This window comes from Vicia villosa, unplaced genomic scaffold, assembly GCF_029867415.1.
Source record: "Vicia villosa cultivar HV-30 ecotype Madison, WI unplaced genomic scaffold, Vvil1.0 ctg.000538F_1_1, whole genome shotgun sequence".
NCBI lineage: Eukaryota > Viridiplantae > Streptophyta > Magnoliopsida > Fabales > Fabaceae > Vicia > Vicia villosa.
In genome coordinates, this window is record NW_026705247.1 from 562,925 (window position 1) to 635,013 (window position 72,089).

The 72,089-nt window shown below is 35.0% G+C and overlaps 4 protein-coding genes across 4 annotated transcripts; 1 reads left to right on the forward strand and 3 right to left on the reverse strand.

Annotated features, from left to right (window-relative positions):
* The first annotated feature begins 13,669 nt into the window (after positions 1-13,669).
* On the forward strand, positions 13,670-16,985 carry LOC131629225 (uncharacterized). The gene is made up of 10 exons (XM_058900022.1): positions 13,670-13,898; positions 14,024-14,092; positions 14,508-14,587; positions 15,146-15,245; positions 15,516-15,569; positions 15,662-15,739; positions 15,995-16,092; positions 16,161-16,218; positions 16,348-16,469; positions 16,571-16,985. Exons 1-10 carry the CDS (start codon positions 13,689-13,691, stop codon positions 16,731-16,733), a joined length of 1,032 nt encoding a protein of 343 aa, XP_058756005.1. The 5' UTR covers positions 13,670-13,688; the 3' UTR covers positions 16,734-16,985.
* LOC131629226 (BAG family molecular chaperone regulator 5, mitochondrial-like) lies at positions 16,952-18,035 on the reverse strand. Its single transcript, XM_058900023.1, has one exon. The coding sequence runs from the start codon at positions 17,873-17,875 to the stop codon at positions 17,063-17,065; it is 813 nt and encodes a 270-aa protein (XP_058756006.1). The 5' UTR covers positions 17,876-18,035; the 3' UTR covers positions 16,952-17,062.
* A 1,829-nt stretch (positions 18,036-19,864) lies between these two features.
* Positions 19,865-21,153, reverse strand: LOC131629249 (BAG family molecular chaperone regulator 6-like). The gene has a single exon (XM_058900048.1). The coding sequence runs from the start codon at positions 21,086-21,088 to the stop codon at positions 19,976-19,978; it is 1,113 nt and encodes a 370-aa protein (XP_058756031.1). The 5' UTR covers positions 21,089-21,153; the 3' UTR covers positions 19,865-19,975.
* A 12,416-nt stretch (positions 21,154-33,569) lies between these two features.
* On the reverse strand, positions 33,570-39,108 carry LOC131629234 (uncharacterized). The gene is made up of 5 exons (XM_058900033.1): positions 38,733-39,108; positions 34,498-34,871; positions 34,214-34,441; positions 34,061-34,169; positions 33,570-33,586 (listed from the first exon to the last, which is right to left on the reverse strand). The coding sequence occupies exons 1-5, from the start codon at positions 39,106-39,108 to the stop codon at positions 33,570-33,572; spliced, it is 1,104 nt and encodes a 367-aa protein (XP_058756016.1).
* Positions 39,109-72,089: the final 32,981 nt, after the last annotated feature.

The following is a 72,089-nucleotide window of genomic DNA, read 5'->3' on the forward strand; positions in this document are numbered from 1 at the left end:
GATACACAGAAGCAACACCTCTAAAGTGCCAACCACCCTAGAAAAGTCTTGTACCTTGCCTTGGGATGCCATGAAACTTCAAGTTGCATTCAACCAAACCATGAAACTCAAATTTGTGAAACAAATCATCCTTGATCCCTCCACAATATTATATAAATAAAGGCCTCCACAACATCATTCAACACACCTGAATAGCCTTAATTAAGGCGTGTGATACCATGTTAAGAAACTAAAAGAACAAAAACATGAATCAGGGATAAAGAAAAGTAGGTAAATCAATTAAGGCGTTTGATACTATGTTAAGAAACTAAAGAAACTCCATGGAATAAGCTTGAAGCTTATGGAAGAAGAAGAAAAGAAATATTGAGAATTGAAGTAATGCAAACTTTATCATTGTGCTTAACCTCAAAAGATACATGAGATAGGAATATATTGTTTGCAAGTGGAGCTCTTAACTGATCTAACTGACTCTAAGAAGCTCAACAACTTATAACCAACTACTTTCCTAAATTGAAAACTAATCTAACAAATTTTTGAAAAATTTCCAAAACTGAAAAGTCATTATACAAGTCTAAACTAATCAATATTAAAGGAATTTCAGACTAAATGAGATTTAATATTTCAACCCACATCAACAACAATTCCTCCCTGGTAATTGTAGACGAGACAACAAAAACTATAATTTTTATTAGAGTCTATATCAATAATCAACATTGATATTGGACTTGAGGTAGTTACAAGGTGGTGTCAGTCAATGAGATGATGCTTAAAACATCTAGAGGAGCTTAATATATTCATCGTTTACCACTTATTACAGAATTTACCTTGCCACCCCATTTTTTATACATGCCCCCCTCCAATTTTAGATACTCCCAAAATACCCTTGAAACTATTAACTCAAAATTAATACAATTTTTGAAAAAAATTACTGTTGGAAAAATAAGCCAAAAAGAAAATTTTCAGTACCCTTTAACAAATTTCCGGTACCCTTTTTTGTGCGATACCGAAAATTATTTGATTTTCACAAATTTTTGGTATCTATTTATTGGAAATTCCAAATTTCCGATGCGATTTACCAGATATTTTAAAATTCTGGTACTTTCATGAAGCTCATTACCCCGTACCGGAAATTTCTCAAATTTCTGGTATATAACCCGTTACCGAAAATTTCAAATTTCATGGTGTTGTTGTTGTTATTACAATCCGATCCGATTCTGCTAATGGAATGCGAGGGAGGAAGGATAAATTGATTATGGGCTGTGACCGAGGAGGAAATTACAAAAAGAAAAATGAAGGTGCGGCCCCTTCTGATGGAAATTATACTACGAGGCTTAGATGCCCATTTAGGCTGAGATTTGCTCCGAGTGGTATTGGTTGGAAGGTGGTGGTTAAATGTGGGATGCATAATCATAAACTAGATAAGAATATGTTAGGTCATGACATCTTGGGGCGTCTAAAAGATGATGAAATAAAGTTTGTGAATGACATGACTAAGTATAATATGGCACCAAGGTACATCGCATCTGCTTTGAAAGACAAAGATCCATAAAATCTCACGAGTATTACCCAGATTTACAAAGCTAGAGCAACATACAGACTGGGCAAGAGAGGTGCACTGACAGAAATGCAAATGTTATTGAGCCTTATTCACCAAGATAAATACATATGTTGGTCTAGAAATAAGAAGAATTCAGATATTGTGGCTGATATCTTCTGGACATACCCTGACTCGGTCAAGTTGTTGAATATGTTTCCTCTGATGTTGATTTTTGATTGTACGTACAAGACAAACAAGTCAGAATATTAATATTAATTTCTCCCATCTTAAAAATATGTAGAGTGATCTAGTTTATGGATGATTTTTTAATCGTGCAGGTACCGGCTACCACTGTTTGAGATTGTTGGTGTTATATCAACAAAATTAACGTTTTTAGTTGCTTTTGCATATTTGGAACACAAAAAGGAGGAGAACTTCAAATGGGCACTAGAGAGGCTCAAGGAGTTGTTCTATTCTGAGAAGTTGCTACCAGATGTCATGGTGATGAACCGGGAACTTGCATTAATGAATGCCATTGATTCTGTGTATCCAATGCATCTCATCTGCTGTGTACGTTTCATAATTCAAAAAATGTTAGCATAAAATGTAAAGAGTATGTCAAATCAGAAAGAGAACAACATGATGTATTCAAATACATAATACGAATTTGATTTACACCTGAACCACTTCGAGAGTGTATGTGGGGATATTCCATCATTTGTCAAGTATGTGAAAGAAACATGGTTAACACCATATAAAGAAAGATTGGTTGCTGCATGAACTAACAGAGTCACTCATTTAGGGAACACAACAACAAACATATACATTCTAAAAGAACATATGTTTATGTTTTCTATATTTGAGTTGTTTACTTAATGTGTCTATGATTTGTAGGGTTGAGTCTGCACATTGGAGACTGAAGAACATGTTGACGATAAGTCGTGGTGATTTATGTGCAAGTTGGGAGGCTATGAACACACTGTTGAAGTTGTAGCTAGGTTCCATAAGAATGTCATTTCAAAAAAGTATCGTCAACATTAAGCACCGGTATAACACTCCATTCTATTCTAAATTGCACAATTTTGTTTCAAGACAATGTATACAAATTATTGGAAAGGAACTAGAAAGAGTCAAATTTGTTGGTGCGAGCAAGCAGAGGTGTGGTTGTTACAATAGAAAAACACATGGTTTACCGTGTGCATGTGAGCTCTCCGGCTACTAGATTCTAGGAATACATATACCTTTGGAATCTATTCATGTGTTTTGGACAAAATTGCAAATTTCTGAATATGAGGTGAGTCCTGACGAGGGGAAGTGGGAATTAAAAGAGGAGTGCGAAGAGTTGAAGCGACAATTTAGTACTATGGATATTGTGGGTCAAAGGGCGTTGAAGAAAAAAGTGAAGGATAGAAAAACACTTAGAAAGGGGGGGGGGGTTTGAATAAGTGTAGCTTTAAAAACTTGTAAGATAAAAACAATTGCACAATGATTTTTATCCTGGTTTGTTGTTAACTAAACTACTCCAGTCCACCCCCTTGGAGTGATTTACCTCACCTGAGGATTTAATCCACTAATCACACGAGATTATAATGGTTTTCCACTTAGCCAACTGCTAAGTCTTCTAGAGTATACTGATCACAACCTGATCACTCTAGGAACAATCTGCTTAGATACCCTCTAAGACTTTCTAGAGTATACTGATCAACAACCTGATCACTCTAGTTCTTACAACTTAATGTAAACAAATTCTAAGAGTTACAATGCTTCTTATAAAGCTATTATCACAACTGTGATTTCTCTTAAGTTTAAGCTTAAATCTCACTAAGATATTACAACAGCAATGTAGTGAGTTTGATGATGAAGTTTGAGAGCTTTTGAATTTGACAGCGTTTCTGCAAGTTGGTTCAGAGTTTGTAATTCGTAAGTTGTAACCTTGCTTCTCATCAGAACATCATATTTATAGGCACTTGAGAAGATGACCGTTGGGAGCATTTAATGCTTTGCGTATTCCGTACAGCATTGCATTTAATGTTTCACTCTTTTGTCAACTACCTCGAGCCTTGTTTTCGCTGTGTCTACTGACGTTGCCTTTAATAGCTTCTAACGTTCCTTTTGTCAGTCAGAGTAGCCTGTCAGCCTAGTACTTGCTTCTGATTTGATGTTTGTGTAAACAATGTTTGAATATCATCAAAGTCAAACAGCTTGGTGAAAAGCATCTTCTTGTCTTCTGACCTTGAAGTGCTTCTGAGCGTGATACCATGAGAACTTCAGTGCTTCTGCTTCTGATCTCAAGTTCTTCTGATGCTTCCATAGACCCATGTTCTGATTCTTCTTGACCATCTTCTGATGTCTTGCCAGACCATGTTCTGATGTTGCATGCTGAACCTTCTGAGTCAGTGCTTCTTGCGCTGATTTAGTGCATACTCTTTATATAATTCCTGAAACGGAAATTGCATAGTATTAGAGTACCACATTATCTCATACAAAATTCATATACTTGTTATCATCAAAACTAAGAATATTGATAAGAACAAATCTTGTTCTAACAATCTCCCCCTTTTTGATGATGACAAAAACATACATAAATGATATGAATTTGCGATCAGAAAAGACAGACAGCTAAGGACAATTACACAGCTATAGCATAAGCATATAGACATTGTGTGAATATGTCTCCCCCTGAGATTAACAATCCCCCCTGAAATAAATACTAGAAGAATTTTATAAATAAAAAACTTCCCTGAGTATTTCAGTTGAGACGTTCACACATGCTTAGATCTTCAGAACATTCACAACTTTTGGTTCTTGCTTCCATAGGACAACTTCAGAACTTGAATTTCCTAGATCTTCAGAATATTCATAGCTTCTGATTCTTGCTTCCATTGGACAGCTTCAGAGCTTGAATTTCTTCTTGAGTCATTGCATGCTAGATTGTATCAGAACATTGTTGAATGTACCAGAGCATCATCAGAGCATCTTTACATCCTGAAATGTTACAGAACAAACTAAACGACAAAGGTCAGCATGAATGAATCAGAACATAGAATATGTTTCAGAATATGTAATATGTATCAGAGCACACAAACATAATGTTGCATAGCATATTTTGTAACTAAAAAACATGCATCAGAACATATAAGGAATAAGAATGAAAGCATATTCTATCATCAGAATATCAAAACATTCTTCCTTCTTGCTTCTGATCTTGAAGCTTTATAGCACTCGGCTTGCTTCAATTTCCATGAGCTTGATTCTTTATAGAATTGCTTTTCCCCATGTCTTTGCTTCTCATGTTGAGCTTTAAAGAGGATCTTCAATTTCTGCAAAACAACACTCAAAGACATAGAACTTTGCAAGTTCTGTTAGAAATGTGGAGCCTTTCTCCCAGCAACTGATAAAATAAATCAGATCATTTATCACATTTTTCTCCCCCTTTTTGTCATAACATCAAAAACATAAAAGATTCAGATGAAAAAGCAAGACAAACACTAGAAGAAAGGATAATTTCATTGATAGCACAGGAAAAAGATTGTCAGAAGTACAAGAGGGCAAGGGAAGATGCATAGAAACACAGATGCAGCAAAACAAAAGAAAACAATCTAAGACTCAATGACTAAGATGACCCTAGTTTTGACATGATCTTGGCCCGCATATCATGAATCCCATTGTTGCTCTCATTCTTCCTCTCCATGAAAGCACGAAACTCAGCGTTGATCGATCTCTGCTCATCCTGGTTCTTTCTGAATCACTTCTAGAGTCCTTGCGAGACGAGAAGGTTCATCAGAAGAAGCTTCACAACTTCTTTCCAGAGGGATGGCATTCTGATCCGCAGCTTCCATAGTCAGATCATTTGCAGGATTTTCCTCAACAGGAATGGTTTCAGCAACATGATCTTCAGCATCTGCTTCTTCCATAGAAGCATCTCCATACTCTGCAGCAGGAACCTCAGAATCTCCATTCTTAAGAGCCTGAAGAATGGTAGCCAGATTCCTAGGAGCAGAAGGACCTTCAACTTCTGGCGGGTCAACAACTTCTGGAATGACCAAGCTTGGGTCTTCCTCAGAAGGATTTTCCCTCAGAAATTCAAAGAGAGTCCTGAAGTCTCCAATCAGAACAGGATATTAAGGTCTCCAGACCACAATCTCCCTGCAAGGGTTAGCTTCCATTGCAGCAACGATTCTTGCTTCTTCCAGCTCATCCACAAACCTCTTCTCCTCTACAGCTCTCCTGTTTCTGAAGGGATGATAGTAGATACCATTATCACCCTCCAGAAGATAACCAGCATAACTAGGGGCAGCAGCCACTAGTCTCTTAGATTATCGAAGTCCACAGCGGACTCACAGAGAACTTCCAGTTTGTCAGTGGGTATCATGCAAGTCTTCAGAGGGGCATACCCATACTTTCTTAGGAGAATCTGAGTAGAAGTAAGTCTTTCTGCCGGGCTTGATGAACTTGATGATGAATACATGATAATTTTGCTTGGTTACAGATCACAAACTAGGGTTTGAAAGAACGAATGCAAAGAGAGAGACACACAAATGGAGAGAGAGCGAAAAAGATAAAATGAAGATGAAGCGGGTTATTTAAACGGTTTGAATAAAAGAAAATAATAATAAACAAAAACTGTTTAAAAGAAATGATTACAAAAAAAAAATGACATCAATATGCATTTAATGAGAAATGACGTTAGGAGAGATAAAGTGACAAAATGAAATGATTTGCACAGTTACCTAGGGCGGCGTCTCCTCAACTGCACGCATGCTTGTCCAAAAATGGTGAACACGTGTTCATTTTCTGGAAAGACTGGTGACAGCTGTTTTACTTTAAAAGAGCTTCTGAATCAACTTAGATAATGAAATGTTAGTAATAACAGAATCAGAACTTCTAATTGATCATTATCAGAACTTCTTATAGCTGCCTAGTCCTAACACATTTCAGAAGTTATTCATACACAGATCTTCTCATCTTCTCATTCTGGGCATAAGTCCATACTGATATTCTTCAGAATGAACTTAAACCTATCTTCAGCAAGGGGTTTTGTAAAGATATCAGCCCATTGATGGTCTGTATCCACAAAGTTCAAAGAAAGAACACCCTTATGAACATAGTCCCTCATAAAATGATGTTTAATCTCAATATGTTTAGCTTTGGAATGTAAGATAGGATTCTTAGATAAACATATAGCAGAAGTATTATCACAGAAAATAGGAATGTTACTCTCATATATCTGATAATCTTCTAGCTGACTCTTCATCCATAGCATTTGTGTGTTACACCCAGCAGCAACATATTCTGCTTCTGTTGTTGAGAGAGCTATGGTAGCTTGCTTCTTGCTGTACCAGGAGATCAGATGACTTCCAAGAAATTGACAGCTTCCTGAAGTACTCTTCCTTTCAATTCTATCTCCAGCATAGTCAGCATCACAGAATCCTACTAAGTTGTATTCTTTAGATCTTCTGTAGACTAAACCAACGTTAGTAGTACCTTTCAGATACCTCAGAATTCTCTTAACAACAGTTAAGTGAGATTCTCTAGGATCTGATTGGAATCTAGCACACAAACAAACACTGAATAGAATGTCAGGTCTAGAAGCAGTTAAGTATAGAAGAGATCCAATCATACCTCTATACAACTTCTGATCTACCTTCTTACTTACCTCATCCTTACCTAGAACACATGTTGGATGCATAGGAGTTTTGGCTTCTTTGCTTTCAGAAAGATTAAACTTCTTCAGAAGTTCTTTCACATACTTCGTTTGATGAACATAAGTTCCATCAGAAGTTTGGTTGATTTGAATCCCAAGGAAATACTTGAGTTCACCCATCATACTCATTTCAAATTTAGTCTGCATAGACTTAGCAAACTCCTTTCCAAGTGAAGCATTAGATGTTCCAAAGATAATATCATCAACATAAATTTGACAAATTAAAATGTCCTTCTTAGACGTTTTACAGAAAAGAGTCGTGTCCACTTGTCCTCTAGTGAAACCATTGTTCAGAAGGAAAGAACTTAATCTTTCATACCAAGCTCTGGGAGCTTGCTTCAATCCATACAATGATTTCTTAAGTTTAAAAACATGTTCTGGAGACTTAAAGTCTTCAAAACCAGGAGGCTGGTGGACATAGACTTCCTCATCTATATAACCATTTAAGAATGCACTCTTAACATCCATCTGATACAGAGTGATGTTATGTTGAGTGGCAAAAGAAATCAATAGGAGAATAGATTCTAACCTGGCCACTGGTGCAAAGGTTTCTGTATAGTCAATCCCTTCTTGCTGACTATATCCCTGAGCCACCAGTCTGGCTTTGTTTCTTACCACTTCTCCCTTCTCACTGAGCTTGTTTCTGAACACCCACTTTGTACCAATGATGTTGAATCCTTTTGGTCTAGGAACCAAATCCCATACATCATTCCTTATAAACTGATTTAGTTCTTCTTGCATGGCAATTATCCAGTCTGGATCTTCTAGAGCTTGATCAAAAGAAGTTGGCTCGATTAAAGAAACAAGACCTAACTGACATTCTGCATTGTTCTTAAGGAATGCTCTTGTTCTGATGGGATCATCTTTCTTTCCAAGGATCACATCTTCTGAGTGAGCAGAGGTGAGTCTAGAAGATCTTCTAACTGTTGGCTCTTCAGAAATTCTGAGATTCTCTAAAGATGCAGCAACTTGATCTTCTGATTCTTTGCTTCTGAGACTTTTAGCTTCTGGAGCTTTGCTTCTTGGTTCTACAGCTTCTGTTATGTCAATATCTATATCTGCAAAATTCTCAAACTGCTTTGGCTTTTCAAGACCAAGCTTATCATCAAATCTGATATTGATTGATTCTTCTACAACCAATGTTTCAGTATTGTATACTCTGTAGCCTTTAGAGCGTTCAGAATATCCAAGAAGGAAACATTTTTGTGCCTTAGAATCAAACTTACCAAGATGATCTTTAGTATTCAGAATAAAACACACACATCCAAAAGGATGAAAATATGAAATGTTGGGCTTTCTGTTCTTCCACAGTTCATAAGGAGTCTTATTTAGAATAGGTTTTATAGAGATTCTATTCTGAATATGACATGCAGTGTTTATTGCTTCTGCCCAGAAGTGCTTAGCCATATTGGTCTCATTGATCATGGTTCTGGCCATTTCTTGTAGAGTCCTATTCTTTCGCTCTACAACTCCATTTTGCTGTGGAGTTCTAGGGCAAGAGAAATCATGGGAAATACCATTTTCTTTGAAGAACTCCTCAAAGAATCTGTTCTCAAATTCGCCACCATGATGACTTCTGACCTTTATGATTTTGCACTCCTTCTTAGATTGGATCTGAGTGCAGAATTCAAAGAACACTGAATGAGACTCATCCTTGTGTTTTAAGAACTTTACCCATGTCCAGCGGCTATAATCATCTACGATGACTAATCCATATTTCTTCCCTCTGACAGATGCTGTTTTGACTGGTCCAAACAGATCAATGTGCAGAAGTTCTAACGGCCTTGAGGAAGAGACAACATTCTTAGATTTGAATGCAGGTCTGGAGAACTTGCCCTTCTGATATGCTTCACAAAGAGCATCTGATTTGTATTTCAGATTTGGTAGACCTCTGACCAGATTTAGTTTGTTAATCTGAGAAATCTTTCTCAAACTAGCATGTCCTAATCTTCTGTGCCAGACCCATTGCTCTTCAGAAACAGACATAAGACAAGTCACCTTCTGCTTCTCAAGATCAGAAAGCTCAATCTTATAAATGTTGTTCTTTCTCTTGCCTGTAAATAGGATTGAGCCATCCTTCTGACTTACAGCCTTGCAAGACTTTTGATTGAAGATTATGTCATAACCATTGTCACTTAATTGACTTATGGACAATAAGTTATGCGCTAATCCTTCTACAAGAAGTACATTAGTTATGGAAGGAGAGTTACCAATACTTATGGTTCCAGAGCCAATAATCTTGCCCTTATGATCTCCTCCAAACTTGACTTCTCCACCAGACTTAAGCACCAGGTCTTGGAACATAGACCTTCTTCCCGTCATGTGTCGCGAGCACCCAGAGTCCAGGTACCATGACATTTTGTGCTTTGCCTTCTTTGCTGCTAAGGTTAAGTGCTTGCACCTTAGAACCGACGCTCTGATGCCAATTGAAGGATAGAAAAACACTTAGAAAGGGGGGGTTTGAATAAGTGTAGCTTTAAAAACTTGTAAGATAAAAACAATTGCACAATGATTTTTATCCTGGTTCGTTGTTAACTAAACTACTCCAGTCCACCCCCTTGGAGTGATTTACCTCACCTGAGGATTTAATCCACTAATCACACGAGATTACAATGGTTTTCCACTTAGCCAACTGCTAAGTCTTCTAGAGTATACTGATCACAACCTGATCACTCTAGGAACAATCTGCTTAGATACCCTCTAAGACTTTCTAGAGTATACTGATCAACAACCTGATCACTCTAGTTCTTACAACTTAATGTAAACAAATTCTAAGAGTTACAATGCTTCTTATAAAGCTATTATCACAACTGTGATTTCTCTTAAGTTTAAGCTTAAATCTCACTAAGATATTACAACAGCAATGTAGTGAGTTTGATGATGAAGTTTGAGAGCTTTTGAATTTGACAGCGTTTCTGCAAGTTGGTTCAGAGTTTGTAATTTGTAAGTTGTAACCTTGCTTCTCATCAGAACTTCATATTTATAGGCACTTGAGAAGATGACCGTTGGGAGCATTTAATGCTTTGCGTATTCCGTACAACATTGCATTTAATGTTTCACTCTTTTGTCAACTACCTCGAGCCTTGTTTTCGCTGTGTCTACTGACGTTGCCTTTAATAGCTTCTAACGTTCCTTTTGTCAGTCAGAGTAGCCTGCCAGCCTAGTACTTGCTTCTGATCTGATGTTTGTGTAAACGTTTGAATATCATCAGAGTCAAACAGCTTGGTGAAAAGCATCTTCTTGTCTTCTGACCTTGAAGTGCTTCTGAGCGTGATACCATGAGAACTTCAGTGCTTCTGCTTCTGATCTCAAGTTCTTCTGATGCTTCCATAGACCCATGTTCTGATTCTGCTTGACCATCTTCTGATGTCTTGCCAGACCATGTTCTGATGTTGCATACTGAACCTTCTGAGTCAGTGCTTCTTGCGCTGATTTAGTGCATACTCTTTATATAATTCCTGAAACGGAAATTGCATAGTATTAGAGTATCACATTATCTCATACAAAATTCATATACTTGTTATCATCAAAACTAAGAATATTGATCAGAACAAATCTTGTTCTAACAAAAAGTTCTTGATATTGCCTATCCATCCACATCTTCAAGAGAGGAGTTAAAAAGAGTAGAAAGGGGGAAGAAATTGATGTGCATCGTGATCCAAGTCAGTGGGAACATGCTGATGTTTCGCAGGGGAGTCAGACTACAAAGAGATCATGCACACAACCAAGTGAGAGTCAATCGTCTACCATGCAGATTGGTAAGCAACCTTTTATCAATTCTGCAAAAGCCAAGTACTTGTCACAGTTTCCTGCCTTCTTTCATCCATACATCGATGACATTGTTGATGTTGAACCGGATGAAAATTGTGGTTTCTGTTGTATTTCATCTGCATTAGGATGGGGGAAGAAGCATGTTATGATGTTCGAAGACAGCTGCATACTCAAATCCAGCAACACGCTGATTTGTTTTTCAAGTTGTTCTATGACACTGTCTCTGATGTTAGTAATTCATTACTCGTAAAACACTTGGGATTTCAGGGTAAGGAGAAATGGATGACGATTCCCGATATGGGTTACCCTGTTGCTTCTAAATACACTGTTGTATTTTTTTCTCTTTCCATGTAAATGAACATAACATTTTTTTCGCTTCTCATAGCTCCCCCTATACACGAGTCGACATACGATCATTGCTGTTGATTTTGTCAACGGTAATCATTGGGTTCAGATAAAGGTGAGACCCGATTGTCCACTGCCTCCCGTCATTGATCGTTGGAGGAATAATTATTCTAATAATGAAAAAGCATGGGAATTAGCATATGTGGGTCGGTTCAGACACTGGGAAGCACTGGCAGGAAAGTCAGACATTGGGAAGAATGTTTCTATGGATGCAAAAACTGTTGTGATATTGTAATGATATTTGTGTATGAAATTTATTCTACTTATATATTAAGACGATTTAATATTTATGTTATTCAAGTTAAAAAAATTTAACTCCCAGTACCGAAAATTTAAAATTTCCGGTAGTTTTATAAACTGAAAGCATACCGGAAATTTGAAATATCTGGTATTATTATTAACTGGTGATTCGTACCGGAAATTTAAAATATCCGGTACCGAAAATTTAAAATCTCCGGTATAGCTCATCATGCGCAGTAAATTGGTAAATCCTATCAAATATCCGGTACATTTGCGAAATTTTCGGTACGAACCAAAAATTTCAAAAAATCTGATATTACTAAAGGGGTAAAGTGGTTAAAACACCACCCTTGGGAGGTGGCAGGTATAAAAATGGGGTGACAAGTTAATTTCTCCACTTATTATCAATTTGAAAACTCAAAGGATAACAAAACCAAATTTGTTTGGCCCGGTCATAATCTGTAAAGTATGATGGCAATTTCTTTTCCCACCCTTTTACCTTATTCCACACCTTTGAAAACCCAAAAATGTACTCGGAAAGTTTTGGAGATGCATCTCCGGATGCACCTTAAATCACCTCATCCTTCGTAAATCAAACAACCACTTCATTTTTGCCAAATATTGATTCGAAGATGCATCTCCGAAATTTTCTAGGGTTCATTCGAACATGTATCTCCAAAAACACCCATGACGCAATTTACTACACGTTATTAATTGAAATTGGTGTTGTTGTCGGAGACTCTTTATGTGGCCTAGCGTAAAAAAGTCGATTTTTGAAAAATTGACTCCGAATCGAAATTTTATTGTCATTTCATCAGAAAAAACACAAAAAAATTTATACTCTTAATTTGATTTATAGTTGTATTTTTCAAGTTTTATAATTTATCTTAATCTTTTTTTCAATATGGACATTGTTGGTATTTACGTATTTGTTACATTGTTGATGCACGAATACTAGGTCTGCCTATTCGGATACATCCAATACTAAGTTAAAAGAACATAACACGGAACGTTTCGAATATGCATATCTGAAAACACTCTTTTTCGTAAAAAAAATGATTTATCAGAATATGCATCTCAAAAATAAGTATAATAGAGGTGACTCGGTCGTTTGCGTTCAATTTTATTAAAAATGAATGCGTTCGAAGATATATCTCTAAAAATTAAGAGCATTTTTAAATTTTCACTAAAAAAAATAAATTATCAAATGAGATTCACAATTTAATAAAATAAAAATAAAAATCTAGGACATATAATAAGACAACTAATACCCTCGTTATTGAGATTGGCCCATACTAATTTTAAAATAGGTGTGAATTTATAATAGTTATTGTTGCTTTATTTATATGAAAAAATAAATTAAAATAATTAAGATAATTTACATGTCACATTTGCATAAATTTTTTGTCATGTCACATTTCGTTTTTAAATTTCAACATACCATTTGGTATAAATTTGTCAATAATACTTTTAATTGTTTATTGCAGAAAAAAATACAAAATAAAATATTTAATTAAAAAAAAGGAAGGAGTACTAAGATTGACTACTATTGCTAGTAATAAATTAATATAATAGCTATACCCAAAAAAAAAATAATAAAAAATAATGAAATAATAATAATGATAAAATAATAAAATAGTGATAATAATAATAGAGAAAATGGGTGATGCAGTGACAGTGTAAAAATATTTTACACTGTCAACCAATCACGACTTTGTTAAGCGTCAAGTCATACTGTAAATTTTAAGTTACTGATATGATATGGCAGAATAAATTGTTTCCATTGAATAACCGTGTAAAGATTTTTTATACAGTCAGTGCACTACCTTTTTACTCATAATAATAATAAAATAATAAAATAGTGATAATAATAATAAAATAGTGAGAATAATAATAATAATAATAATAATAATAATAATAATAATAATAATAATAATAATAATAATAATAATAATAATAATAATAATAATAATAATAAAATATTAAGAAATTGAGTCCAAGAGTGAGTTAATTCACCATTCATCTCATGAAATGGCGCTAAGATTGAGCAACACTTTACATTCCATTTCAGTTATAGCTTCAAATCATTGTTCAAAAAAACCCACTTTCAGATTCACAACCACAACTCTTTCTGCTACAAAATCAATCACAATGGCTTTCACTCAAACCCCAAATTCAACTTCAACCTCCAAAACCAAAATCATCGATTCTCATCTCCACGTCTGGGCTTCCCTTCAAGAGGTAACAAATAGGTTAATCCTTGTTTACATCAAACTTCAAAAAATTAACGATTTTGTATGTTTATGTGTAAATTTTGTTATGATTTTGATATGGTTGTGATGATTTTGAATGTTATAACTTATAAGGCTGGTGAATTTCCTTACTCTCCTGGACAAGAGCCCGATTTACCAGGAAATGTTGATTTTTTGCTACAGGTTTGTATTTTTAGACTCTTTGTTCATAATTTGAATTAATGAATAAATAAATTAAACTTAATCACAAGTGTCTGTGTACGGCCACTGCCATATCTTTTCTCAGAGGTGTTAATGCTATAAAGTGTGATACACATAGAGTTACTTAAATCCTAATTGTTTATTTGATGTTTTATAACTGAACTGGTAAGGCCTCTTAGTTGTGGTTCAACTTTCTTAAATTGTTTGAACGAGAATAAAGCCGTAATTGAACCGGTTAAGTAACCGAATAATTGTAAATGTTGGTTCAAGGTTCAAGTGGTTGAAATTGAAATGTCTGATTCGGTTTTTAAAACATTGTTTTGAGTGAGTTATGTAAAAACTGATTCTGATTGGAGTTGTGTTTTGTATTGTGGATGATGGTACTAAACTTTTGTAGTGTATGGAGGAAGCAGGAGTAGATGGTGCACTCATTGTACAGCCGATAAATCATAAATTTGATCATAGTTATGTCACGAGGTATATGTTTTCAACTTTTTTTTGTTAACTTTGTTTTTCATGTTTGATGGAAGAAAAACTCGATGTTCAGTGCTTTTGTTGCTACTAGGGCCTGTTTTTTGGATTAGTTTATTTGAACTTATATACTAATATCAACACTTGTGAGACTGATTGAGAACCTATGGAATCAAGTTTTGACATATCCTTAAGCCGAACATTTGAGAGACTGTTTGAAAATGTCAATGGAAACAACTTTTGACATATCCATAAGCTGTTTTCAGCTTATTTCCGTAATCTTTTATTGTAGTTTATGAAAACAATTTATAACTTGTATCAAAACAATTGAAGTTTATTTTATCTTTTGTTATAGAAATAACTTATACATAAGCAATTATATAGTAAGCATATGATATAAGTGCTTAATTAAGCCGTTTGTCCAATTAGAACGGTAGATAAAATGAAGATGAAACATCTAGTTTTAGTATAATATTAATATCTCAGCATTTGACATTTATAGAATACCAGATTTGCTAGGATATGTGTGTTATTATTATTCATATGAATTTGTTTGTTGGTCAGTGTTTTGAAGAAACATCCGAACAAATTTGTTGGCTGTTGTCTTGCCAATCCAGCTGATGATGGAAGCGGCCTTAAGGAGTTTGAAAATCTTGTCCTCAAGGTCTAATGCTTCATTTTCATCTATCATATTCTATGTAGCATCGACACTTTAGAATGAAGATATATCCAGAGTCAAACACGTGTTGGAGTCGTACACTAATGCAATACTAACACATGTGGTTTCAATCACTTCCATTATTGCAAATTAGTATCAAGTTCTATATATATCCGTATTGATATTGGGTTCGTGTCTTTGGCAGTACTTCATATATCACATCAGACATGTGAGTTCTTTACAAATAAATTGATGTTTTATTTTTGTTTGGATTAGGATGGCTACCGCGCTGTTCGATTCAACCCTTATTTATGGCCATCTGGTGAAAAGGTAGGAAACTTGTTTTCTTTTCTCACATCTTCTTATTAGTAATCGGAACTTTATCGAATTTGTCTTGATTAATATTTAAATGATGATTGCAGATGACAAATGAAATAGGGAAGGCAATTTTCAAAAGGGCTGGTGAACTCAATGTACCAGTGGGCTTCATGTGTATGAAGGTGTTTTTTCTAATTTACATTAAACTCGTCTTTAGCCGTAGTTAATTTTATAGAATTAATTGATTCAAAAGAAGTTCTTGTCACCTCAAAACCAAACACTCACTTACATCTTCTCTCTGACTTTTTTCCTCAAAACGAGTAATTACTATTCGAAGTTTATCATATCCAATTAATTAGTCCCTAACATTTTGTTAAATCTGTTTGATTAATCCTTGTTAATTTATCGAAATATAAGAGACGGATGAATAATTTCAGGGGCTTGATCTGCATATTTCTGAAATCGAGGAACTGTGCACAGAATTTCCATCAACAGTTGTATTGCTTGATCATGTGGCCTTCTGCAAACCACCATTGTAAGCAACGCTCTGTTCACTGTTTTAAAGGCCTAGATAGTTACACTTACATGAATACTTTTGTGCAGAAATGATGAAGAAGGTCTTGTGTTTTCCAAGCTTTTAAATTTATCTAGATTCCCCCAAGTAAGTGAACCAAATGACAAACTGTTGTTTTCAATTCAACTGGTTGAACCAGCTGATTTGGCTCGGTTTTTAAAACAAAGGCGAAGATTCTGGCATTAAGAATACTAAAATTTGAATTTATGATGGCAGGTATATGTGAAATTTAGTGCACTTTTCAGAGTATCAAGGACACAATTTCCTTATCTGGATTTATCTCCTGTCTTGTCCCAAATAGTCTCTAGCTTTGGTGCTAACCATGTAATATGGGGCAGGTACGTAACTTCCATTCCATACAGGAAAAACAACAAAAGGAGTATAAGAATTTCTGTTAATAAAATATCATGTTAAGCTTCTATCAACCTTGATGTTGCAGTGATTTTCCATTTGTTGTTCCTGAGTGTGGCTACAAAGGAGCCAAAGAAGCAGTGCAACTTATTGGGAATGAAATATCTCTGCCTTCATCTGATTTAGAATGGATCATGGGTAAGACTGCTGCACAACTTTTCCAAAACCAATTGACTGCTGCATCTGGTTGATCGTTGCATGCTTCCGTCAACCGCGGGAACGGTGTTACATTCTGGCAACTTAATAGAAGCTCCAAAACAAACTTTTGCAGCGTTGTAGTTTTCCACTGTGGATTTGGTGTAATCATGTAATATACATTTTATTAAGTACTAGTTCTTTGGATTTGGAATCAGATTTGTTATCAAGAGTAATTAAAGAAAAGGCAAAAAGTTTATAAAACTCAAGGAAATTGATAGACAACTTCATTAAACTTAGTAGAGTTACATTAATCAGAATTGGCACATAATTGGCACATAATTGAGACAACAAAAGCAAAAATCATCATATGCAACCATTATATCTATGTTTGGCATATCCTCCTCTTATTCTTCTTCTTCAACTTATCACAAGTGAATGCTCTCTCAAGTTGCTCCACTCTTTGTGTGAGAGATGTGAGAACTGATGCTTGTTTCTCATTCTTCTCATACAATTGTGTCATCATATACATCATCATCTCATTCTCATCCATCATCCTTCTCAACATTTCTCTATTCTCCTCCTCTTCATCTTCACATCCAATTACAATCCTACCCTCCTCTTCTTTCACATCCTCACTACCCTCCTCAAAACTTGATCCAACACTCTCTTCTTTATCTTCTTCCTTCTCAACCTCATCTTGACCCTGTTCCTCTTTTACCTTCATCAAACAATCCTCCTCACACTTACCCTCAACATCTTCAACCTCATCTGCGGAACCCAGTGTTTGAATCTGATCAATAAATTCTTGAAGAAAAATGGCCCTTTTAATGAGCAACTTTCTCAAGTCCCTAAGAGCAGAAAAATGAAACACTCTAACAGAATCCAACTTAAGAAGCAAATTCATGATGGTTTCACCCATCCTTATCCTCTCCTTTTGCTCCTTCTTCATCATCTTCACAGTTTCTTCATTATTCACCTTTTTGTCAATCTCCTCCAACTCCACCTTCATCTTCAGCATCTTCTTCATACACTTCCTCATAAGATACCCTCTTGCAACCCTCTGAATCACCATGGCTGAGTCATTTCTGTTTCTCTCTGACCCAACAAAATGAACCGGAATCGAAACCACCTTTGACGGTGTCTTGTTGTAACGAAAAGGTTTTGTGGTTCTGTTGTTGTTAAAATGTATCATCATGTTTTGCGTGTTTGTAAATTGTTTCTAATATTCGAGAAAATTAAGGTTGTTCAGTTGCTGTTATGTTGGTGGAAGAAACATAGAGGAGAATAATTTATAATATGTATCCGTACGAGGTTGTTGGTTTGGAAATGTTCGAGAAGTTTCATGAGGCTAGAAGAAGAGAATCGAATAGAAGCAAGGAGAAGAATGAGATAACCGCTTACGTGGCATGGCCATCGGTGGGTCCCTCTACTTTTTTGTTTTGTACTAGATAACTGTCGAATCTTCTTCTCAATACTTGTCAATAGAATGGAAAAAACACGTTCTTTACAAAAGAAGTTGATGTTTTCCTTTATGTATTTTGATGGATACTATGTTGTTCCATTCCACCCTTGTTTATGCCTTTATGGTCATATAGTGAAAAGATAGCAAACTTGTTTTCTTTTCTTATACAAATATTAATCATCATATGGTATAAGCTAAAGAAATAATATCGATCCTGGTCGTACCTAATGAAACGTCTGATGATGGTTGTATTGATCTACATCATCCAAAGAGTTTGTTGAAACTCCTTCCCTAGTAAGGAAATGTCTTAGGTATCTCATTTTAGGTAGGATAAAGAAACATTTCTCTTTCCTATGAAATATCATATTAACTTGAAACAATTTTAGCCAGATGAGTAACATAATCCTTTAATTATAAACTATACACTAAAATATACACTAAAATATCATCGAATAATATCTTCGACGCAGGTTGCACCAATTGATCATTCTACCAACACAGAGTGAGTTAGAGTCGTAAGTAGGACCGGCCCAATCAATTTAAAAACTCTGTTTTAATTTAAAAAATAAGCCTAAAAAATAGGATTTTATACCGATTTAAAATTAAAAAAACCAATATAAAATCTTAATTATAAAAATAAATTATGATTTCACACATATTTTAGAAATATAAGTGTAAAATAGATTTTAAAAACAAAATATAATTTTATATCTATTTCAAAAAATAAGCACAAAATATTTCAAATTTGGTAATTAAAAAGATATTGGGCCCTTTAAAATTTGAGGCCCAGTGCGGTAGCACATGCTGCACCTGCACTGGGCCGGCCATGGTCGTAAGTATGAGTCTGAATCTATAAAAAAATGTCTCCCAATTTGTACGATTGTAGTTAGTTTTTATATAATCTGATATTCTCTGAGTCCTTAATGATCAATCTAAGATAATCAATTGAAACCAAATCCCTTAATAATTTGTCTAAGACAAACCATTTATGACTTCATACGCCTGGAACGCTCTATATGCGTTAAAATACATTAATAAAAAAGAATAAGATATGAGGACGAGCAACTTGCTTGACTTGACTCATTTAAGTTGTCTCAACTCAATCATGCCTCTTCGATGACTTAAAAATGGGCCGAGCTCTATTAAATTCGGATTTGAATTATTAGAATGTACATGATCTCTTAAATATGAGGCCGGTAAGAACAAGATGCTTTATGCGAGAGACCAAATTGTTCATGTATAATAACACAATCTGTTTATTAAGGCTTGAAATAAAGTAGGAGAATTTGCAAGTCCTAATGGCATGAATAGATATCAAAATGTTTGGTTCATGAAGGAAGTTTTGTATTCACCCTCCTCTTTCCATTTGCATATGATGGCAGCCTAACTGCAAATCCATCTTAGAATAAATAACATTCCCTCAAAAGTCAAGGAACTGGTCCTCACTTTGCAGACTGAACAAGAAAATTTGTAATTAGGCTCCATGTTGTATGGTCTGCTTAAAAGATTTATTGCTGACTAATTCAATAGTATTTAGGTTTTGGCTCCTCTTAGCACAAACCTTTTGCCATTAAATTTAAATAAATTTAAATTTCATTTGCAAGGTGTTTAAGTTTTCATTAAATAGGACCCAAAGATTTGAGAAAAGGAATTTCCAAAATTAAATCATACAGCATCCAAATAGTAGCACTACCACATCATCTAAGAAAACTAATAAGCAACTTCATTGAATTTAGTAGTTTCATTGATCACAATAAACACCTAAATGAGACAACAAATTCAGTACTAAAGAAAAATACAAAAAACCAAAATCACATAACAAAGCAAAAGTCATCATATGCAACCATTATATCTATGTTTGGCATCAACATGTCTTCTCCTCTTATTCTTCTTCTTTAACTTATCACAAGTGAATGCTCTCTCAAGGTGTTCTACTCTTTGTGTGAGAGATGTAAGAAGTGAAGTTTGCTTCTCATTTCTCTCAAACAATTGTGTCATCATATACATCATCTTCTCATTATCATCCATCATCCTTCTCAGTATTTCTCTATTCTCATCCTCTTCCAGCTCCTCACTTACAATTACATTTCTACCCTCCTCTTCTTTCACATCCACACCACCCTCCTCAATTCCTTTCTCCACCAAACTTGATCCCACACTTTCTTCTACCTCCATCTTCTTCTCATCCTCATCTAGATCCTCTTTCTCTTTTACCTTCATCAAACAATTCTCCTCTTCTTTTACACATTTACCCTCACCATCATGTTCACTCACCAAATATTTCATTTTTTCACCTCCCTCATTCTCCACCTCATACCCCCCTTCTTCCTTCTCCATACAATTCACCTTACCCTCACCATCCTCATTTTCCAAGACTTCAGTTTTCTGACCATTAACAACATGTTCATCCTCACACCCCACCTCTTCCCTCTCCAAACAATTCTCTTCAACTACATCACACTCACCCTCAACATCTTCAACCTCGTCCGTGGGACTCACCATTTGAATTTGATCAACAAATTCTTGTAGAAAAACGGCCCTTCTAATGAGGGACTTTCGGAACTCCCTAAGAGCAGAACAATGAAACACTCTAACACAATCCAACCTAAGAAGCAGATTCATGATTGTTTCACCGATCCTTATCCTCTCCTTTTGCTCATTCTTCATCATCTTCACAGTTTCTTCATTATTCACCTTCTTGTCAATCTCCTCCAACTCCACTTTCATCTTCAACATCTTCTTCATACTCTTCCTCACAAGATACCCTCTTGCAACCCTTTGTATCTTTGTTGCTGAAGCGGTTCTGTTTTTCTCAGACCCAACAAAAAGAACCGGAATCGAAACCACCTTTGACGGTGTCTTGTTGTAACGAGGAGCACCCCATTGAGTTTCGTACGAGGAGAAAGGTAACAGTGTCCTCTTGTTGTTGTTGTTAAAATGCATCATGTTTTGTTAACTTGAAATTTGTTTATGATTTCTTAAAAAATTAATGTTGTTCAGTTGCTATGTTAATGGAAGAAAGATGAAGAGAATGTAGTAATTTATAATGGATACGAGGTTGTTGGTTTCGGAAGACTCGATATGAATGTTTGAGAAGGTTCGTGAAGCGAGAAGAAGAGAATCGAATAGAAGAATGAGATTTGTTTGCTTACGTGGCATGAGTTGATTAATTTTTGTTTCTTCTAGATAACTGTCGAATTTTCTCAAAAGAATGGGACAGCCGCAATTATGTAATGTTTCATTAATTTATCTTTTTAATGTTTCATTAGTTTATCATTTTTCTATTGAAAATTATCTTTTTTTTTTTTAAGAGCAAATTATTTGGCACTCATAAATTATTAGTGTTGATTGTAAACTGTAAAACAACTTATAATTGACGCAACTTAAACTAAAAAATTGAGATAAAAATCAGAATAAAGAATAAAATATCAAATATGAATTGGCGATGAATAAAATTGATTCTATCAGAATTGAGTTTAGTAGAATTGATTTTAATAGAATTGAGTTTAGCAGAATGAATTTATGTTTGGATACATTTATGAAAAGTGAGTTGAACAATAAATTTCAGTATAAAAATTACCCATAATTAATTCTGGAGATAAAAGCTACAAATTCTAGCTTCAAGTAGGATCAATTCTGAAAGCAGAATCAATTCTACTTTTGATAAAAAAAACGTCAAAATCATTCAGAATCAATTCTACCTCTCTAGAATTGATTCTGAGTCTTTCAAAAGCTAATCCAAACATGCTATAAGTCGTGTGACTTTTATCCTTTTGTGTGTGTGCAGTTGGATAATCTTTTTAGGTGGATTTTGAAATAGAAAATGGAATTCATTAACATGAAAATGGAACCCATGAGGAAAACAAGCTATTTGGTGGTCTTAGTTACTCATCCCTTTCGCTTTCAAAATCAATTTGTTTTCATTTTTAGATCATCTTGCATCTACAAATCATTTGAAATACATAGAGTCTTTCTTCCTATGCCATTCTTCACATTCTTTGTTTTCTTTCAAAGCTCATGTTATGCTTTATTTTCTTGAGAGTGCCACCAAAGCTTTCAAACTACAAATGGTAAATGCTAAAAAAAAGTGATATGTTAATTGAATATCTACCTACTCCAATGACTACCCTAAATACTAGTTAGAATGTACAATTCAAAGTAATTAACTTCAGACCTTACCGATGTATTCCCTCTGGTTTTATTTATAAGCAAATATTCCTTTTTTAAGTTCATGAGTAATGAATGTATCTGGTCTATTATGTAGACCAGATACGTTCATTACTCAATAAACTTAAAAAGAAATATTTGCTTATAAATAAGGTCGGAGGGAATACGTCTCAACGTATATTATTTTAAATAATCTTCAAACTAGCATCTCAACCATCCATTCATCTCAAACTAGCATCTTCAAACTATTATTTTAAAGGACCACAACAATCTCTTAGACTATGTTTGAAAGTTTGAAGAGAAAAGAAAGGAAAGGCTTTGAAAAAATAGAAGAAAAGAATTGGATAATTTTGATTGGAAGAGTTTGCTTTTATTTTTAACATAAAAAATCTTCTAATATGGAGAACTCAAAATTTATATTTAATGAGAGTTTTGGAAGACTTGCTTGAATTTTCAAAATATCTTTTATATTGTTATAGTATTTGAAAAATTAGAAATATGATAATGATATACACTCTTTTATTATTCTATACAAAATTAATTTAAACAAAAAGTTAAATATTTTTCTATATTTTAAAAAAACTGATTTCAGAAACTTTCTCCTACCCTCTCCTCCAAACTCTCAAACATAATCTTAATTGTCTCATATTCCTTAATGGAAAAAAGGAAATCTATCGTTAAAGACAGGGTCATCTTTGAGGGCGTGAAAGACGGATTACCGCACATGACAAAAATTTATCACACTTAAGTCGTAGCTAAATAGGACTTCATAAAATGTTTGTCACAATTAAGCCTTAATTTAATATGACCTCTATTTGTTTTATCACGATTAAAGTACAAATAATCTACATGACCCCCAAAAAAAAATTGAGACTTAGGGTCCGTTTGATTTGGCTATTTTTAAAAATGATTTTTATAGTGCTACATAATTTTGTGAAAAATTTTTTACAAAGAAACTTTTTATAAAAACTTCAAATGAAAGTTTTGTGTGAATAATTATTCTTAAAATGTGATTTTAGGTATTTCATCTATTTATGAGAAAAAAAATTGGATATCAAAATTTCAAAAAATAACTTAATTTTGAAGCTATTTCAAATAGATTTTCATAAAAATCATTTTCAAAATACAATTTTTTTAAAAAATAGCAATTTTGACTAAGTTTTCGTCTTCAATAATGTATGTTTATGTTATAGGATGTCAAAATTAGTGTTTCATTTTAGAAAAAAATAAATATAAAAAACTTGTAATATTTTAAAAAACGATTTTGAAAAATTTATTTTCAAAAATACAAAAAAAAAATAATTTTTTTAAAGCTGAAACAAACTTATATAACTACAGAAAAACTTATATAACTCTCATTTGTCTATCACACTCGTAATGTTAATTTAAGAATTTTTGACTTCATGAGATTAAAAGTATTTAAAGTATTTCCCATTTGTGAATAAAAGGCCATTGTTTGACCATATATCTCAAACTAAATAAGTGTTATTCTAAGATATTTTCTTGACAATAAAAGATCTTCCCAATTTGGAGTCCATCTTTCCAAGGCTTCAAAATTTAGTATCCATTGGTAAAATTGTTTTTGATATTAAATATCTTAGTGAAGCTCTTTCTTGTTGACCTTCTTATCATAAAACCTACTCACCCTTTCCTCATGTTGAATAATATTGTCTAAAGCTAATAACCTTTCTTGATTCATGTTATTTAACTGGCCGTGCTTCATGTTCTAAAATATTGATCAGGTAGGTCATTCTGCCTATATGCAGTTTAAGAGCCGGTAAATTTAGTTTGGTAGTTAAATATCTGGACAATAGCTAATTTAAAAGGTGTCGTCTATAGGATTTAGGATTGTCTCATATCCGACAACTGGAGCGTAAAAATAAATAGTAGATGGTGCGATAACGGAAATATGATAGTAGGTGAGCCATCAAATTTTAAACGAGACTCTGATATCATGTTAAAAAATGTGGTTGATCTTAATTCATCTCTACAAAACCAGCTAATAATATGAGGACTACCCCCACTTATAAACACATGCTCAGGCCATACATTGTTCAATGTGAGACTCTTAACAATATGCTTTTTGATTACACAAATTAAAATTTTGTTGACGAATTTGACTTGCCCAATTTTCTTAGCATATTAAGACATTGAATCACTACAAGAAAACCTCAAAGTCAGGGGGTGATTATGCTAGGTACGTAAGGGTGTTTGCTGTGTGGTTTGGACGGTTTTGACGTAAAAAATAATCCGAACCACAAAAGAAAAAAGTATGCGGTTTGGTTTGACTCGGTTGGCTTTTAGAATTAAAACCTAACCAAACCAAAACAATATGGTTTGGATTGGTTCGGTTTTTTTTACAAAAATTTATTGAGTCATACATACACATATAGATGACAACATAACTTTGTATTTAGTCATTTATGCATTATCAAATAACAACAAAATTCATCATATTTGGATAACAATTTTTAATTTAATACACAAAAATAATATTAGATAAAAGTGGAATAAAAAATATAAAATAGTAGCATAAAGCAATATCAAAAACATTATAATGAAATAGAAGAAAAGAGGAGATGAAATATTAGAAAAGAAAGAACTTAAGAGATAAAAGACTAAAAAAGAATAAGTGATATGCATTTGGAAAAGAAGATGAGAAGATGGCGCAATACTGCTAGGAGAGATTTGAGAAGACTTAAACTGAAATCTTAAGTGTGAGGAAGAGAAAATCATTAAGGCTAAGGCATAATAGGGTTGAGTTTGGGTTGTGTCGCGGGGAAAAATCGTATCTTTTTTCGGGATGAGACACCTGATGCCTTCTTTGGGCTCGAGTGCTCAAAAAAATGATTTTTCTTTTGTTCCGACCAAACTTTTTATTGTTTCCAAAGTAGGAAAAGGAAAAAAGCTGCAATAACCTTAAAAGTGAGGGAGAGATCTTTGGGTAAGAGGGTTGGTTATACGAAGGGAAGGTATTAGCACCCAACGTATCTATAGTACTCTATAGGTTTCTTTTCTATGTTTTTCATTCCATGTTATTGAGAGGTTCTTGTGAAATAGGTGGGACCTAAGGTGTTTGTTTGATTATGCTCGCAAAGATCATCGCGATCCTCTGCATACATATCCCCTAGAGGGAATCAGAGCATCTGTAGCTCGGGGTCTACGGGTGCTAAGGTTTGAGTGGTTTGAGGGAGAAGTTTTGCTCGCCAAGGATACGACCTTGTGCCTACGTATTCTCAAAGGGATGTTGAGAAAGTCAGAGCAATCGTAGTTCCCACTTATGCTAGTGGAAGCAAAGGATAAGAGACAAATGTCATCTAAATGTTCGATGTATCTAATTTATATCATCACATACATCTGTTTGATTTTTGTTTGAAAATCTTTTCATTATAAGCCCTGGGCCATGCCACTTATGGTGCTTAGAATGATAAAGATGTTTTTTAGCCAGCCTTGTGGCAAAAACTTTCAATGAAGTCAGCCTTGTGACAAAAATTTTTGATTAATCAGCCAGCCTTGTGGCAAAAGTTTCAATGAAGTCAGCCTTGTGACAAAAACTTTGATTAATCAGCCAATATGGTGGAAAAAAGGTTTGATTGATTAGCCAGCCTTGTGGCAAAAAAGTTTGATTGAGTGATTGATTGATTGATTGTTTGTGATGATATAGAAGAGATACTCCTATCATAGAGATGATAAATGTCTAATCTCCTAGGGTATTTGATTTGGATATTGGGGATGCTTATCAGAAGCCCGTGGGTCCTTGTACGAAGCTCAAGAGGAGGCTATCCGAGGGTCCTTGCATTGTAAGCCCAAGAGGAGGCTATGGGAGGGACAATCCAGGGTCCTTGCATTGTAAGCCCAAGAGGAGGCTATGGGAGGGACACTCGTTTGTACAAAGCCCAAGGGGAGGCATGGTATAGTTGGTTTGAGCTCTTAGAGCGATTTCACCGGGAAACCATACTCTATGTCCTAACCTAAACTAGGGAGATTCTTTGCACGAAGCCCAATAGGAGGCTATGGGGAACCTAGTGTTGTACTAAGTTGAACAAGCATATATATAACACAATCACAAACATGAACAAGTACGAGCAAATATGAACAAGTACATGAACAAATATGAACAAGTATGAACAAGCACATATATATGACAAGGTGTGTGTATACAATGGAGTTTATGAAGGAAATATACCTGTAAGCATGATCCGTTTGTAAACACGGGGGGCTCGGGACTTATACTCGGGGAGAGGCCCACTTGAGTTTATTCAAAGCTATGTAAACAAGTATTTACAAAGGGGCTTGGGACTTATACCTACATGGAGGCCCATGGTATTTTTGGGAAGATTTAAAGAAAACCTTCATTTTTTGATTTGTTGTTCAAAGTTAAAAATCAAACTGATCGAGATATGTACAAAAAAGGTGTACAATGAAATACCTAATTTCATGTACTGGAATGGGACTTATACCTATGTGGAGGCCCATGTTTTATTTTCATAAAACATGGTTGATTATTTTATTAACAGACTCAAGGTTTCGTCGTTTGAAAAACTGTTTGAAAGTTTTGTTTTGAAAGGAGTTTTCTATTTTGAAAAACTGTACAAAGAAAAAGGAAAGGGTATATACAAAAAGGGCTCGGGACTTATACCTACATGGAGGCCCATGGTTGAAAATCAATTGATCAATCCAAAAAAAAAGATTTAATCAATAGTTTCTTTTGAAAAGAAAACCAAAAAAGAAAAGGTTTATTGTTTTGAAAAACTGTGATCGTTTGTTTTGAAACGGTTTGAAATTTTGAAAGAGATCAAATTAACTAAGATAAACACAAAGATTATACTTAATTTACACCTAAATGATTAGGGTTTGATCACAAAATATTTACAAATGATTAAGTTTGAAAAATCAAATGAAAAACAATTTTTAAAGTATTTAAAAACACTTAAAAAAATGTCATTTTAAACCTATTTAAAAATGTATTAAATAAATATTTTTTGGTGATTTTTTTTGGTATGCATAAAATACATATATTAAATGAGGAGTGTACAAAAAATGAAATTAAAATGAGTTAATTTGATTGGTTAAATTAATTGATGAAGTTGTGTAAAAAAAATTGAAGAAAAATAGTTGTAAAAAAAAATGGTTTGGTCCTGCCAGGGTTTGAACCCACGCCCTCTCTCTCACCAACCAAAACACTTGCCAACTGAGCCACGCTTGTGGCTTGTAATACATACGCCTTCAATTGAATATATTTTGAAACAAATATTTGAATTTCTCAAACCAAAAAACGCGCCAAGAACACAACCCTAACTGATTTTTGAAAATCTCCAAATCTGTGTGGTTTTGATCAAGTAAAGGGTCTATCTCACTCGGTTTTTCACAAGGAACATGATGGTATCATTTAATTTTATTTATTTTCACTCTAAGATCATTAATTCTCTGATGAACACGAAGAACCCTAATATGACAAATCATTGTGAAATCGTGTATGATCATGATATGATGCAATTGATTGAGGGTTAATGATCCTCGTAGGTGCAGAAACAAGATGGTATGTTCATATTTCATTTATGATGCATGGAGAATAGAGTTTGAAGTTCATGAACACTTACCTTAAAAACGGCACAACTGGAAATCGAATTCTTCAGTAGAGGTGTTACAGAAGTTGTTTGATGATCTGGATAGCTTCAATGGACCTTAGGGAAGGTGTCTGGATGCTTGGGATGGATTGAATTCACCTGGATCATTCCATGGAACCCGATCTGCAGTAGGACCAAGTGTGAATCGAGCTTGATGATTCTGAAGTTTTTGGTTGATGATGAGTGTTGGGATAGTTCATATGAAGTATATGGATGGTGTTTGAAGTGTTAGTTTGGACAGAAATGAGCCTGAGTGAAATTTGGCATGATAAGGCTCAATATGTGTTCATATGGAAGTGAGGTAGTGATTCTGAGATTTGAAGTGTTTTGGGGTGTATGAATGGATCAAGCACATCCCATATGATGTTTATGAGTTGTGGGAAGCATTATTTTGGCCAGAACTTCAAGGGTTTAGAGGTTGAGATTTCTACCTCTTTGAAACTTAAGAAACTTGCAATTCAAGAAAGAAAGAGAAAACCTATCTTTTGTGAGGTTTTGGTGTGATTTTGGAAGAGTGATTTACACCTCTATTTATAGGCCATGGATTCTGAATACAAGCCCTTGCAAGTTGATCCAAGAATGGTGATTTGGCACTTAAGAGATAGAAAGGAATCTTACCATTAAATGCATATGGTTAAAGTGACTAAACCATGGTTAAAATTGGCTATGCTTCTTATCTCTTTCCCATCTGTCTCAAATCAGAAAATATCTTCCAATTATTGCATCTATGCATCATTACTTGGATCATAGACCATATGGTTCAAAACTTTGGCAAAATGACTTGAAATTTCAAGTGAAAATGATCACTAATGGAGAAATTCAAAGCCATAGCTACACTCCATATTTTTTCATGCTCTTGGACATTTTGGAAAGCTCATATTACATACTTCAAAACCCTAGTTGAAAGTTTCTTCAAGACCTTTAAGGAAATGGGTGAAAAAGATCCATGAACTTTGAAGAAAATGAGGTTTTAAGTGAAATTTTCAAAAGATACCAACTTTGAAGCTCCATATCTCTTAAATGGTTGATCTTATGGAAAAAAATTATATGTGACAAAGTTGTTCATTGGATCAAAATCTACAACTTTCATGTTGGAAGTTTTTTTCAATTTGTATGAAAGTCAAACTTTTGACTTTTTGATCCTTGATTGATTTTCTTGATTTTTCTTGATCAAATGACTTCATATATCATATATTGATGATTTGAAACTTCAAAAGTCATGGTTGACCAAAATTCCCCAAAAGTCAATGGTGATCTTGTACAGTTGACTTTTTCAGACGAATCGCGTTTCTGGAGATTTCAAATGAATCAAGCTATCCTCATCAAATGAGTGGTATGAATGGATCATATTGAGGTATTGGAGGATATTGAATCATAGTTTGAGTTGTGACATCATGTCCTGATTAAAAAGTCAGTTGTTCAGATGAAGTAGGTCAAAAACCCTAATTGTCGACCAGATGAAATTGATGACTGTAGGTCTTGAATTGAGATGCAATTCCCATTGGATGCTGTCATAGGGATTATTTGAGGATGATTGAAACCTTTGATTGACTTCCTGGGGATTTTTAGGGTTTCCCAAATGTGATCTCTGATTTCAGTCCCTGATAGTTCAAAAACCCTAATATGATGATTTGAAATTTCACTGTTGATCAATCTTTGTGTAGGAGATGTTCTGAGCCAATGGATTAAGTCAAAATGATGCACTTGGGGTCTTGAGGTCATTTCCCAAGTAATTAGGTCAAATCCTGAGCAAAAGTCAGGAGTATGCTATCTTCAGTCAAAACCCTAATTTGGTTGATTCAGTGCCTTTGAGCTTGTTGAAATGAATCTTTGGGGACCAAATGTTGATTGTTGATGAAGATGATTCATTTGAGATGAAGGGGAAACAAAACCCTAATTGATTGTTGCTTGTACTGATGAGTGATTTCTTGTTTAAATCCTGCTGAGTCACAAGTAACAAACACAGGCTATGCAATTTGTTAGAGATGCAAATGATGCATATGCAAATGATATGAGGTGGTATCTTAGGTCAAAAATTGGGGTATGACAGGTTGGATATAAGTTAATTGAAGTTTGAGAGTTGTAACATAATGCGGTTTGATTTGGTTTGGTTCGACTTGTAAAATACAAACCGCAAATCGAACCCAACCGCACGGTTTGTTAAAAAATGGCCCAAACACATCCGAACCAAATGCGGTTTTTTGCGATTTCGATTTGGTTTGGTTTGGTTTTGCAGATTTCTATTAGGCCGGTTTGATTTTAAACACCCCTCATGCCAGGTGTTAATCATCTCGCAACACAATTTTTTTAAAAATTATTTCTTTTTTCATCTCGTAACTGATGGTGGTAAATTTTAAAATTTTGAGAAGTGAGTTGTGGGATGAAAAACATGCGGCAATGGTTTTTTTATAAAAGTATTGGGGGAAATTAAATGGCTCAATTAATGAGGCGTCAGGTGGCAGTGAACCATTCTGACTTGATCAGACGTTGCGGGATGCATTTCACGCCGCAACGCCTTTTTCTGACTCATCCCTTGCAGGTTTAATTCACTTCGTAACTTCCAACGACTTTAAATGTTACAGAGCGAATTTCACATTGCAACCTTGCTATATAATTCCACGACTTCAGCTCTTTCTTTACATTCCAAAAATTCTCCTTCCTCTTCATTTCGCCACTCCAACACTTCTCTTCCCTTTTTACATATCAAAACTCTCTCAAATCTCTCATCATCAACACAAATCAATAGAAATTTTTTATCCAACAAAACTTGACAAAATTTATTTTTGAAGCTGAATTCAGATTTCTTTTAAAGATTTTCGTCAAATCCATTTGTTAAGACACACATATAAAAATAATTTTGTTGTTATTTTATAATAAGTTGTATGAGCTAATGTAGATTTAGTTTTTTTTTTTTGAAATATGTATGATAAAATTCATGATTGTTTAATTTGTGTATAATAAGTTAGAAATAATTTATGGTAAAATTTAATATGCTTCTATTGTTAAAACATATGAAGTGAATGTATTAGTAAATCTGTTTAAGATAAAAATGAGTGTATATATATATATATATATATATATATATATATATATATATATATATATATATATATATATATATATATATATATATATATATATATATATATTTTTAAGTGTATGATAAATTGTTAAAAAATGTTTATAATTTTTTTATATAATAAAATTTTTTAAAAAAATTCGTTTTTAAATTTGTTTAGAAAATATGTCAATTATTTCATTTTTTAAACAGAAATAATAATATAATAGATTTTATTTTATTATTTTTGTTAAAACAACTTTTAATATATTGTTAAAAATAAAATAATATATATGTTTTTTAAAACATAATATAATTAAAACAGAAATAAACATATGTATTATATTTATATTATTTTAAAAATAGAATTATAATATATTTTATATTATTATTATATTATTTTGACACTATTATTATTATAATTTTTAAAAGCAGAATAAAAATATATTGTTAAAAATAGAATAATAAATTTTTATAAACTGAATGAGATAATTTTAAAAACAAAATATTATTATTATTTTTGAAAAACATAATATTATTATTTTAAAAACAGAATATTAATATTATTTTTAAAAACAGAATACTGTTTTTTTTTTAGTAAAATAAGAATTTTATTACCAAAAAACAGTTTATACATGCCGATCATTACATCGATCCAGGCAGCCAGACAAACAAAAACACAAACTGAAAACTAGACAAACAAATCAACTAATAACCATGGTATCCATATTCACATGGTTTTTCAATACTTTTTTAGAACTAGCTCTAAGTCCTATAGTGTATTTGATTCTCATAATGATATCCTCAGAAGGTTGGCTTTGGCTAAATATCTTCTCATTTCGCAGGTTCCACAAATGGTAAATAACTTCAGCAATAGCCAATTTGAGCAAACATCTTCTCCAACCTTTTTTTGTTGTTTCCATAGAAAGCCAATGTTTCTCTTCATCCCAACTTTTGCATCTTCTAACATAGCCAATCCAGTCCATGATTTGAATCCACACATGACTAGTGTACCTACAATCAAAAAACAGATGCCCGATATTTTCAGCTTGATCACAAAAGCTACACAAGCCATCTATTTGTGTATTAATCTTCCTCAATCTATCTTTGGTAGGGAGAAGATTTAGAATAGACAACCAAAGAGTGAAACATGCCCTTGGTCTGGCATAGTTTTGAAAAAAGATCTTCCTCCAGCTCTGGTTTGCAAAATTACCCCTCACCTCTTTATACATTGCATTGGTAATAAACTGCTTCTACTGAACACTGCTTTTCCAATAATCACTATGGACAGTAATCTCTCTATTCTTGACTATACTCTTGATCATCCAAGAACTAGATATCTTAGGCTCCCACTGCATAATGCTGGCACTTTTAAGATAGTATGCTCCAATCCATCGAATCCACATCTTATCTATTTTCATATGGAGGTTTCAAAGCAGCTTCAGAATAGTAGCTTTGTTCCAATCACTAAGATGAGTCATGTTTAAACCACCTGCATTACTAGGATGACAGATTTTATCCCATGCTACTAGGGATTTCCTCCCCACAGCTTTGCCAGACCAGATGAAATTTTTACAAATCACTTCAATTCTCTGGATTATTTTCTTTGGCAGAGGAAATGCTTGCATCCAATAACCTGCTACGGACATCAAAGTGCTCTTGACTAGCTGTTTCCTACCTGCATAGCTAAGAAAATTAGCAGTCCAATGTTGCACTTTCTCAAGTATTTTATCAATAATAGGTTGACATTGGTTGATAGTGAGCTTTCTAGTGGAGAGAGAGACCCCCAAATATTTGAAAGGGAGCATACCAATGCCAAAGGTGATTTCAGTAGCAATGTTATGTTGAGTTTGATCATCTAGTCCACCAAAATACATTCTACATTTTGCTGGATTTGCCTTCAATCCAGTAGCCTCAGAGAATTGATGGAATTTATCCATCATATGCCTGATAGAATGCACATCACCTCTTGCAAATAGCAGCAAGTCATCAGCAAAGGATACATTGGTGATCCCTAATTTAGCATACCTTGGATGGAACTTAAAATCAGTAGACTGTTTAAGTGTACCAAAGAGCCTATGGAGATATTCCATGATAAGAGTAAATAAAAGAGGTGAGATAGGGTCACCTTGTCTCAACCCTCTTTTTGCTTGGAGGATTTTGCTCATCTGCCCATTGACTAAGTATCTATAAGAGACCCCTCTAACCATGATCATGATCCATCTAACAAATTGATTAGGGAAATTCATTTCCTTCATAATTTTCTCTAAAGAGTCCCACTCCACAGTATCATAGGCTTTTTGTAGATCAATTTGAATGGTGCACCTGGGTGAGAGATGTTTCCTATTGTAACCTCTCAGTAATTCAAAAGCCAAGATGATGTTATCATGAATTGTTTTTCCTGGTAGGAATGCTGTCTGACTGTCATCAACAACAGAGTTAATCACTTTGTTTAACCTTTTAGTGAGGACCTTGGAAATAATTTTGTAAAGGGTGGTACAGCAAGCTGTAGGCCGCATCTCTTTCATAGATTTAGCATCTTTAGTCTTGGGGATCAGGGTCACAAGGGCACAATTCACTGCTCTGTACATCCTGTTATTCACAAAGAAATATTGAACCACATTCACAACATCTTTTTTAATTACTGTCCAGCTGGATTTGTAAAACTTAGCATTATAGCCATCCATGTAACACCCCGATATCCGCTGCACGCATCAACCGTGTCGGCCAACTGAGCATGTTACCGGCTTAATCAATAATCCCCCTAGGTCCGCTTATCGGCTGCCCAGGAAATATTGTTTTTGCCTCCCGCAGGAATCGAACCACGTGCCTAGGGGTTAAGTACGTATTCATAGCAATTCCTGCTACCTCAATTGGTAGCAGGAATTGCTATGAATACGTACTTAACCCCTAGGCACGTGGTTCGATTCCTGCGGGAGGCAAAAACAATATTTCCTGGGCAGCCGATAAGCGGACCTAGGGGGATTATTGATTACGCCAGTAACATGCTCGGTTGGCCGACACGGTTGATGCGTGCAGCGGATATCGGGGTGTTACAATCCATACCTGGTGCTTTATTATCACCCATACTATTGATGGCTTGCCAAATTTCAGCTTCAGTCACAGGTACAATAAGGCTTTCTTGTTGCTCCCTATTTAATTGAGCTCCTTCTTGCTGCATAGATGTTTGACCAACAACTTTGAGTAGAAGGATATCACCTCCAACTCAATGTCTTTTTGCTCAGTGAGCCTATTTCCTTGAGCATCTTCCAGTTCCTTGATTTGGATTTGTTTGTTTTTAGATTTGAGATTTGCATAGAAGTATGCATTATTACCATCGCCCAAAGTAATCCAATCACACTTAAGTTTCTGCTGCAGGATATTCTCTTCCAATTCAGTATTTTTCAGTACTTCATCAGTCCAGAACTTGACATTTTGGCACAGGGTCTGATTCAGATGTTTGCTAACAGGGTTTGAGCTTTATCAAGTTGCTCTCTACTCACCTTGAGATTTCTGATCCCCTCAGTCATTTGCCAAGTCAAACCTTTCACACTATATTGTAACTTATATAAGTTCTTCCAGAATTGCTCCATTGGATTACCTAAGTTATGTTGATTCCAGTTTGCCCTCAGAACATGAAGATAATCAGCATGGCCAGCTATACAATTCAGAAATTTAAATCTATGCTTGATTTTCTTTATTGTTTGATGACTATACATCTTGATTGTCAAAGGATCATGGTCATAAATATGGGGATTGAGCACCTCAACACTACTATTAGGGAAACCTCTGTACCAGTCAGCATTAACAAGAGCCCTATCAATCCTGGAACTAATAGGGTTAGCTATCTGCTTGTTTGACCAGGTGAACCAAGATCCTATAGTTTCATGCTTAAAAAGATTACTATTAGTGTCATACCCCAAAATTTTCCCATCTCATTTTCCCTTTCAAGCTCATACCAAGGTTCAGGACTCAAGGGCTCACTCTCCTAAACAATGGCTCAATGAACTAGGGTTTTGAATTCTCTGAAGAAAATCAATGAATAAAAGTCTCCAATGGATTTCATATGGATTATGATGTTTCAAACTATCTCTATGGCAAAGTACAAGCTTCAATTCCAAGGATTGCCTAGCCAATTGCTCAAAAAGTCAACAATCGACTAGTTTGACCTAAAAGTCAACTGTGGTCAAAGTACAGTCAAAAATCCTGATTTTTTGTCAACAAACTTATTCTGAAGTATCATTCATCATTTGAACAAGGATTGATCATGATTCATCAAGAAGAGTTCAGAAATCAACAAAACCTAAAGTTTCTAAATTAGGGTTTCATAGGAGAAAGTCAACAGAACTTTGATTAGCCATAACTTCCACATGGAACATCAGAAATTTCCCATCCAAAGCTCAATTTAAAGGAAATTGGATTCTCTACAATTTTATCTCTCACAAGCCAAGTCCAAAAATGCTTAATTTGAGAGATATGGATCAAAAGATTATAGGTCCTTTTTGAAAGTCAACCAAAAGCATTTTTTTTCAAAGCCAATATCATCAAAATAAAATCCTCAAATGGAAAAAAGCTTCCAAAGTGGCTTGTAAAGGACATCTTGAGGTTTCCAAAAAGTCCTATAACACCTCCATATCTTAAATATTGAGGGAGATATGCCTTATCAAAGTTGGACAATTTTGAGAAGAAAAATGTGAAATAAAAGGTCTCAAAATGAATTTTTTGCAAAGAGACCCAATCCTTTTTGGCCCAATCTTGTTTCCCAAGTATCCAAGAGTCTCAAATATGAATGCCACGAATTTATCATGAATATTTGATTTTTATTTGATTTTTATTCATTTAAAGGATGATTTAAATAAATAATTGAAGAAAATATTAGAGATTTTGATTTGATTCTTGTTTCCAATCAGTTAATAATCCAAATATCAAATATATGAGTCAATTTTCGTGGCAAGATAGATTGGAAAGAAATGAGTAAGATTTGAGCCAAGTTTAGAAACTTTCAATATTTCATTAAAATCAAATTCCAATCTCTTGATTTATGGAGATTTGATTCAGTCTCTTGACCTAAAATCAACCTTCTATAAGAACACAATAATTCTAGACCTAGAGGAGGAGGATTGATAACTGCAAGGAACCCTAACCCGAGCCAAGAGTTTTTTCCAAAAATTCCAAGTTCGTTTTTGGTGATTGAGGTTGATTCAAAGAATTTCAAGGATCCAAACACGTTCCCCAAGCCTCCCTGAAGCTATTCAGATCCTCCTCAAGTTCTTGCTCGATGGGAATCGGTAACTATGGCACGTTTTTTTTTCTTGAAATTATTTTGATTCGATTAGCATGATTCATGATGCATAAATGAATTTCGCTTGCATATTGTTGATCCTTGTGATGTATAGATGGTTTCTGGTTCATTAATTTTGTGTTTACGTGAATATATCAAGAATTGCCATGTTAGGGCTCAAGCCTTCGAAATTAGGGCTTTTTGAACCATGTAAAATTAGGCTAGATCTCAGGTACTATTGAATTCACGGCCTCTGGACGATCGTATTCATATGGTCGCGACAAATTTTTGTTGCGTTTTGTGTGTTCTATGATTTCACAGGTGTAAAAAGTGAAGGCTTTTACAGCTAACATGGAAAAAGCGATGTAAAAGCGCGTTCTGAAATTTTCCAAGGAAGAAGACGATGATGCGTCCCCTTCCGATTGGCCAGCTAGCGCGCGCTTTGGATTTTTAAATCCAGCTGGATCCGTTGCTTCTCACGCGCGTACATCCGGTGCACATCCCTTGCTCCCAGCCGTTTGATCATCATCCCAGTCTATCCAATGCCTCTGAACGCGGCAGTCTACCATGGACTTCACAGGCTTGCCCACACTGGATCGCAAGCTAAGTTTTCCAATTTTTTTTATTTTTATTTATTCAATACTAATTCTATTTAATTTATTTTTTATACCAAATTTCTTTTAATTTATTTTTTTTCTTTTTTCATAAAAATCATAATCATTTATTTTAATAATATTTATTTTATAATTAAATAATTAATTTGATTTAGTTGTTAATAATAATGTTTATTTGATTTAAATATTTAAATGATTAATTTAATTTAGTTGTTTAATTGTTTAATTAGGTTAGTATTTTTATTAATTGATTAAATTAATCATTAGGGTTAGATGATTTAATCGAAAACTTATATTTGCCGATTTAATTAATTAGGTTGAAAACCAATAATTAATTAATTTAGTTTTTTATTATTTTATTAACCATGGTTAACTTGTGCCTTGATCAGGGTTGCGAGGTTTGTCGTTAGATCATTCATGCACTAAAATTTCTCTTTTTTGTGTCTGACTTTTCAGGGTTAACCAAGATCCTCCGACTACGCGCCATACCAGATCGAAAAGCTAAGTCTTCAAATTTTCTATTTAATTTAATATCATTTTACTTTTATTTTTTTGCCTTATGGATTAAATTAGGGTTTGCTTCAGCCGCTAATGAATTTGTAATGCACTCACTCTTTTTTTTTTCCTTCATTGATTTTCAAGGTTATCAACCAATTAAAGCTTAAACCTTCGGTAACCCTAAAACTCATTCTCCTTTAATTTCTCCGATATTATTACTTGTGTTTAACCTATTGTTTTATTGGGTTATATTATTGCTCTTTCCCCCTTCCCCATGGCTATATATTTTGTAACTGCTCCTGGTTTGTATTGTGTGGCCTTGAAGGCACTTAAAATGTTATGCATTACATTATAACTGCGTGGTTAGTAATTTAGGGCGTGAAAATCTAGAATTGAATTTAGAATAATTAAATTACAAGATAATTATCTGAATTGAATCACGTGATTGTGCACCCACACACCTTTTATGGTAACCCCTTCTGTTGCTTGTTGCCTGTTGCCTTGTTGCCTTTTCAGTGCAGAATAGTCAAGTCCCTCGGATACGAGGACGCCTCAGCAAATGTTGCCCTCAGTTCATTCTCATCACTAAAGATCATAAGTCCCTACGATGCTGCCTTTGATTATATGATCTTGTCCCTCGATGTTGCCTACGATATGATGTGATAGTCCCTTTCGATTGCTGAGGTGTCCTCTTGGTTGCCTAATAATGACTATTCTTATCCTTCCCTTAGACTACCTGCCCTCTCTATGGCAGGGACAGTCTTATGGTGAACGATAACTGCGACGACCCTTCAACCTCCAAATAAAAGGACTTTCTACCCCCCTATGGTATGGATAGCCCTGAAAGGCTAAAAGAACTCTTTTACAATGTTAAGGTAATTACCTCCTAATTGCTAGCTCTGGTTTAACTCCTTTTCTACTCTTTTCTAAAAAAAAAACCTTCAAAAAGGCTACGCTTACTTACAAGCTAAAGTCTTATTTCATTTCTAAACATTTTCAAACATTTCAAAGTGAGCTAAGCAATTAAGAGCCCATGGAAAACCATGGATGCAAAGGGTGCCTTACACCTTCCCTTTGTATAAATTACCCCCGAACTCAAAATTTCTTTTAAAAGGTTTTTTCTGTTCTTTTAGCCTTTCTATAATTTGGATAAAATAAAAGTCGGTGGCGACTCTTGCTTACCGCGACATTTTTTTAAAGTCAGTTCACCGTATTACAATTAGCCATCATCAACTCCATATCAATATACTCAGCCAGATGTACATCATTACCACCAATTCTACACCAACTTTCAAAATGTTATTAAATTCACCTACAACCATCTAAGGCCCCTGAGTACTATTACTGATTCTACCGAGGTCTTGCCACAAGCTCCTCCTATTATTGATCTGATTTTGAGCATACACTATAATGAGGTGATGTGATAAATTTCCAGTATTGGTGTAAACATCACTGTGTACTAACTGTTCAGTTTTCTCAATAGGGGTTATACTCCAAATGTTAGGATTCCATGCCAACCAAATCCTTCCATTAATATGATGTTCATAATTATCTATGAACTCCCAATCAAACCCCAATCTCTTCCTAACAATTTTACTATTATTAATCTTAACACGAGTTTCAAGTAATGCTAGACAACTAACCTGTAGCTTCTTGAGGTGGGCTCCAACCTCCAGGCATCTAGCATGTTTATTAAGCCCTCTCACATTCCAACAGATCATGTAACACCCTCAGTATGAGAGCTTTCCCCTACCAGAAGTCCCTCAAAACCATTCCTGATTTCAACTCTCACTTCTGCAGGTTCCTTTCCTTTCCTTCCTTTGCTTTGTATAGTAGTCCAAGGTCCTTCTACAACATTAAATTGTTCTACAGGTTTGCTCACTTCATCTGAGCTTTTAGGCTCCTCAGGTGGCTTCTTCTTCTCCAAAACTCGTTGAGCCTTTTTCTTTTTCTTAAGACCATCCTCCTTTTGTTTACATTCATGCCCTACTTTGTTATAGCTTGCAATAGGGTGGTTTCTATTCATACTCCACCTGTTGGATCATTTTCTCACCTTGTGGATTCCTGATTGTGATATGCTGTCGTAGTTCCTGTGTAACATCAACTTCAATTAGGACTCGTGCATACGATACCCGTAGCTTCTTTGTTGTACACTCATCAGTCATGATTGGCTTTCCTATGGCACTTGCATCTTCCTGCAGTGTGAACTTTGGGTTCCATTCATGAAGCAAAATAGGCTTCTTGAAGATAGAGTACAGTCCTCGCATTAACACATCATCCCTATCAACTCTATCCTTGAATCTAATAAGGAAATATCCCTCTTCATTGTAGTATAGATCCGGTAAGGTCACGAAATTCCATGTTGTAGTCATGAACTTCTTAACAGCATTCATAGAAAGCTCATTTCCAATAGCATACATGATAAGGGCATTTTTTCAGAATTCCATCTCTGATGCTACATCCTTTTCCTCAAGTTGAATTTCAATATCACCGTTTATTATGAGTGGCGCCGTGTAGGAGAGTTCACTACCATTCGACGGAAGTCTATTTCCTTTGATAATGTCCACCCATAGCTTTGGATTCTGATTGTCGTCCTTCTCAACCTCATCAGGTTTCCCCTCAGCATTCGGTACCTCCGTAATCGTTTCCATCGTTTTCCCAACATTCCCAGATTTACTCGTAATTTTTGTAGTTCCTTGTCCACTTGAAATTGGAGTTGACGAGAATACTCTCACACTCGCCGGTGGAGTCATCGCCGCCTTTTTCTTCGGTCGGCCACGCCCCATATCCAAAACAAGGATAGTCCCAAACCTAGATCCCCTCTGCCGTGGTCCCTAACCCTAAGGTTAGGGATTTAAACCAACACCAAAGGTTTGCCGTGTCTGTTCCTACCCTTCACCTTCAGCTTCTGTACGTTCTGTAGGAATACTGTTATTATTTTAAAAAACAAATTATTATCATTTTATTTTTGAATATTATTATTATTTATGAAAACAGAATATATTTTTAAAAACTAAATATTATGTTTTTCTAAAAAAATAATATTATTATATATAATATATCATAATATATTTTGAAAACTGATTTATATTATATTTTAAAAATAGAATAATACTACATTATTTTAAAAAAATTATAATTTAATTTATAAAAAATATTTATAGTATACATATTTAAAAACATATTTTAAATTAAATAGTTGTTTGAAACATAAATAAAAACATATAATATTTGAAAAACTATATTGTTACTATTTTTCAAAACTGAATTAATACATAAATAAATATATTGATCTTAAATGATATTATTTTGTAGTAACATAATTAATGATATTATATTTTTAAACTAATATGTTCCATAATTATATTTTATATTATGTTTTAAAAATAGAATTATAATATATTATTATGATATGATAGTTATACTATTGTAATTTATAATAACATTATTATATTTTATGATGCTTATAATATAATTTTAAAATAGATTTGTAATTTATAGTAACATAATTATATTTTATATTATGCTTTTAACATAGAATTATAATGTGTGTGTGTGCGCGCGCACGTGTGTGTGTCAGAGAGAAGGAGGAGTAAGATGTTCGTGTCTTAAATATGGATGTAGACGTATAACAAGTAATTCAGAAGAAGTAGAAACTCATTTGAAGAGAAAGGGATTTAGGGAAATTTATTGGGCTTGGACATCAAATGGGGAAGAAATATCGATGGACGTGCCAGAGACTAGTAATTTACAACAAGGTTTAAGTAGTTGATCACATATGAAATATAAAGACCAATTAAATCTAATCGGTGACATGGTTGGCGATGCTTTAGGGGTGAACATGGCATATGATGAACATTAAGATTTTGATGGGGGAAGAGTTTTCGAATGAGAAAGCTAAATTTTTTTATCAGTTGTTGAAAGAAATAAATACGCCATTGTTTGAGAGTTAGTCAAACTCTAAATTATCTATGTGTGTGAGATTATTGCCCATGAAGTAAAATTGAAATGTTTCTAATCAGTGTTTGGAATTTTTTTCTCAAATGATGTAGGATGAGACTCTTATGAAAGACAATTTGCCTATAAGTTATTATGATGCAAAGAGGTTGGTGTGAAAGTTGGGTTTAGAAGTAAGAAAGATTGATTGTTGCGTTAGAGGTTACATGTTGTTCTATGACAACGAGTTTGTTACAAACGATGGGGCGTTAGAGGAATGTAAGTTTTGTAACTGTGCAAGGTATGTAGTTCGAAGTAAAGCCATTAATCTTAAGCAGAAACACATAACAGTGACATCCATGTTTTATTTGTTGATACTACCAAGGTTGCAGGGAATGTTTGCTTCACTGCATAGTGCTATTCAAATGATATGGAATCATACAAACAAAATTAGTTCAGGCACGACGCGACACCCATTTAATGGCGAAGCATAGAAGCACTTCGATTGGATACATCCTAAATTTTCTGTGGAGCCTAGAAATGTCAGACTTGGATTGTGCTCTGATGGTTTTACTCCATATGTCCAAGAGTTAGTAATTGCTTATTCTTGTTGGGCAGTTATTGTTACCCCTTATAACCTCCTACCCCCTAAGATATGCATGACAAAACCTTACATGTTTTTGACTTGCCTCATTCCAGGGTTGTCGAGTCAAAAAGCGAGAATTGATGTGTATTTATAATCTTAAATTGATGATTTAAAGAGGTTGTGAATTGGATAATATATTTATGACATATTTCGTCAAAAAAAATTTAATATGTGAGCTGCTATGATATGGACTATTAACGACTTTCCTGCATATGTCATGTTGTCTTGTTGGGATACACAGGGTAAAATGGGATGTCCTCATTGAAGGGTGACACGAAGGCGTTTATATTGGAAAAAGGTGGGAAAAGTTCGTGGTTTGACTGTCACCGTAGGTTCCTACCAGAAAACCATGGACTTCGAAAAAACAAGAATGATTTTAGAAAAAGGTGTAAAGTAACAAATCTACCTCCCTCTATTTGTCATCGGTAGAAGTATGGAACATGGTTCGTGATCTACCAAAATTCAAAGACAGTGGAAAAACATGCACCATTCCAAGATACGGGGACACACACAATTGGACAAAAAGAAGTATTTTTTGGGAACTTCCATATTGGAAAGATAATGTTTTGCAGTATAATCTTGATGTTATGCACATATAGAAGAATTTTTTCGATAATATAATTAACACAGTGATGGATATCCTAGACAAGACAAAAGATAATGAGAAAGCTAGAAAGGACATGGAAATTTTATGTAATCGAAAATATTTGGAGCTGAAGACTTTAGCAAATGGGAAACTATTAAAACCTAAGGCTACTTATAGTTTAACTCCCCAAGAAGCCAAATTTGTTTTCCGATGGTTAAATGACTTAAGAATGCTCGACGATTATGCTACTAACGTGGCAAGTGTAGCAACCTGCCCTAAAATTGAAGGTTTTAGAGTCGCCACCTATTCTGAAGGGTGAATAGGAAACCCTACGCAATTAAGAGATCGGGGTAAGATTATTATAATCAGGTCGAGGGAAGGTGTTAGGCATCCTCAACCCTTTCCTAAGGTTCGTATCTAAGGTTAAGGCTTATGGCTAAAATATTTTGGATAATAGCTAAAGAAGTGAAAAGGGCAAAATTGAGATTGTAGGGAGGGGGACTCGCCTTGTTACCAAGTGCCTACGTATCTCCTTATGGAGAATCAGAGTCAACATAGTTCGGGCACAGGGTTGTACGCCTTAGAATTAGTATGAGGTTGTTTGAAGGCTTTTTGAATGGCCTATCGTAGTTTGAATTTGATTTGAAAGGCATTTTGAATTGCCTGATTGAAAAGGATGAAAATCCGTAGTATCGTGGTTTAGTGTGTTTTAGATGTTTTGGGCGTACAACCCTGATTTAATATGTCACCGTTAGATGTGATGATCAATAGACTTGATCAGTATAGCTAACGGATTAATGGGGCATTGCTGGTTACTCAGATCGATAGGTTCGATCGTCGCGGGCAGCAAATTAAATGTATTTTTTTTAGGTTTTTATATATTTTTATCTCTCGTCTAATGCGACTAATAGATTTAGTCGGGTCGAGGAGAAAATTAATTAAGGGTTATTGTTTTTGCCAAAAGTGCAATGGGATTGGGCAAACTCTAATACATGATAACATTTTTAGGGTTCTAGTGATTTTATAATTAAATTTAATTAAGTTAATAATTTTTGAATAATCGAATAATCGGGATAATCCTAAATAATTCTAAACCTTAATTCTAATTAAATATCCTAATCCTAATTTTATTACATTTTCCTAATCCTAATTTAGAAATTAATTTAATTAATCATAATTAGTTAATTCCTAATTTCAATTAGTCAAACCATAAGATAGAAAATATAGTATAAAAACTGGGCATTGATCTGGTGAGTGTGACCTTTGAGGCTCCGTGATACACCTCCACCCTTATATGCATCAGATCTAAGATGATGTTGATCCATTGACCAGATGATGAGGCGCATGGTGAACCCTGGGGGCTGAAACGCACTGAACCTGCAAACAAGAAGACTCAAAGAAAATGAAGAAAATATATGAAGGAGGTGGGATTCGAAGCCCTCCCCCCGCGCTCGAATCCTTAGGACGCAATTCTCCACCCAAGCACTTGGTATTCGCTGTTATCAGCGCTATTTACAAACAATATATACAAAAAAAAACGGATAAAGAAACTAAAAAAAAAAGCAAAACGTGCGCTGCCCAGTCTTCTTCATCGTTGCAACCGGTTGCGAGAGATATATAGCTACCGTCCCTGTGAACCTGAATACGAGCCAGCATAATAAATAAACAAATTTCAAGGACATAGACCGACTTAAAATCACCTTCCGAATCCACCGGTATTATTGGTTTGTGTTAATTTTGCTTGTATCAAAAGACCCCAAATATGGAGCTTCAAGACCTATCAATGGTGAAACCATGATCCTGTGCTTAAAACAAAATTAAATTATCCAGAAAACTTCTAAACTTTAAGGTGAACACAAATATGTAACAAAAATCAATTTATACTGCGTGTATGATGTAAATCGAAATCAAAATTTTGGTCCAAACCAATGATATTATGTCATGATTCTGGATGGTATTGGAGACTTGTAATGGTCCAGAAAGATTCAGAGAAGATTGAGTAACTCGTCTGTATCCTTGGGATGGCTCGAATTTGATTCAAACTTTGTCTGCTCTATCACCCCTGTTCACGATTTTTTTTGAGCGAAATTGTGAAGCTCCTCGCGAATCCTCTTGGCTGCCCATCCCCCCCTATTTGTTAGAAAATATTTATATTTATAATGGAGAATTAGGTTAAAAAAAGGCCCAAATTCTACAATAATAATAATCCTAAATAATATCAATACTCCTAGTAACGATGCTACCCCTAATATTATTTTTTAATAACTAATAATTAATAAAAAATGGTTAATGATAATATTTAAATAATAACTAACACCAATTCTATAATAATAATCTTAAATAATATCTAATTCAAATAAAAGAAATTGGTAAATATATTTGTAACAAAAAACCCCAGATAAATAAATGGGCCAAAGCGTTTCAATATTCAGCCCAATGATGCTTCAAAGACACCCTTTTCCTTGCATGCACCCCTCGAATAGTAGTGACCAATTAGAAATAGATTATGAGTATAAACCCAGAATAAAATACTCGGGCCTAATGTTTGGACCTAAAATATTTACTATTCAAACCCCTATTTTATTTCAACCGATTTATAAGGGAACTTTATAAGAGGTTGAGTTTAATAATAGATATATTAGACCCCATGGCTCTTAATTTTTAACACCCTTGATAAATTATTAGATGAGAATTGATCGGGCAAATTTTGGGGTATGACAGCTGCCCCTGTTCAATCTTCTTAAACCTGAAGATTCAGATAGGCACGTCTGCCTATCGTGATCTAAAGGTAGAAGATGATTGGACACTGAAATGCCCTAAAATTTGCATGGGAAGAAATTCCGTAGAAGATGGGCTTACAGATGCCACCCAGGGTAAATATCCCTTCTTTCTCTTCTTTTTTTACTGTGAAGCAGATGCTCTTTTTTTTTGTTGAAGGAGCTACGCATTTAGATCGTAGCGTGGCCTAAAAAGGCAACCTTGACTTTATGCAATGTTTATGATGCATGCGATGTATGATGCAGTGAGCTTCTCAAAATAAATGAGAGCCATGTATGTATATGCTCTATGTATGAATGAGGTATGTTAGTTGAATGATGCATGACTATTAGTTATGTTAGTTGAAGTATGTTAGTAATTCTGAAAAGAAAGATAAAACCTTTGCGTGTTATTGATGATGTTTTGAAAGATATCACTGCCGAGGGACTAACGTGATAAGAAACTCAATTGAGAAACCCTTTTGTAGATCCTTATTGTAAAATCCTTTGTAAAACCCTGTTTGCCTAGAAAAGCTCCTGGAAAGGTTCTTGAAAAGGACTGGTAATATTCATTTGATTGTAGAATGACCACTATGTGGTTGAAATGTATTGATAACTCCGTGTAGAAAATCTTGATATGGAAAAATAAATCCCTGCACCAATAGGATCATTTGCTATGATTATAGCAAACTTACCTGCACCAATAGGATCATTTGCTACGGTTATAACAAACTCACCTGCACCATTAGGATTATTTGCTAGGGTTATAGCAAACTCACCTGCACCATTAGGATCATTTGCTAGGGTTATAGCAAACTCACCTGCACCAATAGGATCATTTGCTACGGTTATAGCAAACTCACCTGCACCATTAGGATTATTTGCTAGGGTTATAGCAAACTCACCTGCACCATTAGGATCATTTGCTAGGGTTATAACAAACTCACCTGCACCATTAGGATCATTGTCTAGGGTTATAGCAAACTCGCCTGCACCATTAAGATCATTTGCTAGGGTTATAGCAAACTCACCTGCACCATTAGGATTATTTGCTAGGGTTATAGCAAATCCACCTGTACCAATGGGATCATTTGCTATGCTTATAGCAAACTCACCTGCACCAATAGGATCATTTGCGAGGGTTATCGCAAACTCACCTGCACCAATAGGATCATTTGCTACGGTTATAGCAAACTCACCTGCACCAATAGGATTATTTGCTATGGTTATAGCAAACTCACCTGCACCAATAGGATCATTTGCTATGGTTATAGCAAACTTACCTGCACCAATTGGATTATTTGCTATGGTTATAGCAAACTCACCTGTATAAATTTCTTGACATGTCCGCAGACTGTTAGAAGTATGAGAACCCAATAACCTGGTGTTGCGTATTGTACGCACAAAGTTAAGTTGATGAGTGTATATGACCCATGTATATGCATATGCATAGACCCTTTGTAATGTTAATGCGTATTCCTATATGCTGATGCAATCCCAAGATTTTATCTCCTTAAACCCATTGAACTTTGTTTAAACCATATTTGCACCTACCACGGCTCTGCTTATGCTGGCTTGGTAATGTGGATAATGCTTATGCTTATGCATATGCGTAGCTTGTTTATGAGTGAACTGAACAACAAGGTTGCTGAAGGATAGAAAAACACTTAGAAATGGGGGGTTTGAATAAGTGTAGCTTTAAAACTTGTAAGATAAAAACAATTTGCACAATGATTTTTATCCTGGTTCGTTGTTAACTAAACTACTCCAGTCCACCCTCATGGAGTGATTTACCTCACCTGAGGATTTAATCCACTAATCACACGAGATTACAATGGTTTTCCACTTAGCCAACTGCTAAGTCTTCTAGAGTATACTGATCACAACCTGATCACTCTAGGAACAATCTGCTTAGATACCCTCTAAGACTTCTCTAGAGTATACTGATCAACAACCTGATCACTCTAGTTCTTACAACTTAATGTAAACAAATTCTTTTAAGAGTTACAATGCTTCTTATAAAGCTATTATCACAACTGTGATTTTCTCTTAAGTTTAAGCTTAAATCTCACTAAGATATTACAACAGCAATGTAGTGAGCTTGATGATGAAGTTTGAGAGCTTTTGAATTTGACAGCGTTTCTGTGTAATGCGCAAGTGTTGTGTTTAGCTTCTCATCAGAACTTCATATTTATAGGCACTTGAGAAGATGACCGTTGGGAGCATTTAATGCTTTGCGTATTCCGTACAGCATTGCATTTAATGTTTCACTCTTTTGTCAACTACCTCGAGCCTTGTTTTCGCTGTGTCTACTGACGTTGCCTTTAATAGCTTCTAACGTTCCTTTTCTCACTCAGCATAGCCTGCCAGTCTAGTACTTGCTTCTAATCTGATTTTTGTGTAAACAACGTTTGAATGTCATCAGAGTGAAACAGCTTGGTGCAGAGCATCTTCTTGTCTTCTGACCTTGAAGTGCTTCTGAGCGTGATACCATGAGAACTTCAGTGCTTCTGCTTCTGATCTCAAGTTCTTCTGATGCTTCCATAGACCCATGTTCTAATTCTGCTTGACCATCTTCTGATGTCTTGCCAGACCATGTTCTGATGTTGCATGCTGAACCTTCTGAGTCAGTGCTTCTTGCGCTGATTTTGTGCATACTCTTTATATAATTCCTGAAATGGAAATTGCATAGTATTAGAGTACCACATTATCTCATACAAAATTCATATGCTTGTTATCATCAAAACTAAGAATATTGATCAGAACAAATCTTGTTCTAACAATCTCCCCCTTTTTGATGATGACAAAAACATACATAAATGATATGAATTTGCGATCAGAATATCAGACGGCTAAAGACAATTACACAGCTATAGCATAAGCATATAAACATAGTGTGTGAATATGTCTCCCCCTGAGATTAACAATCTCCCCCTGAGATAAATAATCTCCCCCTGAAATAAATACTAGAAGAATTTTATAAATAAAAGACTTCCCTGAGTATTTTAGTTGAGACTTTCACATATGCTTAGATCTTCAGAACATTCACAACTTTTGATTCTTGCTTCCATATGACAGCTTTCAGAACTTGAATTTCCTAGATCTTCAGAATATTCATAGCTTTTGATTCTTGCTTCCATTGGACAGCTTCAGAGCTTGAATTTCTTCTGGAGTCATTGCATGCTAGATTGTATCAGAACATTGTTGAATGTACCAGAGCATCATTAGAGCATCTTTACATCCTGAAATGTTACAGAACAAACTAAACGACAAAAGTCAGCATGAATGAATCAGAACATAAAATATGTATCAGAACATATAATTATGTATCAGAGCATACAAACATAATGTTGCAGAGCATATTTTGTAACTTAAAACATGCATCAGAACATATAAGGAATAAGAATGAAAGCATATTCTATCATCAGAATATCAGAACATTCTTCCTTCTTGCTTCTGATCTTGAAGCTTTATAGCACTCAGCTTGCTTCAATTTCCATGAGCTTGATTCTTTATAGAATTGTTTTTCCCCATGTCTTTGCTTCTCATGTTGAGCTTTAAAGAGGATCTTCAATTCCTGCAAAACAACACTCAAAGACATAGAACTTTGCAAGTTCTGTTAGAAATGTGGAGCCTTTCTCCCAGCAACTGATAAAATAAATCAGATCATTTATCACAGTTTTCTCCCCCTTTTTATCATAACATCAAAAACATAAAAGGTTAAGATGAAAAAACAAGACAAACACTAGAAGAAAAGGATAATTTCATTGATAGCACAGGAAAAAGATTGTCAGAAGTACAAGAGGGCAAGGGAAGATGCATAGAAAAACAGATGCAGCAAAACAAAAGAAAACAATCTAAGACTCAATGACTAAGATGACCCTAGTTTTGACATGATCTTGGCCAGCATATCACGAATCCCATTATTGCTCTCATTCTGCCTTTCCATGAAAGCACGAAACTCAGTGTTGATCGATCTCTGCTCATCCTGGTTCTTCTGAATCACTTCCAGAGTCCTTGTGAGACGAGAAGGTTCATCAGAAGAAGCTTCACAACTTCTTTCCCGAGGGATGGCATTCTGATCCGCAGCTTCCATGATTAGATTATTTGCAGGATTTTCCTCAACAGGAATGGTTTCAGCAACATGATCTTCAGCATCTGCTTCTCCCATAGAAGCATCTCCATACTCTGCAGCAGGAACCTCAGAATCTCCATTCTCAAGAGCTTGCAGAATGGCAGCTAGATTCCTTGGAGCAGAAGGACCTTCAACTTCTGGAGGATCAGCAACTTCTGGAATGACCAAGCTTGGGTCTTCCTCAGAAGGATTTTCCCTCAGAAATTCAAAAAGAGTCCTGAAGTCTCCAGTCAGCACTGGATACTGAGGTCTCCAGACCACAATATCTCTGCAAGGATTATCCAGCAGCTCATCAACAAAAGGCTTTTCTTCAAGACAGAATCTGTTTCTGATTGGATGAAAGTATCTTCCATCATCCATTTCAAGAAGATAGCCAACATAAGCAGGTGCAGCAGCTACCAGTCTCTTCTGAACAGCCATGGCTTCCACTTGAAAATCTTGGCGAAAACTTCTCCAAAGATTTCTTGTAGAGACATCATCAAGCTCGTTGAGGAAGGCATCCTTCAAGAGATTCAGCCTACTGATAACTTCACTTCTGAACACCTCCAGGCAAATGATAGGTTCAGGTTCAGGAGGGTTGAAGGTGAATTTGTAGTCTGGGTAGAGAAGGCATTAAGGGTTGGATTTTCTGGTGGGAAAGGGATGAGATGGAACAGGTGGAACTGTTGTGGTTGAAGAAGATGGAATATCAGTGAGAGGGGTTGATGAGGAAGGTATATCTGTGGGTGTGGGAAGGATGGTAGTTATGGGGGTAGGGTTGAGAACCTGAGAAGATGATGGTGTTTGCAAGCTATTAGGTAAAGGTGATATGGGGGTAGGAGTTTGTGCAGAAGGAGGTGATTGAGGGATATTTGCAGAGGTAAGGGTGTTTTGAGGTTCAGAAGGAGAGGGTTGGATAGGTGGAGGTTGGTACACTTTCCTGGAGAAGTTACTTATTCTAATTGCCTCGAAGGAATCAACCTTAAGGGGGTCATAAGTGACCTTCTGCCTTGTTTCTCTCTTGGCAGCTTCTTCTGCAGCCTTTCTCTTTAGCCTTTTCTCTCGCTTCTTCTTATCCTCCTTCTTGAGGTCAGCTTGAGAAGGAAGCACTCTTCCACGAATCCATGCAGGATTAATAGAAGATTGATTTCTCACAGAAGCTTCCAAATAGAGCTTAACCGCCTGGCAAAGTTCTGCTTGGAACAAAGTAGAGAAACCTGCAACGGGAATTCTTCTGGGTTGAATGTCAAAAGGAACAGCAGTTATTTCCTTGACAAGTTCCATTCTCAGCAAGTCAAGACCATTGAAGATAGAACCCCGAGTGACTCTAAAGAAGTTAGGTGTTCCAATAGTCCTTAGGGAGGCCATCAGGTCACTTTCAATCAGAATGTCTGAGATCATTCTGGCGAAAGGAACAACATTTCTTTGGAGATGAGGATACTTTGCACGTTCGTCATCTCTTGACTCTTCAATAGCCAACTTCAGATTCTCAAAAATGATGTTGGAGATGTTGATTTCAATTCTTCTTCCGACGCAGAAGAGAGTGTACTTGTGGTCAGGACTGATGTAAGATGAAGAGAAGGATCTTTTTTTGTGATGAAGAGAGCCCAGAATAATCTCAGCCCAAACTTGATAGAACGGCTTCAAGGTACCAGTTTGACTTGAATCAACACCGGTAACACACGAAATCTGCTTCTCAACCTGGAACCAATCAACTCTGCCAGGAAGAGGACCAGTGACTCCTTCTTCATCGTCCAAGTTGTACAGCTTCCTGATTATCTTCTCAGTTATCACAACTTCATGCCCTAGCACGAAGGAGATAATGGCGGTTGGAGTGACGGTTGCATGAACCCAGAAGTCTTTCACAAGGGCTGGATAACTTGGTCCAACCAATCTAGCCAGATAGTTTGACCATCCCTGTGCCATGATCTTAGCATCAGGTTTGAAACCATATGCTTTCAAATTTTCAAATTCCACTGAGGACTCACAGAGAACTTCCAGTTCTAACTGAGGAATGGAGCAAGTTTTCAGAGGAGCGTATCTGTGCTTGTTGTATACCAGTTGAGAGGAACACACTTCATCTGCTGGGTTTGATGTGCTAGATGAAGGGTTCATGATGATTTTGCTAGGTTTCAGATTACAAACTAGGGTTTAAAAGAACGAATGCAAAGAAAGAGATGCACAAATGGAGAGAGAGTGAAAAAAATGAAATGAAGATGAAGCGGGTTATTTAAACGGTTTGAAAAGAAGAAAAATAAAATAAAATAAAAAGAAAACCGTTTAAATGAAATGATTACAGAAAAATATGACATCAATATGCATTTAATGAGAAATGACGTTAGGAGAGATAAAGTGACAAAATGAAATGATTTGCACAGTTACCTAGGGCGGCGTCTCCTCAACTGCACACATGCTTGTCCAAAAATAGTGAACACGTGTTCATTTTCTGGAAAGACTGGTGACAGCTGTTTTACTTTAAAAGAGCTTCTGAATCAACTTAGATAATGAAACGTTAGTAATAACAGAATCATAACTTCTAATTGATTATTATCAGAACTTCTTATAGCTGCCTAGTCCTAACATATTTCAGAAGTTATTCATACACAGATCTTCTCATCTTCTCATTCTGGGCATAAGTCCATACTGATATTCTTCAGAATGAACTTAAACCTATCTTCAGCAAGGGGTTTTGTAAAGATATCAGCCCATTGATGGTCTGTATCCACAAAGTTCAAAGAAAGAACACCCTTCTGAACATAGTCCCTCATAAAATGATATTTAATCTCAATATGTTTAGCTTTGGAATGTAAGATAGGATTCTTAGATAAACATATAGCAGAAGTATTATCACAGAAAATAGGGATGTTACTCTCATATATCTGATAGTCTTCTAGCTGACTCTTCATCCATAACATTTGTGTGCTACACCCAGCAGCAGCAACATATTCTGCTTCTGTTGTTGAGAGAGCTATGGTAGCTTGCTTCTTGCTGTACCAAGAAATTAGATGACTTCCAAGAAATTGACAGCTTCCTGAAGTACTCTTCCTTTCAATTCTATCTCCAGCATAGTCAGCATCACAGAATCCTACTAAGTTGTATTCTTTAGATCTTCTGTAGACTAAACCAACGTTAGTAGTACCTTTCAGATACCTCAGAATTCTTTTAACAGCAGTTAAGTGAGATTCTCTGGGATCTGATTGGAATCTAGCACACAAACAAACACTGAATAGAATGTCAGGTCTAGAAGCAGTTAAGTATAAAAGAGATCCAATCATACCTCTGTACAACTTTTGATCTACCTTCTTACTTACCTCATCCTTACCTAGAACACATGTTGGATGCATAGGAGTTTTGGCTTCTTTGCTTTCAGAAAGATTAAACTTCTTCAGAAGTTCTTTCAGATACTTCGTTTGATGAACATAAGTTCCATCAGAAGTTTGGTTGATTTGAATCCCAAGGAAATACTTGAGTTCACCCATCATACTCATTTCAAATTCAGCCTGCATAGACTTAGCAAACTCCTTTCCAAGTGAAGCATTAGATGTTCCAAAGATAATATCATCAACATAAATTTGACAAATTAAAATGTCCTTCTTAGATGTTTTACAGAAAAGAGTCGTGTCCACTTGTCCTCTAGTGAAACCATTGTCCAGAAGGAAAGAACTTAATCTTTCATACCAAGCTCTGGGAGCTTGCTTCAATCCATAAAACGATTTCTTAAGTTTAAAAACATGTTCTGGAGACTTACAGTCTTCAAAACCAGGAGGTTGGTGGACATAGACTTCTTCATCTATATAACCATTTAAGAAAGCACTCTTAACATCCATCTGATACAGAGTGATGTTATGTTGAGTAGCAAAAGAAATCAATAAGCGAATAGATTCTAACCTGGCCAATGGTGCAAAGGTTTCTGTATAGTCAATCCCTTCTTGCTGACTATATCCCTGAGCTACCAGTCTGGCTTTGTTTCTTACCACTTCTCCCTTCTCACTGAGCTTGTTTCTGAACACCCACTTTGTATTGAAGATTACAGCCTTGTTCTTTCTCTTGCCTGTAAATAGGATTGAGCCATCCTTCTGACTCACAGCCTTGCAAGACTTTTGATTGAAGATTATGTCATAACCATTGTCACTTAATTGACTTATGGACAATAAGTTATGCGCTAATCCTTCTACAAGAAGTACATTAGTTATGGAAGGAGAGTTACTAATACTTATGGTTCCAGAGCCGATAATCTTGCCCTTCTGATCTCCTCCAAACTTGACTTCTCCACCAGACTTAAGCACCAGGTCTTGGAACATTGACCTTCTTACCGTCATGTGTCGCGAGCACCCAGAGTCCAGGTACCATGACATTTTGTGCTTTGCCTTCTTTGCTGCTAAGGATATCTGCAACAGAAATTATCTTCTCCTTAGGTACCCACAATTTCTTGGGTCCTTTCTTGTTAGTTTTCCTCAAGTTCTGGTTGAACTTGGGTTTAGCATGATAAGTAGCGGGAGGAACAGCATGATATTCTTTGGGTTTGTCAGCATGATATCTTTTAGGTTGTGTCACATGCTTCTTGGTGTGTGTTGTGTTAAAACTCTGTGCATGTGATGTGAGCTTGATATCATGTGAATGGCCATATTTGAACTGATCATACAATGGCTTGTATGTGATTTTCAAATCATTAACAGGTTCAAATTTATGTGAGGTATCATCCTCATAGCCAAAACCAAACCTTTTGTTTCCAGAAACACCATATATCATAGAAGCAAGATGACTTCTGCCAATACTTCTAGATAGGAACTTTCTGAAGCTCGAGTCATATTCTTTCAGAATATGATTGAGACTAGGAATGGATTTTTCTGATTCAGAAGGAGATCCACTATCTTTGGATAATTTTAAAACTTTTTCCTTTAGTTCAAAATTTTCCACTTCCAGCTTCTTAGTTTCAAATTCAAATTGCTTTTTTAGCTTTTTGTATTTGATACTAAGATGAGCCTTGAGTTCCAGAAGTTCAGTTAAACTGGAAACTAGCTCTTCTCTAGATAGTTCAGAAAATACCTCTTCAGAATCTGATTCTGATGTAGATTCTGATCCATCATCCACTGTAGCCATCAGTGCAAAGTTGACTTGCTCTCCTTCAGAGTCTGATTCTGATTCAGATTCAGAATCGTCCCATGTTGCCATAAGACCTTTCTTCTTATGAAACTTCTTCTTGGGATTCTCCTTCTGAAGTTTTGGACATTCATTCTTGAAGTGTCCAGGCTCATTGCACTCATAGCAAACGACCTTCTTCTTGTCAGATCTTCTGCCACCAGAAGATTCTCCTCGTTCAAACTTCTTTGAACTTCTGAAGCTTTTGAACTTCCTTTGTTTGCTCTTCCAGAGTTGGTTTACCCTTCTGGAGATCATGGACAGTTCATCTCCTTCTTCTGATTCTGATTCTTCAGAATCTACTTCTTCAGCCTGAAAAGCGTTAGTGCATTTTTTAATATTAGATTTTAATGCAATAGACTTACCTTTCTTCTGAGGCTAATTTGCATCCAGCTCTATCTCATGGCTTCTCAAGGCACTGATTAGCTCTTCCAAAGAAACCTCATTCAGATTCTTTGCAATCTTGAATGCAGTCACCATTGGACCCCATCTTCTGGGTAAGCTTATGATGATTTTCTTTACATGATCAGCCTTGGTGTAGCCTTTGTCCAGAACTCTTAATCCAGCACTTAACGTTTGAAATCTTGAGAACATCTTCTCAATATCTTCATCGTCCTCCATCTTGAAGGCTTCATATTTCTGGATTAGAGCAAGAGCTTTGGTCTCCTTGACTTGAGCATTTCCTTCATGGGTCATTTTCAGTGACTCATATATATCATAGGCAGTTTCCCTGTTAGATATCTTCTCATACTCAGCATGAGAGATAGCATTCAGCAAAACAGTCCTACATTTATGATGATTTTTTAAAAGCTTCTTTTGATTATCATTCATTTCTTGTCTAGTAAGCCTTACGCCAGTAGCATTCACTGGATGTTTGTAACCATCCACCAGAAGATCCCATAAGTCACAATCTAGACCAAGGAAGTAACTTTCCAATTTATCTTTCCAGTATTCAAAGTTTTCACCATCAAATACTGGTGGTCTAGTATAACTATTGTTACCATTTCCATTGTATTGCTCAGCAGAGCCAGATGTAGATGTAGGTGTGTTTGTTGGAACTTCACCAGCAATCTTTTATTGAAGCGTTTTTCTCTTCCTGAATCTTTTCTAAACACGGTTAAGTGCTTGCACCTTAGAGCCAGGCTCTGATACCAATTGAAGGATAGAAAAACACTTAGAAAGTGGGGGGGGGGGGTTTGAATAAGTGTAGCTTTAAAACTTGTAAGATAAAAACAATTTGCACAATGATTTTTATCATGGTTCGTTGTTAACTAAACTACTCCAGTCAACCCCCTTGGAGTGATTTACCTCACCTGAGGATTTAATCCACTAATCACACGAGATTACAATGGTTTTCCACTTAGCCAACTGCTAAGTCTTCTAGAGTATACTGATCACAACCTGATCACTCTAGGAACAATCTGCTTAGATACCCTCTAAGACTTCTCTAGAGTATACTGATCAACAACCTGATCACTCTAGTTCTTACAACTTAATGTAAACAAATTCTTTTAAGAGTTACAATGCTTCTTATAAAGCTATTATCACAACTGTGATTTTCTCTTAAGTTTAAGCTTAAATCTCACTAAGATATTACAACAGCAATGTAGTGAGCTTGATGATGAAGTTTGAGAGCTTTTGAATTTGACAGCTTTTCTGTATAATGCGCAAGTGTTGTGTTTAGCTTCTCATCAGAACTTCATATTTATAGGCACTTGAGAAGATGACCGTTGGGAGCATTTAATGCTTTGCGTATTCCGTACAGCATTGCATTTAATGTTTCACTCTTTTGTCAACTACCTCGAGCCTTGTTTTCGCTGTGTCTACTGACGTTGCCTTTAATAGCTTCTAACGTTCCTTTTCTCACTCAGCGTAGCCTGCCAGTCTAGTACTTGCTTCTGATCTGATGTTTGTGTAAACAACGTTTGAATGTCATCAGAGTCAAACAGCTTGGTGCAGAGCATCTTCTTATCTTCTGACCTTGAAGTGCTTCTGAGCGTGATACCATGAGAACTTCAGTGCTTCTGCTTCTGATCTCAAGTTCTTCTGATGCTTCCATAGACCCATGTTCTGATTCTGCTTGACCATCTTCTGATGTCTTGCCAGACCATGTTCTGATGTTGCATGCTGAACCTTCTGAGTCAGTGCTTCTTGCGCTGATTTTGTGCATACTCTTTATATAATTCTTGAAATGGAAATTGCATAGTATTAGAGTACCACATTATCTCATACAAAATTCATATGCTTGTTATCATCAAAACTAAGAATATTGATCAGAACAAATCTTGTTCTAACAGTTGCTATCATCGGTAAGGTTACCGGGATACATCAATCAGGCGATCGGGTGAATATCTCCGTAAGGTTGCTATCATCAGTAAGGTTACTGGCATCAATAAGGTTACCGGAAAGCGTCAATCAGGCGATTGGGAAGAATATCTCAGTAAGGTTACTGGCATCGGTAAGGTTACCGGAAGCATAAATCAGGTGATTGGAAATAAACCAACAGTAAAGTTACTGTCATCGGTAAGGTTACCGGGAAGCAGGTGGATAGTATAGCTTAGCACCAGAGTTTTGAATTGGATGTCTTGATGTATGGGATAATACGTATGCTCATGCGTATGTTGATTGATGTAATGAGTGGAACGAAGCAATGTCTTCTATAAGACTACCTGAAAAGGTTTCTGGAATGGATATGAAGATTTGTCTTAAAGAAGACTACCTGAAAAGGTTTTTAGCAAGGACGAGGAATGTCTTAAAGAAGACTACCTAAAAAGGCTGAAAAATGTCTTAAAAAGACTACCTAAAAAGGTGCGGTGTGATGTATCAACCAATGTATGTAATGCATGACCTATGTATATTTGCATGACGCTTCAATGATAGGTTGTTGATAACCAAAGCGTATATAGCTCGCTGGAGTTGTGGGTTGTTGGATGCTAGCGCGATTCCCCAATACCTGTTTTTTTTTAATTTTGAAGATCGTAGTTAGGAGAAAGATTTGTCGGATGTTGTAAAGTGTGAGAACGCCTTTCCTTTTGCTGTGCGTCTTGCCCCAGTTTGACCCTTTGAATTACTCCACACTTTTGAATTTTGAAGTTCTCCAAGTCTTTCACCTTTTGCAATTCACACCTTTAACCTTTTCGAGGTTCACTCCACATTTAACCTTTGGAGGTTCTCCACACCTTTAACCTCTCGAGGTTTTCCACACCTTTAACCTTTCGGGGTTCTCCACACCTTTAACCTTTGAATTATTCACCTTATGTAATTCTCCACACCTTCATCTTTTTTAGAATTCTCCACACCTTTCGAAATTCTCCACGCCTTTAACCTTTTGAGGTTCTCCGTGCCTTTAACCTTTTGTGGTTCTCCACACCTTTATCCTTTCGAGGTTCTCCACACCTTTAACGTTTTGAGGTTCTCCACACCTTATGGATTCGATATCCAATGCCCTAGTGTTTAGTGGAAAAAATGCCTATGATCTCTAAGCTATGAAGGAATTGCTCCAAGAAATAACCTTGTCATATGCTTTGACGTTTAGATTGAAGGGTATGCCCTTGATCTCCAGGATATGGAGGACTATCCATAATGTTCTATCCTTTTGAATTTGAATTCTTCCCATGTTTGACATGCCCCTGTTTATGATTGCTTCGATGGTGTGCCCCAAGTCGATTGAACCTTAGGAAGAATGCCCTTAGTTAATAGGACGTTTGATTGCATGCCCCAGTGATCCTTGAAATTTTTCCCCTGTTTAGGAGAACCCTCTAGATGTGGTTCCCCCCATTCCAGAGTCTTTAACAGAAATGATCACCTTTGATTAAACCAATTTCGATATTTCCTTGACGCTAAGTGTATATTCATAGATGACGTTGTAGCCTTTGATAAGTAACTCCAATGCGATGCGTGTGCAAGTTTTGAAATCGAAGTCCGTTATGAATTAGGACTGGATGATTGGAAATGAATGCTTGAAGAAGCGCAGTGGTTAGAAATAGTTTTAACAAACTTAGGAGTCAGTATAACAAAATCCTGCTTAATATGCTTTCGTGGTTAACCTTTCCTCAATTAGGACTTTTGAATGTTGTAACTTGGCCTTGGTTCAGTGTTTAAGAAACAACAGATATAAGGCTCAAAATTTATTTAATCCCACCCCTTTCTCCTTGATGTTCTCCGAATCCTAAAAATTCGCCTAATCCAATGAATGTGCTTTGTTTGCAAGAGAATCGTTTCAGTTCCGATGTTGAACAGAAGTCTTAGTAGAGATCCAAGCACCGATGAAAGATGTTGTAAAGATCCAAGCATTTATGTGAAGCTTTGATGGTTTAGCAGTCACAAGATTATCCTTTGTATTTCGCCTTTGTTTTTATCCCTTATTTTTGCATGAACCAATTCTTTTGAATTTGACTCATCGGGATGCCCTAACTTTTGCCTAAGTCGTTTTTGTTTTCATGGAGTTTTCCATTTTGACTTAGCAGGCGTTTTTCTTTAGAAGGCTCCTTTTGAGATTTGATCCTTGGATATGGAATGTTGTGACTGCCATGTTGACTTTGATTTGTAAGCTTCGACTTTGATAATTCCTCGATCTTGAATGATGTATTGAGGAAAAAAGATGTTGTGATTGTTGTCTCCATTGCTTCCTCAATCTTGGATGAACGCGAGGAAGAAGATATGCTTGAACCCTTTCTTTGCTTGATCCTTATACTTGAACCTTTGCTTGGATTGATTCTCTTGACAACCAAAATACGCCATTGAATTAATTCAAATCTACCCTGTTGAAATCAAGGTTTAATTGAAAAGTAGAAACAAGCTCCAACTCCTGGCTTGAGGGGGGTGACGAGGGATTAACATCCTTATATCTCCACTGTTTGGGAATTGAAACAATGCCTGTACATCGTCGGTTCGGTCTTACCTTGAAAGCATAAGTTTAGCTGGACTTAGTTATTTGTATTCGTCATTCTCCCTTAAGTTTATTAATAGTCCTAAATATGAAATAGAATAGAATAGAAGTGTGTGAGCGAATGATTTGACTCCAAAACCTGCATGGTCATCCCATTAGAACTGCTAATCCGAAGGTGCAACTTTTATCCTGAGTAACACTTAGCAATCGTAGGGGTTGAAATTTTGACATGATAAACACCTATTAATCTCTGGGACAATATCCTTTGTAAATCCGTTGACCTTGTTTTACTCATTAGTTCTTAAACTTGTAGATGTAAGGGAAACCTCAAATTCTCCTTGGGTACATCAAACTGATCGGGAATAAATTGTTAGCGGTGGGTTTTCGTCGTGTCGGAACTTCATGAGTTTCCTTTGACTGAACCTCTTTTTCTTTTCCTAAGGATAATGTCACACCATTGGCAACCTCCAGAGTTTTTTTTAGATTGATAAAGAAAACCTATGGCCCTTATTGCCCCTTGGTGTGGAGTTAACACATGTCGCCTTTCCTCCATCGTAGTTATGCATTGCCCCAGTTGGACTAATCCATGCTCCAGTTTATCGTAGAGCGTCCTTGTAAATTTTGCTATGTTCATAGATGAACCCCCTTATGACTAGATACTCCTTGTGTGTATCTATGAGGGAACTCTTTTGTTGAACTAATCCTTGCTCGATGATAACCTTTATTATATTTACAATCCTGTTACGACAAGGCATGAACATGCGACTGGCATGGCAAAAGGCATTATTTTTTTCTCCTTGTAAGGCTGCGTTCGTTCTCAATAGTTTATCCTCCTTTCTCCACAGTTGATGATCCTTTTGATTTTTCGCGGGTCTCGGGAAATTGGCTAGCGCGGTAAGTATGAATACGGGCGAAGGTAGAAGTACAAATGCCAATGTAAATGGATGCATGAAAATGCAAATGCATGCGTATACGAGAGACTCCTTTTTTTTTGTATTATGACTCCTTATATGCAATTCAGACGGGTGACATGTAATCCTAGGGATAACCTTAGAGGCGACATTAGACCCTATTGAAATTCTTGCGAGATAGATGTTACGACACATCAATGGAAATCCCTTAGATTAGGGAATATGCAGAAGGTAGCGGATGGTGACCGTTCAAGACAGTCACCAAGTCGCATGGCCATCGAGAGGCCAATCGACGTGTACCAATGAAGTTGTCCCTCGTGGGAAGGTTCTCTGTGTGGAACACAACCTATCTAAGGACAATATCGAATGAAGTGAAATCCCTACAGGCCAGGGATTGAAGACGCATGAATGGAAATCCAAACCCTACAAGTTAGAGGGTTCGCGGGAATAAGCACGGGATGACCGTTCAAGACAGTCACTAGATCTCATGGCCATCGAGAGGCCAATAGACGTGCGTTAATGAGGGTGTCCTTTAGGGGAAGGACGAAGTCATTGTAAAAACAAATGGACATAGAAGGAAATCCCTACAGGCTAGGGAGTTCGTAGGAGCAAGCACGAGGTGGCCGTTCAAGACAGTCACTCGGTCACATGGCCATCGAGAGGCCAATCGACGTATGCTAACGAAGATGTCCTTCGAACGAAGGATGTGATTTTAGAAATGGGATCCCTACAGGCTAGGGAATGCGTAGATGTAAGCACATGGTGACCGTTCAAGGCAGTCACTGGATCGCATGGTCATCGAGAGGCCAATTGACGTGCGTAAACGAAGATGTCCTTCGTGGGAAGGACACGCAGTTGTAAGAATATAAAGATATAAAAGGAAACTCCCTACAGGTTAGGGAATGCGTAGATACAGGCGCGAAGTGATTGTTCATGACAATCACTAAGTCTCATTGCCATCGAGAGGCCAATCGACGTGCATTAATAAAGATGTCCTTCGTGGGAAGGACGCAATTTTAGAATATGATCCCTACAGGCTAGGGAATGCGTAGATGCAGGCCGGAGTGACTGTTCATGACAGTCACTAAGTCTCATGGCCATCGAGAGGCTAATCAACGTGCATAAATGGAGGTGTCCTTCGTGGGAAGGACATGGTCTTAGAAATAGAGTCCCTGCGGGCCAAGGAACGCGTAGGAATTCCTGCAAAATCAAAACGCAAGACATTCGCAGTATATAAATTGCAATCATATGATAAGCACATAAGCACATAAGCCCTAGGTTCATAGGTTCGACGTAACGGCTTAGGGTGCCTACCCTTCCCATTGGTATGTTCTAGAAGGTCTCATGGGGTCGTTCGTAGCCGCCGAGACTTTTTGTCTCTTTGGATTTTAGAACAACTCATTTTATCCATGAGGTTCGAATTTTAGGGATAGGTTCCCAGAGAGATCAGCCAAATACCAAGTCCAGCCCTCAACAAGGTCAAGCCTCGTATCAGACATTTCCGGATATTCAACCCACTCTGAGTGGAATTATAGTAAGACTCGTAGGCGATGTGATTCCCCTCTGGTCTTAAATATAATTCCCACACTTAGGTTTAACAGCAATTTATATATCCCCAGAAATATACAGTAAAATAAGTAAGCATTTAAATAAACATTTATTTAAATTACTATAAAAATTACTGTAAATAAATAAATAAATTAAATTAAATTTAAATATTTAAAAGAACCTGATCCCCACATCCTGCCATTTGTAGCTCCAAAAGTGCGGTACAACAATAAATATTAACGTAAACAAATATTCATTTAAATTGTCGCAAATAATGATTGTAAATGGAAATTGTAAATAAATAAATAAATAAATAAATATTTAAATAAGAATGAAAAAAAATCCTAAATCCTAATCCAAAACCCTAATCCTGGCAAATTAGCCAAACCCTAAAAAATTTGCCAAAAACCTAAATGTTTCGCCAAAAACCCTAAACCTTGCCTAAACCTATAGGAGCATAATAATTCACCATTAAGTGTATCCCCAGCAGAGTCGCCAGCTGTAGCAACCTGCCCTAAAATTGAAGGTTTTAGAGTCGCCACCTATTCTGAAGGGCGAAGAGGAAACCCTACGCAGTTAAGAGATCGGGGTAAGATTATTATAATCAGGTCGAGGGAAGGTGTTAGGCATCCTCAACCCTTTCCTAAGGTTTGTATCTAAGGTTAAGGCTTATGGCTAAGATATTTTGGATAATAGCTAAAGAAGTGAAAAGGGAAAATTTGAGATTTTAGGGAGGGGACTCGCCTTGTTACCAAGTGCATACGTATCTCCTTATGGAGAATCAGAGTCAACGTAGTTCGGGCACAGGGTTGTACGCCTTAGAATTAGTATGAGGTTGTTTGAAGGATTTTTGAATGGCCTATCGTAGTTTGAATTTGATTTGAAAGGCATTTTGAATTGCCTAATTGAAAAGGATGAAAATCCGTAGTATCGTGGTTTAGTGTGTTTTAGATGTTTTGGGCGTACAACCCTGATTTAATATGTCACCCTTAGATGCGATGATCAATAGATTTGATCAGTATAGCTAACAGATTAATGGGGCATTGCTGGTTACTCAGATCGATAGGTTCGATCGTCGCTGACAGCAAATTAAATGTATTTTTTTTAGGTTTTTATATATTTTTATCTCTCGTCTAATGCGACTAATAGATTTAGTCGGGTCGAGGAGAAAATTAAATTAATTAAGGGTTATTGTTTTTGCCAAAAGTGCAATGGGATTGGGCAAACCCTAATACATGATAACATTTTTAGGGTTCTAGTGATTTTATAATTAAATTTAATTAAGTTAATAATTTTTGAATAATCGAATAATCGGGATAATCCTAAATAATTCTAAACCCTAATTCTAATTACATATCCTAATCCTAATTTTATTACATTTTCCTAATCCTAATTTAGAAATTAATTTAATTAATCATAATTAGTTAATTCCTAATTTCAATTAATCAAACCATAAGATAGAAAATATATTATAAAACCTGGGCATTGATCTGGTGAAGAAAATATATGAAGGAGGTGGGATTCGAACCCCTCCCCCCGCGCTCGAATCCTTAGGACGCAATTCTCCACCCAAGCACTTGGTATTCGCTGTTATTAGCGCTATTTACAAACAATATATACAAAAAAAACGGATAAAGAAACTAAAAAAAAAGCAAAACGTGCGCTGCCCAGTCTTCTTCATCGTTGCAACCGGTTGCGAGAGATATATAGCTACCGTCCCTGCGAACCTGAATACGAGCCAGCATAATAAATAAACAAATTTCAAGGACATAGACCGACTTAAAATCACCTTCCGAATCCACTGGTGTTATTGGTTTGTGTTAATTTTGCTTGTATCAAAAGACCCCAAATATGGAGCTTCAAGACCTATCAATGGTGAAACCATGATCCCGTGCTTAAAACAAAATTAAATTATCCAGAAAACTTCTAAACTTTAAGGTGAACACGAATATGTAACAAAAATCAATTTATACTGCGTGTATGATGTAAATCAAAATCAAAATTTTGGTCCAAACCAATGATATTATGTCACGATTCTGGATGGTATTGGAGACTTGTAATGGTCCAGAAAGATTCAGAGAAGATTGAGTAACTCGTCTGTATCCTTGGGATGGCTCGAATTTGATTCAAACTTTGTCTGCTCTATCACCCCTGTTCACGATTTTTTTTTGAGCGAAATTGTGAAGCTCCTCGCGAATCCTCTTGGCTGCCCACCCCCCTATTTGTTAGAAAATATTTATATTTATAATGGAGAATTAGGTTAGAAAAAGGCCCAAATTCTACAATAATAATAATCCTAAATAATATCAATACTCCTAGTAACGATGCTACCCCTAATATTATTTTTTAATAACTAATAATTCATAAAAAAACGGTTAATGATAATATTTAAATAATAACTAACACCAATTCTATAATAATAATCTTAAATAATATCTAATTCAAATAAAAGAAATTGGTAAATATATTTGTAACAAAAAACCCCAGATAAATAAGTGGGCCAAAGCGTTTCAATATTCAGCCCAATGATGCTTCAAAGACACCCCTTTTCCTTGCACGCACCCCTCGAATAGTAGTGACCAATTAGAAATAGATTATGAGAATAAACCCAGAATAAAATACTCGGGCCTAATGTTTGGACCTAAAATATTTACTATTCAAACCCCTATTTTATTTCAACCGATTTATAAGGGAATTTTATAAGAGGTTGAGTTTAATAATAGATATATTAGACCCTATGGCTCTTAATTTTTAACACCCTTGATAAATTATTAGATGAGAATTGATCGGGCAAATTTTGGGGTATGACAGCAAGGTGTGCTAACGCCAACACTGGAAAGTTGCATGGAATGAAAAGTCATGATTGCCATGTTTTCATGGAACGATTGCTTCCAATTGCCTTCAACTCATTGCCAACACAAGTGTTTAATCCACTAACATAAATTATTCAATTTTTTAGAGGTATTTGTGGGTTATCTTTAAGAGTGGATGATCTCATCAAGTTGGACCAAAACATTCCTCTCATTATCCTCAAGTTGGAACAACTTTTTCCGCCTGGTTTTTTCTATTCAATGTAACATCTTCATGTGCATCTTTCATATGAAGCTTTTCTTGGTGGACATGTCCAATATAGGTGGATGCATCCTTTTGAAATATTAATGGGTGATTAAAAGAGATCAGTAAAAAATAAGGTTAAAGTCGAGGGTTCAATATGTGACATTACTTGCATCGAGAAACATCACATTTTTGCTCTCATTATTTCAATCACATGATGTTAACTCCAAGAATCATAAGGAATGAAGTTAATGTTACATAAAGAAGTCAATTCACCTTATCATTCTTTGGTCATCTTGGTCATGATTCTCGAAAGATAAACGTGTACTGGCTGACCGAAAAGGAACTGAAATTTGCTCATGTTAAGGTTTTGATTAATTGCGTTGAAGTTAAACCATACCCTGAGTAAGTATACTAAGTTAATATTTATTTTGAATACATTAGATATAAACTTATTACCTTATAACTTATTACCATCTAACTTATTACCTTCTAACTTACTTTTAATGCATTTCGATATAGGGCATTTAATAACTACTATATGAACTCACTAGTGAACAAGCAACAACCTCTCACATACATGCTTATTTTTCCTCATGGTTCAAGCAACAAGTGGCATGTAATGTTGCACCGTCTCCAAAAATACTCCATTTGAGAAACTTGTCTGAAGGCCCTGTTAAATATGCGAATGAATCACACACATACTTTGTAGACGGATATAAATTTCACACTGAAAAATGGATAGAAGGGAAGAAAGCCATAAAAGTGGTGTGTTTGTAAAATGAGTTACAAATGGTGGTGAAGACGACTTCTATGGCTTCATTACAAATATCTAAGAGTTGGTAATAAACATGCTAGAAAGACTCGGGTAATTGCGTTCACGAGCTTCATAAGGACTTATAGGGGAGAGATAGAGAGTATGGAAACAAACGTGCTTGAAAGACTCAGGTAAGAAAATATTAATATATAAATATTTTATTTAAATAAATTTTTTAAACTCTAATATTTAATTTAACTTTTTACGTATGTGCAGGAAGAGTATCGTAGACGGAGGGCGGCATTTATATCTCAACATCCTGAGTTAGGTGGTCCATGGGGCCAGCATCCTTTGGATTCAGCTAATGATTTTCATCTTTGGATGGAATCATCTGGTGGAAAGAATAAAAATGAGAAAATTTATGCTACTGACCTTTAGCCTCTAATTATAGAAAAAGGGATAAAAGGTCTTTATTTAGGAGAATTGCAGAAGGGGAAGGGTCATCACATCCTCCAACATTAACCCCTCAAATGGGTGAAACAAATAGACAATTAGCTCAAAGTGAAGCAACACGTGAAAGCGCGACTTGTGAAACTGCAAAAATTGCTAAAATGGAATCAATAAGACAAAGACAAATTGAGTTGGAAAAGGCATCGAGAGTTTCACAAGAGAAAATAAGAGCTATAGAACAACAAATGCAAGAATATATGCTTTGACAACAAGCTTTTGGTGGCCAGGGAGCGCTAGACGAGAATGAGAATGAAGAAAATGAAAGTGACGAAGACCTAAAGGATCCATGAATATCAATTATGAATTTACGTATTTTAAATTTATTCTACATTTAATTAATTATGGATTTAGGATTTTTAGAAGATCTCGATCAATGTCAAAGAAATGATGTATTGGATCTTGTTCCACAAACTAAATGAAAAATCTAAATGGAACCAAAACGGGTTTCTATAACAAAATCATGAGCAATATGAAGTGGTATGTAAAAAAAATAAGATGGTACCTCAAGGCTACAATAAGCCAAAATGTATTAATTATATTAAAACTTTTACACATGTATGTAGCTAGACTAAAAGGTAGATTAGAAGTCATTCAAATTTTGGTGTCATGTCTTGTTAATCATGATATTATTGTAAATTTGCTTTAGTATCTAGATTTAGTACCTAAAATGTTTGATTGATGTCTATAGAACATGTAGTATTTTAATGTCTACGTCTCTCTAGGTTTGAATGATCTCACATGCATACGTTTTTGAAAGAATTTGATGCATAAAACTTGTATTTCTTATAATCTAGTCACTTGAAACGACTATCATATGTATGTGAATCAAATTGTAGTTTTATTTTTTACTTGTTGAAGGTCACGATTTCATGAATTGATTCATGGTAATTTGAAAGACTATTTACTTAATTCTAATAAGGAATCAATTCAAGATGTTTCCACAAGCTTCTTGTTTGCTTGAACCGAACAAGAATATATTTATGTAATCCTGATCAGTTCCTTCCTTTGATTCGAATCAAATAGACCAATAACATTTATCTATATTTGAATCAATTCATTTACCGAATCTTATGAATCAAATTATCTAATTTTTTAATCCAATCATCACAGATCATGGATGTATGAATTATGATCATCTTCATTTGAATAAAACCATTCATCAACATAATCAAATATTTCTTCATGTGTTTTGTTTCTTCATTATTCTGAATCAAATCAAATTGCTTAAAATCCATATTTTGTTTAGTGATAAAGATTCAAATTAAGGTTTAATTTAATTGAATCTTTGGCTTGTTTTTCATTATTTTCATGGATTCTCATTGTCCAATTGACACTTGTATAAATTGAATTATTTCTCATTATTTAAATAAAGAATTATTCATACAACTCTTAACTTTCTCTTAGAAAACATTTAAAAATATACTAAATTTAACTAAAAATAATACCAAATATATTAACAAATGAGGTTTCATAAACATTCTAAACATGTTTATAAATTGAAAAATGTATATCCTTCAAGTAAGAGATTGTAAGCCAAAGTACCTTTAACTACAAACAACTTGGTTTGAACAAACTTAGATCTAATGTCCCTTGTAAATTTCATCAAGATTTTTATGAATCCCATGACCCTATAATGGTTGTAGGATTTTCTCATGTAATATACGCTTCTTGTAGGTCTTACTGAGTATGAGGTCAACAAAACCAGTTTGATCAATCAAACTCCTCTATACACTTTAGCTCATTATTCCTTCTGTGTTACCCATCAAGCCATCCTACTTCATCTGTATTCCTTTGCAATATTTCAAAGAAATTTCAGGAAATATGTTTCCCATTTGTGAGACGGTTCAAATCAAATATGAATTGGGACGATCACCTTCCAACAAGTCCTCAAGAGAATAGGTTAATCTTTCTAGGTTGAGATGTTGAAAAGAAAATGATTTTTTTCAATTCAATTTGTCTTTTTTCATATTTTTCAGTGACTCTTGTTAATTGGACAATTTAAAAAGACAGTGATTCTCCATGCTGCGTTCTAAACAACTAATATTCTTGACTTAAATTATTCAATCTTGATCTTTTCACTTCAGTGGTTCCTTCATGAGTGACTTATAATGTATTCCATATTTATTTTTCTGTTGTACATCAAGAGACATAGAAGAATTCAACCATGCTTAATGCTCCCTGAGGAAGATTCTTTGTTTTCTTGTCAAAGAGAAAAAAGTTATCATCTTCCCATGAAAGTTTAGTAATCTTTTCTATACCGACACCGTTGACAACACTTGTAGGAACAAACAAACCATTTTCTACTGCATTCCAATTTTCTTCTCCTCGTGCCTCAAGATGTGCTTGCATGCAGATCTTCTAAAAATCATAATATTCAGCATAAAACAATGAAGGCTTATTGTTGCTGCCACTATATATCTCAAAAAATTGGATTTGCGAAAGCCATTATGAAACTTTTGAACAGATTACCAATAACCTACTCTAATGCCAAATGTAAGTATTGAGTGCATTAAAGAGGGGGTGAATAAGGTGTTTAGAGACTTTATGGAAATATTGACAGATTTTTGAAATTCTTAAATAATTGTTACTGATTTTACTTTTTTCTGGTTTATGAATAACACTTATTTTTCTTGGCTGAGTGAAAGTGCAGAAAAATAAATATGCAGTAAAGGTAAATGAACACAGAATGTATCTCGGTTCCTCTTTCCAAACAAGGATACTCCATCCCCTCACACCCTGTGAGAGATTTTACTATGTTAGAAATGTTATAGCCGATCTAGTAGAGTCTCTTAACTTTCTAACACCATCACCAAGACATCCCACCTTGTGATATTACAGATACCAAGAGAAAAAACCATACTTTCTCTCTAAGAATCTTGTTACCAACAACCTAGTAAACAAGTTATAGATAATTGATATAATTGTTACAACAATTTGAATTTGTTAATGTGAATACACTAGAATTTTGATTATATAACAAAATTCTAACACAAATGTTCTTCCCTTTTAAATATGATAAATTAAGTATCCACTAAAAAATGCTCAAGAATTTAGTTTGATGAATATGAAAATTGTATAGCAAGTGCTTTGAAAATTTTGCAGTAAAAGTGAGTAGAAATGTACAGAAAAATATTTGAAAGAGGTGATTTGAATAATAAAAATTCTGCATTTTATAGCAGTAAGAAACCTCTTGTAAATCATGGCAATGATTCAGAAAAAATAACTTGAAAAATTGATGCATTGATTTGGAACAGTTGCATTGAAAAAGTGCCACGAAACAATGTTCACATTCTGAATTTAAAAAAAAAAAATTCCAGTAACAATCGATTGTAAAAAACATTCAATTGATTAAACCTTAAAAACTTTGCTTATTCAATCAATTGAAGAAACCATTCAATCAATTAAAGCTTGAAACACTCGCTTGTAATCAATCAATTGAAGAGACCATTCAATCAATTGATCCTTAAAAACTCGCTTGTAATCAATTGATTGACAAGCCCATTCAATCCATTGAAGCTTAAAAAAGTGTTTGAAATTTTCTAAGTGTAAATGCAATTTTGAATACCTTATGCAAAATGCACAAATTCTTTTAGAGAATGATTTGACATGAAGAGAATCTTGAGCACTTAGTTTAAGGATAAATGAATAACATATTTCTACTTTGAAACAAGTGATCATGATTAAATCATCCATTGAAATTTTGAGATTTCTTAAAGTTGTCTTAAACAAAATATCTTGAACATATCTTCTCTTGTTCTTATTATTACTCATTTGTCTTCATCAAAACATATAACCAGATGGAAGCTTGTATTCACATGCTCTATGGTGGGTGGCAATGATTATGTGAACTTATTGTGTAGGTTTAAATGCCCCTTATTTGAGTATGCAAGTGTACCTGCAAAGACATTATATAATGTTAAGCTAAGGATAAGTTCATGAAGATAACAGGCAGTAGGAAACTTGATTGATTAAACACACTTGATGGGTAGAGTCCATATTTATAGAAAGTTTGCACTCGTATGCACTCAATGCAATTGCTATTTATGCTAAACTGATCTCTGATATCATTAATAGATATGCGGGCCTTTGTTACTCTAATCGATTTTGAGACATGTGATGACACCTATTTGGTTTAAATATGCTTCATATAGCTTCAGACAACATGAGCACACTAGTGTTTTTCAATGTCTGATTCATATGCATATATGTTTTCAAAGATGATCTCATGGTATATTATATGACACATCATCCTTTAAAGCCAACTTAAACACCTTATTTCTTTAGTGTTTAAGCCTCAATATTCAGCCTATTTTTCTTTGATAGATTGACTCTCTTGGTGAACTATACATATGATATTTGTGTTGATCTACTTGCAAGAAAATTCATTCTCCCTATTTTAATTTGAAAGTTACATGAAAATTCATTCTCCATAATTCATCATGAATTAAATATGATTCAAGAAATCAGATATATTTCATGTGAGAATAAATTATATCTATATGATCATATATATTGATTTTTACAACCACTTTAATTTGTTATATCATGAGAATTCATTTTCCATTATTTTTCATGAGAATTGATTTTATAATTATTATAAATACAAACATTGTAAGATCTAATCCAAATTTTATTTATATATTATGTATTTGTGATATATCATATAACTTTTTTTCTTCTAATAATCACATAAATTTTAGTTAGGGTTAATACCATTTTACCCCTCTGCCATATAGGTCTTTTCTGGTTTTGCCCTCTGTAATTTTTTTTTTTGAAAAACAACCTTGTAATTTCAAAATACTAACATTTTAGTCCCTAAAGTCAAACTCCGCAGGAAAATCCGAAGGAAACCTGCAGATTTTCCTGCGGATTTTGACTTTAGGGGCTAAAAAGTTAGTATTTTGAAATGACAAGGTTGTTTTTCAAAAAAAATTTTTACAGGGGCAAAACCAGAAAAGACCTATATGACAAGGGGGTAAAATGGTATTAACCCTTTTAGTTACATTCAATTTTTGTTTTAACAAGTTATAGATTTCACTTATTACTCGTTTAAACTTAGATGAAAAACAACATCAACATTAACTATTTATTTGATCTCTTATTTCTTTTTCTTTTTTCTATTTAATGATATCTTATTTCATTTCATTTATAATTTTGTGTTTTTATTTTTTTCTTCAGCATTCTTACATAATTTTGTGAACATAAATGTATCTTATTTCTACTCAAACAAAAGGTAGTGTTATAGGTAATATTTGCTAAAACTATAAAATTTTTGATGATATAATATTTATAAATTTCATATTTTTTTATAAATATTGATGCACGTTAGACGCCTTTTCCTCTCAACAATGATTAAAGTCACAAATAGTTATTAATATTAATAGAGAAAATCGTGTGTCTTTATCTCAATAAAATTATTTATCTTTAATGAAAAAATGTAATCCAACAACAAAAACATTTTCTTAAGGCCCTGTTGCACTTTTTTCTTTCTCTTTTTACAATTAAAGTGTGCTTAATTAGAAGAGAGAATTTAAAGATCAAGGAAACTTAGAAATTCATAGAATTAAAATACTTCATTTGATTTTTCTTTAGTAAGATTTTTCTTTAAAGAAAAAACTATTGAATTTCCATCATTTTTATTTAATGTTTTCTTACCTAATTTATTAGATTTATTCTCACATAATGGATAAAAATTAGAAAAAGATAAAATTTATTATAGTTATTTTACATAGATTTATTCATATACATAAGAAGGGATAAAGTTAATAGTGATAAAATTTAGTTTTTTTCTAACATAATTCAGTAGTTTTATTGTTGCACATAAAAGAGTAACATAATGGATAAAAGATTAGTAGAT

Bases quoted from the DNA above. Each gene is read 5' to 3' on its own strand.
- LOC131629249 (XM_058900048.1), bottom strand. From the start codon at position 21,088: ATGATGCATTTTAACAACAACAACAAGAGGACACTGTTACCTTTCTCC.
- LOC131629234 (XM_058900033.1), bottom strand. From the start codon at position 39,108: ATGATCTGTTGGAATGTGAGAGGGCTTAATAAACATGCTAGATGCCTG. The intron at 34,872-38,732 runs GTAATAGTACTC...ATGAAACTATAG, and splicing joins GCAAGACCTCGGTAGAATCA to GATCTTGGTTCACCTGGTCA. The intron at 34,442-34,497 runs GTGAGTAGAGAG...CATCTGAATCAG, and splicing joins AGGGGATCAGAAATCTCAAG to ACCCTGTGCCAAAATGTCAA.
- LOC131629225 (XM_058900022.1), top strand. From the start codon at position 13,689: ATGGCGCTAAGATTGAGCAACACTTTACATTCCATTTCAGTTATAGCT. The intron at 15,570-15,661 runs GTAGGAAACTTG...TGATGATTGCAG, and splicing joins TATGGCCATCTGGTGAAAAG to ATGACAAATGAAATAGGGAA. The intron at 16,093-16,160 runs GTAAGCAACGCT...ACTTTTGTGCAG, and splicing joins GCCTTCTGCAAACCACCATT to AAATGATGAAGAAGGTCTTG.
- LOC131629226 (XM_058900023.1), bottom strand. From the start codon at position 17,875: ATGATGATACATTTTAACAACAACAGAACCACAAAACCTTTTCGTTAC.